The 72,089-nt window shown below is 42.7% G+C and overlaps 1 protein-coding gene across 1 annotated transcript; it reads left to right on the forward strand.

Moving 5' to 3' along the window:
- Positions 1 to 43,120: 43,120 nt before the first annotated feature.
- Positions 43,121 to 47,186, forward strand: RPTN (repetin; the record flags this gene model as incomplete). Its single annotated transcript, XM_080915970.1, has 3 exons — positions 43,121 to 43,258; positions 43,980 to 46,137; positions 46,282 to 47,186. The coding sequence occupies 3 exons, from the start codon at positions 43,121 to 43,123 to the stop codon at positions 47,184 to 47,186; spliced, it is 3,201 nt and encodes a 1,066-aa protein (XP_080772096.1).
- Between the last annotated feature and the right edge of the window lie 24,903 nt (positions 47,187 to 72,089).

Raw genomic sequence — 72,089 nt, forward strand, 5'->3', positions numbered from 1 at the left:
CCAAACACACCCTCTCCATTCCATTTAAGTTAATCTTCTCATTGGCCCACATAGACCATGTAGTCCTCCCACCCAGTTCCTCCCCTTACACCTCTTAATTCTGTTTATTCTTCAAGACCAGGAAGTTCCATCTTCCTCATTCTTCTGTGCTAAATTCCCAAGCTCTCTCCTCATCCACACTGCTCCTCCTCTAACAATTAATTACCTAAAACTGTTGATCTGTCCCTCTGTTGTTTTACACATGCCATAATCTGGGACTTTGACTTTAACATAAGGCACCACACTCTCCTCTCAGAATGTGTAGGCAGAAGAGAAAGGGAGTTGGTACTGGAAAGTTCTTGAAGCCAGAGGCTAAGAAATGACTCAGCCTCATTCCCACAATGCAAAAGGGCCAAGAAGTATCCAAGAGACACTTGTTCCAAACAGAAGGACACAGAGTCTCTAATCGAGTAAAAAAGGAATCCAAGAACCAAGTACAGGGGAGTATGGGGCTAAAGAAGATTCAAGTGGAACATCTAATTGAGAAGTAGAGAACCAAGTATCAACCCAGCCTTACAGACTGCTTCTACACAGGATAGAGGTAGTCAAGATGTATGAACTCGGGAAACTGAGAGGCCCAGTTAACAAATGGTAGCAGAAGGAACTTGGGAAAAAATTCAGAAACCAAGAATAGGAGTCAAGATTAAGAGCCTGACCTAATTCCAAACTGGAGAAAGATCTTTAGTGGGCTTCTTGGAGAGAAAATAGGTGGGTGAAGCAGATGAAAGAAAAAAAAAAACAAAACAAAAACAAAAACAAAGGCCAGAACTATTTATGCACATCAGTCCTTTAAAGGTAACCTTAAAGGTCTTTTAAAGGTAAGCCTTACCTTGTGCCTCATTTCTACCACTCAAAGTTCTTACTTAGCAAAATAAATATACTTATAGATTACATAAAAAAGAGAGCTGAGACACTGGGCATCACTCAATAGGGAGAAGTGTGGCAAGAAACACGAGTCATTACTTGCGAGCTATGGATGGCACAGATTTACTAGAGAGTTCTGTCTTCTTGACAAAGTGAGAAGTCATGTGATCTGTGAGTGCACACAAAACTAAAAATAAGGAGGTGGACTAAGACCAGCTGTGTCAACAACTTCCTATATGACCCTAAAACAATCCATTTCATCTCCCTGGGATCAATTATTTTATCTATAGAAAGATGACTATGACTGTTCAGTTGGTTTGCTTGTTTTTCCAGTTTCTGGAACACTCTTTTCTCAGATTTCTAAGTGGCTCTCTCATCCTGTTTTTCCAGTCTTTGTTTAAACCTTGCATTCTTAATGGGTAATTATTAACCACCCTACCTAAGAGTAGAACCCACCAAACCCACTCACACACCCTCTAGTCTGAGATCTTTGTTCTCTCTGATACACTTCAAAGGACTGAACAATATATGGAAAATCCAATAAATATTTGTTAAATGAATCTAATAAGGGGGCAATCTTGTGGGGGGGAAAATGACTAGAATAATAAGCCATTTAAATCTCCCTAAGGTCAGCTTCTAACACATTGGTTTATCCCAATATTCTTTTAAGGCCTCAGTTGTTCAATAAGCCCTCATTAGATTACTAATTAAGTTAGGAGACAGCAAGGGCAAACATCCCTAGTATTCTGAGGCCACCTGCTGTCAACCCTATTTAGTATCTACTGTAGCAACTGAAGTGACAAGGGTAAGAGTTACTGAGAATACTTACCTTCACCAATAAGGACAACCAGGTTTTCCAGTACAAAACAGGAAGTATGCTAATGCTGGGTATCTCCAAAGATCAGGGGGAGGTGTTGGGGGGGGGAGGTAAATTAAATCTCCCGTGAAGGACAGTAACAACAGTTACTTGTACTGAGGTCTTATGTGGAAGACAGTAAGTTAAGCACTTTTACATATTCCTTCCTTCAAGCCTCACATCCTGTCCATCGATGTATTGTCACCAGTTAATAGGTGAGCATTCCTTTGAAAAGTAACAATAAAACCCACAACTTAAACTAATTAATAAGAAAATTAAAGACAAGGTGTGCACGGATTGTTTGGGAGGTACTGAGGCACGCGCGCTGGCCAGTATTATGAGACTCAATTATGTTTCACACTTTACCTGACCTGCCAGGTCTGTCCTTTCACCTAACACAACCAAGGGGCTGGGGATTCCGATATTCACTCTTTCATTTGTTTTAGTTTTGGTTGGGAGACGGTCTCACCTTGTAGCTCTGCCGGGGAACTTACTGTGTAGACAGTAATTTCTTAATTAATCAAAAAGCAAGTAATTTGCTTGCCTCTTCCTCCCGAACGCTGAGATTGCAGCCAGCTTTTCCTGACCTTCACCAGAGAATTTTGGACCTGGTAACCAGTTCTGGACCACTGGAGCTGAAAGCTGCGGTCAACACAGAACGGTTCCGGAAATGCAGCCCCTCTGCCCGGAAGTGGCTTTTCTATTTCCCTCAGTTACAGCGAGTTACTGGGAGGGTAGAGGGCCCCAAGGCTGCTGCTACCCTTGCCTCTTCCACGTGTGCTGCACAGAGTAATGGACATGCGCGCGCAGAACTAACTATGTCACCTCACCGCGGTCACCCCTCTGCAAAGGCCTGTGCGCACAGGAGCCTCTGCATTGCAGGGGAGTGTCCTGGTAAACCTACTGGACCCTGACAGAAATGACCCTCTTGATTGGCTAAGGCTGAGGAAGCTCTCTGTCCTGTGCTGCTTGCAATTTTAAAACTGCCTCTACCTCCCTCATAGCTCCCTGTGCGGGACAGTGGCGCCCCCTGGTGGCCAACCAGACCTGTGGGCTCCTTGGTTATCCAGACAACCTTGATGTATTATTCAGAGTAAGAAAGCAGATATATGTGCTGTATATCTGTTTAAGTGTTATTCTTGTGCGTTTAAAAAATGCACCCCATACCATAAACCTGTAATTTCGGTTATTATTAAATAACAAGCTATTTTTAAGTAGGTAACAATAGATCAAAAATAATGTTAAGTATATAATGTACACAATACAACAAAAATTATGACAGCAGACGGGACTGGTGCTTCATGCCTGAGCTACCAGGACATGGGGGGGGGGGGCGTAGAAGGACTGTAAGTATAAAAAAAAGTAAGTAGGTACTCAAAATTAAAAAGAAAAAACATATAAGCTTCGCAAGGTGTCAAAAGGAATAAATTAGAGTGCTCTTTGATTTTATGTGTGGACTTGACAGGTGGGTTTTTGATTTTAATCAACAAAATAAATTTGTTAAGTGAAATTAACATATAAATCATTTAAACAGCGTAATGCAGACCCCACCCCGTGAGACTCATCCCATCAACTGAAGGTCTGAACAGAACAGCCGACCTCCTTAGGAAGAAATGCTCCTGAGTCTCCACAGCTACAGACTTTGGGCTTGCCCAAGTCACATAAGCCAATTTCTTAATAATATTTGTTATAGAAATACAACCCATTGGTTCTTTGGGGGGGGAACCTTAGTGTAGAAAGTGACTTCAAAAATTCTTGCTCTTTCTTTTCACACTTTCAGCATCCGATATATCATATGCATATTTAATATATTGATGAAAGAGTAAAAGTAAGTTAAACTCCACAGCTAATATTCCAAATGCTTAGTCTAACTGTATAGAAGTTTATTGAGTCATACAGACTTCGGGTTAACTTTGTTATGTTGTGTTTTTATTTATTTGCAAGTTTTTTTGTAATGTACTTTATGAAACGAGAAACAATTCCTCCTTTTGACACTGAGTGGCCCCATGAGAACAGGAGGGCTGGCGTCTGAAGAAGGCGAGGATTTTGTTGTAAGCTCTAAAAGGCCTAAGCTCTCCTGATCTGAATTCAGAGCTTCAGCTACATTCTATGCATTGTTCTGGCCCAAGAGGAGTGAGAAATTGTTCTGCACACTGACTCTTTCTTCAGTATGTCTTCCTTCCCCTCACACCCGATCCCTTGGCTGACACATTCTAAGTACAACTCCTCACTCTTCTAGGACATGATCAGTGTAGGGGGTGTACAGCTGAAGCTATGAACCCAAACCAAGATAGCTGGAACACTGGCTTAGGCCTTTGAGCACCGGCAACACCATCTTTATCCTCTCTTTGAATTAATACATTTCTGTATGAAAAGACAGTTCACCAGATGATGCCAACAGGTCTTTACCAGAAGTAAGCATCTTTCCCTCATCCGAGGCCTCTTTCCATTCCTTGCTTTGCCCCCAAATATTTGAAATATTTGGTATATTTTGTAAGATTCATTGGCTTAGCTCTACCCTGCTTTGACTTTGTGATGGAAAAGACCCTCCATGTCACAACTGTGGCCTAGTCCATATCCCCTGGACCTACCGCAGGAAGGCAGGCCGTGATGCGGTGGATAAGACTCCAAGATTCTGAGCCTAAATGAGAAAGCAGTAAGTTAAAGACCTAAAGCCACTGTCTGCCGTTTAACCACTGCTATCGTAAGGCACGGTGATTTGGAAACCCGGCTTCTTTTCGACTCTGCTTTTCCAACCTGTTCAGAATAGGTTACATGAAGCAGTACTGTTTGCTAGAATCCTTTGCAAAACCTCAGAGTTCCTTCCAGATCCCCCTAGCACATATATTCAATAAGACAAAGAAAACATCTAATGAACAAGCTCGCAGCTTGGGCCTCACAAAACGCATCCATCTTCAGAACACTGTAAGAGTTCTAAGAAAGTGACGTGCCGTGTGGTAGACATTATACAATTAAACGTCTCAGTGAAAAGTGGGCCCCCGGGCTATCATTATTATTATTATTATTATTATTATTATTATTATTATTATTATTATTCAACAACTGTTTTAAAATGTTAAAAGTATGACTTAGAGCATTTACCTGTCTAGGTTCATCAAGGCCAACTGCCTCTGGTTTTCATCTTACAATAAGATAACTTGAAAATGATTAATTCCGTAACGTGCTGTGTGTCAGACACAGCTTTATTTCTACATCCAGAATATAAAATCAAGATTATCTCACTAACAAGATCATGGGAACAGTAAAACTAAGCCAGACATGGAGTTTGGGCTAGTGACAGGAGTTCATATGTGATCCCAATGGATTATTCCAAACCCAGGAAAACTCCTGTACTGACATTGGCCGTAATTCCACAAAATTGCCAGTAGGTGTCGACATTCACTAACCTTCTGCTTATGGCTCTGCACTAGGCGGTTAGTAATGACTCTGGCAGACCAGGGCTTCTCCTGTATTAGATACGACTGATAGCTTTTAAATAGAAGAGAAGGAAGGGCAGCTTCGGTCATCCCAGAAAGGAAGCTGACACACAGTTTCTTTCAGGAATGAAGTCTCTTACAATGATCAGGCAAGTTAGTGCAATATGTTTGAGAAAGAACAAGGGCTGGAGAGACACAGCTTAAATGGGCTTTCATTTAAAACATGAAGAGCTCCCTCAGAGCAAGAGAGAATAAGGCTGGAGAGATTTCTCAGCAGGTGATCACAACCATCACTCCAGTTCCAGGAAGGACACAGGGCATTTGTGAGGTTCACATACATAGTGCAGGTTAGACCCTCCTGCACATAAATCAGTGAATATAAATAAAGTTAGGGGAAAAGTGAAACTAAGGAAAGAGTTAAAGCAGAAGAGACGGATGAGAGTTTGGTTTCAGACCCAAGGACAGGGGGCTGAGTGCATATTTTACATATCAAAGCAGATGGCCTCCAGGTTCTCCCAGCATCCCTCAGTGTACTTGGTATACCCAGCCCTCAACACTGAACTTTCCAGCCCAGGGGCTGGACTGCTCTTTCCCGAGAGGCTCTCACCTATATAATCCTGGCATTTTGGTCTCCTCTCTCTCCTGCTTTCTTCGCCTTTTCTTTTTTTCCTTCTCTTTCCTTCTCTTCTTCTCTTCTCCCTTCCCTACCCCTCTCTCTTCCCACTTTCCCTCCCTCTCCTCCCTCTTCCTCTCCCTCCCCCTCCCCTTACTCTCTCTCCCTCTCCCTTTCCCTCCCCTCTCCCTGTGCAAGTACTCTTTCTTTTTTCCCTTCTCCACCCCCACCAATCCCCATGGAGACTTCCCTGGCCTGGGTCCTTGGAGTCAGTGGATTTGCCCAACAGCAGCTTCTCAATAAACCTGCATTTAATCTAATCTAATCTGGTTTGAATTGGCTTATTTCTCCAGTGGAGAACTGATAAGTCACCAGGAGGAGAGTGAGGTTCAGAGTCTTGGGGCTCAGAGTTTCAGTGGAGTCTTCTGAGGAATCTCCCTGAGAATTCCCTAAACCAATCCCCAGAAGAAACAAGAATGCTACATTTTCTAAGTTTTGGAGGGCTGGCAGTAAGTGATCTGCTCAACCAGCATGTTTGACAAAGAGTATCTGTCATAAAGTGAGAGTTCTCAAGGCACATAGCACAGTGGCTTCTTGAATCTGTTTCAGAGAGATTCAAGCTTTGGGACACCTAAAGGTTCAGGCCTGTGTTCAAAATTTTGCTTTTAAACAATTCTTTGGTGTAAATATAATTTTATCACTTATGTAAGACTAAGGTAAATTTGCAGCTAAAGTGGTAGATGTGCTTGCTTGCTTTACATAAGGAGCTACTCTTGTCTCTGTTACTTCAGGACAGAGCAACTTCAGTGCTTTTCAGTAGGTTGATACTTTGATTTTATAAACCAGGACTGAGAACTGCACTCCACACAGATACGTAGAATAAATGACTGGAGTATATTTGGGACCATTTCCAATTCATCCTAACATGGGTTTTCCTTTTTAAACTGACATTTGCCTGTGGGCCACATCTGTCTCTTCTCTATGCAGAGACAATCCTTTGACCCCACAGGGCAACTAACCCTTCGTATCCCTCCCTTGTTCTTTTTCCTTCTTCCCTGTCCTCTATTCTTAGTCTTTGTTTCTTATTCCCCATCTTTTGTCCTTCTGGGGAAAATAAATCACCTTTGTTTCAGGTGTAAAAGAAAGAGAAAAAAGTATGGAGAAAGAAGAGAAAATGGAAAGAGAAAAGAGACACAAACAATGGAACACCTACTGTGCTGACCTTGTGTGTTTTCCTGATGAGCAGCAGCTGTAGAGAAAAGCTGCGTGGCAACCAGTTTTGGGGTGGGCACCTCCACACCGCATAGCTTGACTTAGTGGGGTGTTGAAGTTCCACACACAGGCTAACCTCACAGAGCATGTAGTGGACAGTTCAAGTCTCCACCCACAGCATGACCTCACTGGGCACTTAGTGGGGGAATGAATCTCCCCACAAACACTTTGACTTCAGAAGGCATTACTGGGAAACTAAAGTCTCCCCATACCTACTAACATCACAAAGCAACTAGCAGTGGGTCCCCAAGTCTCAAAGCAGTCCCTGACCTGGTAGCATGACCAGAGAAGATAATATAAGCTCCAGCACTTCTCCTGACCTCAGTGCACAAAAGCCAGAGGAGGCGGAAGTCCCCAGTGCCCTCTCTAGCCACAATGCAACCAACAGTGGTGACCTCAAGATCAGTTTTTAATATTCCAAGAATTATAATGCTTACATGATAATACGTTTTTGTCCCTACTGTTTGAAATAATACAATATTGCTAAGCTTCAAACTTGGGACAAGCAGCTGGGATGCCAGTTTAACGTATCAAACCAGACCTGAGCTATAAAAACCTTTCTCCAATCCCACCTCGGGGGAGGCAGCCCCTGTGCATGAAGAAAAAATAAAAAGCTTATTTGAGTTAATTGCTTGATTTAATTAATTTAGCTATGATGGTTTGGGTTATTCTATTCTTGCGTGGTTGGATAATTCAAAATGGCACAGATTTTAGGGGAGAAATGCAGATAGCCAGGGACACACTCCTTTAAAGTCTCTCAATTTTGTTTAAATGGTGCCAGTAATCAGCATCTCAGGCTTTTTTTTCCTGGTTACTGTCACTATCTTGTGCAGAGCCCCTGATGGTGGAAATCTTGCTGAGTTCCTCCCCCTACTTACAAAGACACTTCTTCAGTACACAAAGCTAGATCCTAGTTTCCAAGAGGGTATGTTTGTTCTCAACTCTCATTTGTTTTTCCAGTCTGCCCCAAGTATTAGAAGCTTATAAGGCAGGTGACAACAGCCTTCAAACTGCCCAGAGAGATCTGTTAAATATGACATTTAAGGTGTTTAAGGGAAAAGGTGAGCAAGAGAAGATACAGAAGTGCCCGCTCTTGGCAGCAGTCTCTAGATGGAGCATAAAAGAACTCTACCTGGAGCTCTACCTGGAGCTTGCTTCAAATGTGGCAAAACTGGGCACCGGGTTAAGAACTGTCCTTCACCCTGACAGCCACCAGGTCCCAGTTCACACTGTGGACAAGCAGGACACTGGAAAGGTGATTCCCTGATTTGCCTAGACAACGTAGACAGGTTGTCATAAATTTCCTCCTTCACAAAAAAGTCTGCCGGATCTTCTGGGCTTGGTGGCCAAAGATTGACGTGGCCCTGAGTTCACTGTCCCCAACAAAATCAAGATTACCATAGAACAATCTAGAATGACTGTCCAGGTAGCCAGTGTGTCATTTTTAATGGATTCAGAAGCTACATGTTCTATACTTGTTGCTAACTCCAGTGAAACCTATGCTTCTCAGAAACCTTGGTGGTCTTGGTGGGTGTTGTCTGTCAGCCCCACCAGCCAAGAGACACAGGCCCCCTCCTCCCTAACCCTAGTCCTCCTATAGACTCCTGCCCTGGTTCTCCCTAACCGTGACCAACCCGTCATACTGAAAATTGGGGAATTGGCTCTAGGAGTTTGGGGACAAACAAGAGGACAGACCTTCGGCCCTGTTGCCTACCTTCCCAAGTAATTAGGGGGACAGCAGTTTGGTTTATGGGCACTAACAGCAGCCTTCCTAGTGGCTCAAGACTCTTCTAAGCTCACTGTTCATCAACCTCTCTCTGGACAGGCTTAAGGATCTCCTGTCACATGAGTCTCTTTTTTCTGTCATCTTCTAAGCTTTTTCAAATTTGCCTTCTAGAAAACCCCTATATCTCATTTGTCCCTGCCTTCCAGGTAATTCTGCTACACTCCTTCCAAGGCCACTACCTCACCCATTCCTGCCTAGAATCACTTGAGATCCTCATTTACAGGAATCCATAACTTTCTATTCCCCCCTCTGCACATCCTAACCGTACTTGGATTGTAGGTGGAGGCTCACTTCCCTGCTCTCCCGGCTCCCACCAGACAATACCACAGTCTCCTCTGACCCAGCTGTAGAATCTGACACTCCCCCCCCCCCCCGCCGGCACTACTTCTCAGAAGGCAGAGCTCATAGCCCTCACTAGAGCCTTCACCTTAGCACGAGTCTAGCATACACAAATTCTACACCACCGTTCTTCCAGTCGGCAGGAGAGGGGTTTTATCACTATCAGAGGCTTATCAGCTACCAATGGACCTCTGATCCTGAAGCAGCTAGGAGCCACTTGTCTCCCCAAGCAGACGGCAGTAACCAGGGTCATCAGGCACGTAAAGGTATATATAGCCTTGGGAAATGCTTTCACTGACAAGACTGCTAAAGAAGTGAGTCGACATTCTATTTCTTTTTTTCTCTATTGTTTTTATTAGATATTCTCTGTATTTACATTTTAGATGCTATCCCCTATCCCTCAATCTCATCCCCCTCCCCCTCCTATTGCTTTCATGTAGGTGTTCCCTCTCCCAACCACCCTCTCCTACCTCAGCGCCTTTGGCGTTCCCCTACACTGGGAAAAGGTGCCTTCTCTGGACCAAAGGCCTCTCCTCCCATTGATACCAGAAAATGCTGTCCTCTGTTACATATGTACCTGGAGCCATGGGTCTCTTCATGCAAACTCATTGGTTAGTGTTTCAGTCTCTTGGAGCTGTGGTGGTTAGTTGATAATTTGTTCTTCCCATGGGGTTGCAGACTCTTTCAGCTTCTTCAGTTCTTTCTCTAGCTCCTTCATTGGGGTCCCCTTGTTCAGTCTGATGGTTAGCTACAAGCATCCTCCTCTTTATCAGTATGGCTCTGGCAGAGCCTCTGAGGAGGCATCCATATCAGATTTCTGCGAGTAAGCACTACTTGGCATCAGCAATAGTGTGTGGGTTTAGTGTCTACATATGGGGTGGATCCCCAGGTGAAGCAGCCTCTGGACAATCTTCTCTCCATTCCCTGTTCCTCTATTTGTCCCTTTATTTCCTCAAATGTGTGTTTTGTTCTTCCTTCTAAGAAGGACTAAGGCAAGCCAACATTCTTACTCCACTTTCTCTATCTCTTCCTGGCCCCTCTGCGCTTAATCTCTACCTACTCTGAGTCCCAAGAACAGGTCCTTTGAGCTATGGCAGCTCTCATGGGTCTTCAAGGTTGGCTCTTTCTTCAGGATGGGTACTATCTCCCTGAGTCCTTCCTGACAGACAGCTAATTACAAATCTTTACATCAAGGCTCTCCCCCCAACCACCAATTCCTCCAACACGTCTTCTCTTCCAGCCTTTCTGTTCTCTTTAAGGCAGGATGAATGCACTCCCTACACTGGACCCTCCCCATAGGGACCCTTGCAGTTCACCAACCAGTTTCAGGGTAGTTTTTTCAGGGGAGGACTGTCAATTAGACTTCATACACATGCCTCCTAACAAAACACATTATTACTATGGCAGACACTTTCTCGGGATGGGTAGAAGTTGACACTGCAGACATGGTCTGTTCCCACCTCATGAATGATGGCTTACTCAGATTCCAACTTCCTAGATCCATACAATCAGATAATGGCCTGCGTTTGTTTTTATTGGATATTTTATGCATTTGCATTTCAAATGTTATCCCCTTTCCCAGTTTCCCCTCTAGAACCCCCTATGTCATCCCCCTCCCCCTATTTTTATGAGGGTTCTCCCCCTCCCACCCACCATCTCCCACCTTACTGCCCTGGCATTCCCCTACACTGGGGAAATGAGCTTTCACAGGACCAAGGGTCTCTCCTCCTATTGATGCTGGACAATGCTGTCCTCTGTTACATATGCAGCTGGAACCATGGACCTCTTCATGAGTGCTCTTTGGTTGGTAGCTTAGTCTCTGGGAGCTCTGGGGGGAAATGAATGGTTTATATTGTTGTTCATCCTATGGGGTTGCAAACAACTTCAGCTCCTTCAGTCCTTTCTCTTACTCCTCCATTGGAGTCCTTGTGCTCAGTCCAATGGTTGGGCCTCCATATTTGTCAGGCTCTGGCAGAGTCTCTCAGGAGACAGCTATATTAGGCTCCTTTCAGCAAGCACTTCTTGGCAATTGCAATAGTGTCTGGGTTTTGTGTCTGTATATGGGATGGACCTGCATTCATTTTTTTAAAGTCACTCAGTTGTAGCTTTGAGGGCTTTAGGAGTACGGGAGCACTACCACATTCCCTACCAACCCCAGTCCTCAGGGAAGGTAGAAAGGGCTGATAGAGTTTTAAGACTCATTTATCAACACTGACCTCTGAACTCCACATTCCTTGGACTCAACTTCTACCTCGAGCCCTCATTCTCATTAGGGCCACACCCCCAAGGCCCCTCCATTTTCACCCTTTTCAGTTAATGTCTATCCCTCCCATTCTTCTAGAAAATGTACCTCCTTTGTGACTATTTACCCTCTCTCACTCTCTGGCAACACCTTCTCCAGAAACACCTGTCTACTAATCCCAACGCCCAGATCATATTACTAGCATATTGGGTTTATTTGAAAACATCTCACCCACAGGCCTTCAACCTATGTTGGTCTACAGTTGGTCATCCTTACCACACCAATAGCAGTTAAGCTTCAAGGATCCAACTGTTACAGCTCAAATGGGCTTCTGACTTCCTATCTATTAAGTACAGACACCAATCTATGGGACATTTGAAGCTCTCGTGCCTACCACCCATCCCTGAGAATAGCCTTTTTATCACCTCACCTCCCACACAGCAGGACCCATGCAAGCATGGAAGTTCCAGATACATGCCATCTAAAGCAATAGGCTCCTTGGTTGCATCTTCTGTCTAGCCTCTGGCTGCCTAGCATTCAACCCCCAAGCAGCCTGGTTCCACAGTTGTGGAAATGAACAGCCCGACATCAGTCTACAGGACAACCTCAAGTAGCTTTGTCTTCTCCAAAACCAAACAAACCCAACCTGCACTTAGGATACCTCCTGGGGTGGGTGCCCATATTGGAAGCTGTTAAGTGCCATTACTCTGATCTGGGATGGTGAATACAGTCTCAACAACTTGATTGTGAGCTCACACCAGGTATGGTTACCTTTACCTTCCAAGACCTCTGTGATTAAAAAGATGGCCCAAGAGGCTGTGGAGCAAATCTATACCTATATGGTGGGGCTAACCCATCTAGTAGAGGGGGAGTGATAAGTTTTAGATCTCTCAAGGAAGCACCTGCTGTTCTTCTAAATGATACAGTAGAGATTATCCAGCAGTCTGAACTCATCCTATTGCCTAGGCTGTGTGAGACCAGACTTTTGGGAGACAATTCTAAATGAATCCCCGAGTCTCCTCTGCATTTATGACAGTAACTGTGAACTCCTTAATGTAACTCCATTAACACACAGCTTCGTGTGTGCTCCCCTGTGACAATCCCTGGTGGCAGATATCCCTCTCACTAAACCATTTCCTCCCCCTTATTATCTCCAGACCCTCTTTACTCTCTAGAGCCACCATGTGACTACCTCAATATCCATTCTCAGTGCTGCCTTCATCAGCATCTACTAATGTACCAATTTCAAAGGAACCCTCTTCAGGTGCCAATTTAAGCTTTACCAGTGTAAATGGACAAATCCCTAGTCCATTACTTCCCCGACTTAACCTATACATGGAAGGAGAATTTTATACTCACCTCCAAGATTCACAAAGGGACCACTGGCCAGAACCATGGTTGGGATTATTCTGGCAGCCTTAGCGGCTGCTAGGAGTTTGACCTCAGGAGGCATGAGTCACAGTCTGTATATCTCTTAGCAGATATCCACCCAGCTAACAGATACCATCCAGAATCAACCCTGGTAAAATTCCCCAGTGTTCGGGAAGCCAGATGCTTCTGAGTGAATTTCCCCAGGCCTCCCACCATTGCCTGCCAGTCTGATTCCCAAGCTGTGGAGCAGCATTCAAAAACCCTTCAAAGCAGTCTGTACTTCCCCAGCCTCAGATAGCCCCACAGAACCTGGGCAATGATTGAAAATCCAGACTTCTCTGACCTGAACCCCTGCTTTCCCAGTCTCTTGACCAATGACATTCCAGCAGTCCTGGGCCTTGACAATTTCATCCCAGTTCAGCAAGAAGCAGCTACAGAGGAGGATACACACCCCTTTACCGTCAACAAAAGGTTGGAATGTCTGTTCCCCCAAGAAATTCCTCTTCCCAAGATCCCCAAATTTAGACAAAAGCCCCGACTCCCTCAGGGGTTTGAAGGAAGTTCCTACTTGCCAACTCATTCTCCTTATCCCTGGCAAGAAGAACTTTTGGCCTTTCCATTAACTGTTCTTTGTCAAGGCAATGCTAGCATCTAAGCTGCCTCAGTCCTTGCTGACAAGCTCCCTTTTCCCCAGTCCAATTTAACCCTGAAAACCTTTCCCCAGTCACTTCTTCCTCTCTCACGAGACAGTCTTGGCAATTTGGGATAAACTTTTTCATTTTTCACTCAAGGAGTAGCTGTTTTGGTTTCTCTACTGTGCTCATTTTCAACCACTGACCTTCTGATCTTTCATGTACCCTTGAGAGTTTGTCTCCTACAGGTCTACCGTACAGGAGGAGGTAGTTACAAGCATCTGAAAGGCTGTGCTTTATCCCTACTAAAAGAAATATCTGAGGCGGTTGTTTTTTTCATTTACAAAATAATCTATTTTAAATCTCATTTTGTAAAGTCCAACCAACTCCATTTTTGAGAAGATTCATTTTGTGTGAGGTCTAACTAGGGGCTAAATTCCAATTCCAGAAAGGAAACCCACAAAGTTCACTTGAGCAAATATCCTAAGAAACCCCCCCTATTAGCAACAACAGCCAGTCAGGCTACAACAGTAGAATCAAGATACATATAGATAGCCTAAGACATCCTGCAGAAAATAGATTCCATAGCCATTCTGTTTGCCAGGTGGTTTTGCCCTTGTGTTTGGTTCCTGCAGATCATGCCAGAAATGTAGTTTTTAAAATATTAACTTGCTGACCTGTATGGAAATTCCCCAAGCTTCCTGTAACCACAATAAATACCCTGCATCCTTAGCCTTGAGGCTCTCACTTCTGACACACGGAGATAGGAACAGTGAGAGAGTACTTGCTCACGAGCTCCTAACAAAGACCCTTCTGTGTTTTCATCAGAATTGGATCCTCATTGGTCTTGGGGTTTCTGTGACTTGGGGATACCAATTTATTTTAGGTTTTGTTTTGTTTTGTTTTTGTCTACTAGTACATGATTGTGAAAGTTTATAACCAAGTTTACAGTTTTAGGTTTTTGGTTTTGTGAGACAGAATTTCTCTGGAACTCACTCTGTAGACCAGGCTGGATTCCAGAGATCAACCTGCATCTGCCTCCCAGTGCTGGGGTTAAAAGCATGTGCCACCATGCCCAGCAGTCACTTTCCTCTTCTCAAAACCTCAAGTTAACAAGTTTTTTAAGTGATAATTTCCAAACCTACACATTGGTCCACATTGATCTTCACACCAAGGTGGTTATTTCAAGGTGCTTCCTGTAGGGGGTGCTGTAAGGTCATCAATTGTCCTCGAAGCATATTTTCATGAATTGCTCCTGAGAAGGCTATAGATCAGCATTTCTCAGGCTATGGGATGTGATAACTTTTGGAAAACCTCTATCTCCAAAAATATTTCCATTACAATTCATAATAACAATGAAATTACAGCTATAAAGTAGAAACAAAAAAATAATTATGTTTGGGGGCCAACACAATATGAGAAACTGAACTGAAGGGTAGCAGTTAGGGAGGTTGAGAACCACTGCACCAGAGTGTGAGACCACCAAGGCCCTCCATATGGTTAGCTCACAAACAGAACTGCTGGATTTGGGTGTCTTGTGTACTCTTTCAGGGTTTTTGTGCTTGCTATTTCTTGGCCTAAATCTACATCTCTTTGAACCTAGCTCCCAGCTGCCTGGAGCAGCAGCAAACATCAGGGCACACTTTTACTTCTGGACCCACCATAGAGATGGAAGGAGAGTAAACTCCACTACTAAGCTGGATAACTAATGTCATTCAGCTTTCTTACACCAATGTGCCCCATGCGATAGATCAGAACCTTGTCACAGACACAGGTCTATCACACTGGACACACTTACCTCCGGTGAATTACCCTGGCCCCAGGGCAAGTGGCTGCCATGTAACTCCTCTTCAGATATTTGCAGTGAATGGAATGGTTAGTGTACAGTACTAACAAAAGTGATGGTGGTATTAACAAGAATAGCAATACAAGTAGCTATTTGGTAGTTTCTTGTCCTTTTATGAGCCAAGCGAAGGAGACTAGATCTTGATAAAGCAGTATCACTGTGACTGTCATCTGCTCTGTGCCCAGAGCCTCCATTACACCACAGGTGTCAGGAGGAGCTACACAAACCTCTGCAATTCACAAATCCAGAGTCAACACCAGAGTTTGTGGCATAGCTGGTACATAGCTGGGAGACAGGCTGGTACAGCTGAGGCACTGTTGACCCACTCTGGCATTCCAGGGAAGATATGACTTGGAACTGTAGCCCATCCTGAGAGATAACTCTTGAATTCAATTTTTAAAATAATTAAATAAAATATAAGGTCTATTTAGACATTTTCCAGAACTGACAGCACCTAAGGAATTAAGTCCTTCCCAGTACTTCATTTTTCTTTCTTTCTTTCTTTCTTTCTTTCTTTCTTTCTTTCTTTCTTCCTTTCTTTCTTTATCATTTTGAGTCTGATTACTGTCTACCCAATCTGAAAGTACCTGTGGTCCAAAAGGGCTGTGTGGGCCCAGTGATGTGTTTAAAAGAAGATAAAGAAAAGATACATCCCGTGTTTCAGCACCAATGATGGGAAAAAGGTACCACTGGTAGGCCCAAGTTGAGCATCCCTTTCCCCTGAGGGACTAGTCACCAAAGGGTAGTAGGGAAAGAGGAGAGAGAAGGAGTAGAGGAGATAAAAACAGGCCAGCCATGACCATGCAGGGAGAGAGAGGGGAGAAGGAAATGGGGAGAGAAGGGACAAAGAATAAGAGCAAGAGAGTGAGGAGGGGGCAAGAAGCCCCTTTTATAGTGCCAAGTAACAGTGGGGCGGAGCATACCTGGCTGTTGCCAAGTAACTGTGGGGTGGAGTTTGGAAGAGTGCTAACACACAGGACTTCCCACCCCAATCCACTGGAGGGCTTTAATCTCTCTGTCCTCCTGGGGCAGGCACCAGTCTTCTTCAAAGCTGGCTTCAGCAGGAAAGAAGCCCTCCCCACCCACCTACCCCCACTGTTCCATGCTTCTTCATAGGAGTACCCCTGCTTATAATTATGTGTGCACAGGTGTGTATGATGATTTTACTATTGCAGTAATCTTGCCCAACTGTCTGAAACCAAGTCTGATCTTGCAAGCACAAAACAAACCATGTAAATATTTGCATACAAAAGAACATGAACAAATGAGTTCCAGTCACCTCTGGGTGGCACGTTTTACAAGAGGAGTTAAACTGCCAAACATCTAGAGATAGTGCCAGGATTGCGAATATTCTGGAGACTTTACCATATGAGAAAAAGTTAAAAGAACAGAAGCCAGAGACAAAGATGAATGTGTAAGAGAGGGCTTTGCTGGTTGTTTTCTAAAGCCACATATAAGGACTTGTTTTTACCTTTTCAACTTTCCAGTCCCTGTGTGTGTGTGTGTGTGTGTGTGCGCGCGCGCGTGTGTGGAGGGAGAGAGTGAAATTAATTATTTGGGAATCTCACATCATAAACCTCAGTCCTCCCATGTTTGCTCTTCCCCATATGCCCCTCCCCCAAAAAGGAGGAAAAAAGTCCATTTTTGTGTTATCCATATACTCAATGGAACATGACCAAACTCCTGGCAGCCAGCCACCCAAAGGAAGATGAGTTTTTCCTCTACCTACACCCCACCAGAAATCACAGATGAGTAGAGCCTTGCCCTGCGAGGGGCAGGTCCAACTCAGTACCTCCCATGAACACTTCAGGCAGCAGCCCAGACCACAGACTTCAGTGCCAACACAAGTACAGACATCAACAGGTCTCCTGGCTGCATCAGGACCATTTACCCACTAATGGTCCTCAGCTGCTTCATGGACCACAGGCTTCAACATGGCCTCAGACGGTCACACTTGCCACTCACATCCAGGTGTCCTGCCAAGGCATCACAGACTACACATGTCCACATGGCTCTCAGGCTTCACCTTGGCCTGGGCCAGCAGTATGGACCATGGACAACACCATTGCATCCGGTAGCATCACGGACAAACAAGTACAAAGGAGGCAGGAAAATGAAAAAAGTACCTCTGGCCTAGAAAAAGGACCGAGTCAAGCCTTAACTATGCTTGATCCCTGCCCAGAGCCCCACCACCCTTGGACTTGAGGAGACTGCCTTTGTTGATCTCTTTCTTGACTCCTCCTCTTAGACAGCCTAGGAGCCTTTGAACACACAACCATTCAGAACCATTGCAGGCACACAGCTCATCTCTACCTCCTCCCTCTCTGCTTTAGAGAGAGAGCTGGCTTCCTAAAAGGAAAAACAAGCCTGACCAATTCAGACAACTAACCCCTTAAGCCTCTTGACTGCCAATGAAGGGCTTCATAATTATATTGCGTAGAACTGACTCAGAGCAAATTAAACCTATTTCCACAGGGTTGGATAATGTCCTATCTTCATTAGTGATGTAGCACTGCAAAAGGAATCAGCTAAAATGCAAGATTAAGGATTTAGCTGAGATTCATCAAGAGCCTATTTCCGGAAATACTGTATTAATAATGTGATCTCGCTCTTTCCGGTCCTGTCAGTACGGGAGCCTCAGGTTACCATGCAGACATGGTCAAGTCCAAGAACCATGCCATACACAACCAGTCCCACAAATGACACAGAAATAGCATCAAGAAACCCCAGTCACGAAGATATGAATCTCTTAAGGAGGTTAATCCCAAGTTCCTAAGGAGCATGCTCTTTGCCAAGAAATTTAACAAAAAAAAAAAAGGCCTGAAGAAGACGCAGGCCAACAAGGCAAAGGCGGTGGTGAGTGCATGAGTAGAGGCCATCAAGGCCCTTGTAAAGCCTGAGGCCATCAAGCCCAAGATGCCAAAAGACACCAGCTGCAAACTCGGCCGTCTGACTTTCATCCCTCACCACAGGATTGGGAAGAGGGTTCGAAACTACATGGCCAAGGGTCGTAGGTTCTGCCAACCAAAGCCTATGGTTCAAATCAAGTCAGAGGCCACAGCTTCAGCTAAGACCCAGGCTTCCACTTCAGCTTAGGCTCCCAAAGGTGTCCAGACCCCTGTGAAGGCTCCATAAAGAAGTCTCCTGCCAGTGTGAAGACAGACGGCTGTGACACACCCACCTACACACTATTGCAGATGACTAGTGTCCTATGCTGTTTTTACAAATAAATGAGACAAGAAAAGACAAGTGATCTCATGGTTAGTGTCTGTTTACCATCTATCTTTCTGCTTGTTGTTCTGCTATGGATTAAATCAGAACTGAACAACCTTTTTCTGTAAAGAGCGAGATGACAACTATCCTAGTTATCTGATTCAGGAGTGAACACATGGGCTCTCAAATGCAACAAGATAGAAATCTTCACAATTTTTTTGGAAAAATCTAAAATACAATAACAATCAGGTTAAAAAATTGTAACACAAATCTGGCAATAATAAAAACGAAATTTTTGAAGAGGTAACATTTAATTGCAGTGGAATTCAAAGTAACTGTTGTCGGTCAAAAGACTCTTCCAAAATTCCTCGAGATAATGACAATGTATTATGAGGGTTTTGAACCTTCCCTTTGAATATTTTCATTTTAATGTCCTCTTACACAGATATTGCCAAGAGCTGATTATAAAATAAATGAATTGCAGTTACGGATGCTTATCACTCGGAAGACAATAGTCTTCTATTATGTTTATCTCTTTGCTTTATAACATACCATTACCGTGATCATTGTCCACTTCCAGGTGAAGACTCTGTCCAATTCCAGTTGAAGACTTGAGGAAATCTTTAATTGCACATTAAAATGCACTTGAAAACTTAGAAACCATGCTGGAGAGATGGTTAAGAGCTCAGTGGTTAATAGCAATGATTGTTCTTCCAGAGGTCTTGATTTCAATTCCCAGCAACCACACGGTGACTCACAACCATCTGTAATTGGATCCAATGTTCCCTTCTGGTGTGTCTGAAGACAGCTGGTGTACTCATATACATAAAATAAATAATTCTTTAAAAAATAAATAAATAAAAACTTAGAAATCTTTTACACCTGTATCAAAAAAGTTGGTACAAGTTCAGAAAATATGTTAACCATAACCTTGTGTGGTCATAAAGGTTCTACTTACTTTTTTTGAATCTATTTTTGAGACAGGTCCTCATGCAGCACAGGCTGGCCTTGAACTCATTATGTAGCCAAGAACAACCTTGAACTTCTGACCCTCCTACCTCCACCTTCTGATTGCTGGGATTATTGGAGTACACTCCCATGCCCAAAGTAAGTAGTTCGAGAGATCCAACCCTGTATAGTACCGAGCAGGTGCATCTCCAGCCTCTCATTTTAACTTTTAACTGCACAGGAGTTTTATAAAGCAGTAGGATATTACCTGTGCTCAAAGAAAGTGCTGACAGGCTGTACCCATGCAGTCTCATCAACATGACTGCCCAAGCATGTCATGAACAATCAAAACCCTGATAAACATGCTACAGAGATAGGAAAGCTTATAGGGCCTCAAATTTAGGCAGTATTATAGGCAATTGAAAAATCTGAGACTGGAAGAAATGGTCCTCCTGAGGCAAAAGTCCCTTTCTTGACTGACTATCCAATACCAAGTAATCAGTGCCAAGATTTCATATGTGTATATGTATATATTCAGGCATCATTATATAGACAGATTATGTTGTACTTGTGGATTTAGAAAAAATATATATGTATGTATCTGTGTGAGGATGAATAAAGGAAATACTTAAAGGACTCGCTACATGCGCTAACTAGCTGTAACTTCTTCCAGGATCTTCTCCTACTGCAGATGCGGTTTTCCAGCTGCTATCTTAGAATACATCATGGGAACAGCTTTTACTGCTTAACCCAACAATGAGCTGTTTAGATGTTGACTTTTGGCAATCTGTTTCTCTCTTTTGTGGAGGTAGGTGGGTGAGGTATGAGAACTAAATAAATTCTGTTATGAAATATTTCATTCCCATACCTACTGTGTTTCTTCTGATCATTTTCTCTGAGACTTAGGGGATTTGTGACAAATTACTCCGAATGTCAACATCAGTTACATTCTTTTAGCACAGACATTACTTGGTAAACACAATGCTTTGCCGGACAATCTGAATCAGACAAAAACTTACACTCCCCTATACCTCAAAAGTGTGACATTTGAAATCTGTAGCTGGTCAAATTCTGAGTTAGACTCTTGCATTTCTTTAAATGACTCGGGTGTAGCTCGCACTGTGCAGAGCTGGGAAATGGACCGGATGATGCAACTTCTCTGAATGTCTGAATTCTGATCATCTGAAAACCTGCCGGACATGTCACAGACTGTGGGTGTTGTATGAGTGAAGGCCATGAGCTAAAAATCTCTGTTCACCAGCTGTCAACTCACAAGATCCAATGAATTCTTGGGAGGAGAAGGGCAGTGGGGCAGGAAAGAGAAAAGAGCATCTTTCTTCTTTCCAGAGCTTGCAGTCAATCAGGAAGATCAGACTTCCTACCAGGACACTACGAGAAGTAAACAGTTTCAACATAAACTTTTAATGTCACTTCATGTCTTTTAACTATAGTCAGTAACAAATATGTATTTGGCAAAGGATTAGTGAATCAATTGTACATGGTGTGGTTGTCTCTAACAAATCTTGTCTCTGCTGTTTGTTACCTTTGTGACCTTAAATAGTTATTTCATAACTTTTAGCCTTATTTTCTTTATTCTTAAAAGTACATAATATTTATCTCAATATTTATCAAATGAGGTAAGAGCTTTGAAAAAAAATCAAAGAGATCCACAATAGCATTTTATTACTGGAGAAAGGAAGATCACCACCGTGGTTAAGAGCACTTGTTGCTCTTACAGAGGGACCGGGTTCAGTTCCCAGAACACACACTGAATTACAAAAGACTATAACCCCAGTTTCACTGGATCTAATATTCTCTCCTAGCTTCCTTATACTTCTTTGCACATAGCACAAAACATTCATACACATAAAATAAAAATAAACTTAAACAAATGAAGATCAGTTGGAGCCTGAAGGATCAGAGAAGTCTCCATAAAGGAAGTAAACATTTTTAAACGTTTTTATTACACTTTCATATTTACCTGTGTAGAGAGTGAGTTTTAGAAAAAATTTTAAGAATGTAGAAAAGACTAGAAGGACTCATGCAGGAAGGAAAGGAAGACCTTAGGCTGAAAGATTTATTGACTTGCCCAGTAAATCATCTTTTACAGTAATGATAAAATGCAGGATGGAAAGGAGGAACTGGAAAGCAGGGTTCTTGGGTAACGGTTAGTACAGTAAGACCTGTTAGTCAGTGGGGAAGGAAGAAAAAAGGACAAGGGAGAAAATGCATTTAATTTGCATATGTGAACTGATTAAAGACAGGCAAACGTTAATGATGCACCAATTCAAATACCAATGTGTGCGGGAGGAGGCAGATACTTTCCAAGAGTATTAGATTAGCAGACTGTTCGTCACATCATTTCTGAGAAGCCAGCTCTCTGACTGGAAAACAGAAGCCTAACTGGCGTTATCATGATGTGGCCTTTGTCTCTATGGAGTTGAGTAGGCCTGATTTTGGTAGGGAGTACTGTGCTCTCTGAAAGATGTTCAGGTATGGACAGCTCTCTACTGTCGCTCATCTGGCTTGGGAACCCAATCCAAAAAGATAAGGAACAGGTGAGAGGTAGCTTATGTTGACAGTTTATATAAGAGCTGAGATCCCTCTCCAGTGCTTTTCCTAAATGGACAGCTCAGCCATCGCCGTGGGTGTAACCACTGAGGGTACAGAGCTAAGAGAGCCATCCCCAGGCCTTGGTAGGGGACACTTTTGGATGTGACTAACATTGTGGTTGTCTTCAGTAGTGGCTGACATTTGCTGTATGTCTAAGAGCAGAGCTTTGTGCCACACTTCTCTTTAGATGGTTCCAGAGACTGTAACTCAACTGTAGTAAGCAGAGGTCACAGAGGTCACAGAGGATTGTCATTGTTATTGAGCTGTTAGGGTCAGAACCAGAGGCCTAAAAAGCTAGTCTTGGCCACCCATTTTTAATATGCCAATTAAAGAGACAAGCAATAGTGAAAATCAGAGAAAGGATATTTGTTTTTCATGGCCATACTAGCAAGAGGAACAAATAAAGCAGTTCCCAAGGCCATCTTTGTGATCCTGGCATGAGTCTTAGGTTTCAGTAGAGGCCAAGAGGTGTGCACAACCAGACAGTCCCAGACAAGTTGTGGTTCCTCATCATTGTCTCTGCTTCAGCCTCTCCTACAAGGTTGTGTGGTCACTTGTCAGAACTGTGCAATCTTTTTCCAAGAGACAAGCTCCCTTCCTAGCATCAGGACCCCAGTCTTCCTCTCTCCTACCATAAGTATCCTAGGAGAATTCCAAGCCTTTGGAGAAAATTATTGTAATAGCATGACACCCAAGAGGATGACACAAGTGTCTCCCTTTAGAACAGCTTTGCTCCTTACAAGATGCTTGCTTCATTGCATACAGCATGGGCCTGTTTCCTCATTATAAACAAAGAGAATTTGACAGTACTATAAAGGGTTTTTCTTAAAGAGTCCAATCCTTGATATAAATCTTTACTTTTAAGTTAAAAGCAAATGTGTACATAGTTATAAATAGCAGAAATCAATCACAGATCAATCAGCTCACACAGCCCTAGCAGGTGCCAAAGACACAATTTAGAGATCAATGGTTAGGAGAGAGGTAATTCTGGTCTGTTCCAGAAGTTCCCTGTAGGGTGGAATCCTCTATAGGGAAGAGAGAGGCCATCTCTGAAAGAGAAAGAAAGAACGAGACAGACAGACAGACAGACAGACAGACAGACAGACAGACAAGGAAAGAACATGACTGGTCCTGAGTTTTAGTACTAGATGAATAAAGGGGGGAAGAAGAAAGGAAGAAAGGAAAGATGGATGGAAGGAAGAAAGGGAAGGAGAAAGAGAGACAGAAAGACACAGAGAGAGGGGGAGGGTGAAGGGAGGGGAGGTAGGGTGGGCAGACATGGCTGCTTCTAGATATAGTGGAAGAGGTTTGCTATACATAAAAGGAGAGCACAGCCAGAGGCATCTGGGAACAGTCCAGAGTGGTCCTGACCCTGAGCCATGTAAGGAGGGGGGAAGAGAAGGGAGATGGGAGGGGCAACCAAGTGTAGCAGCCACCAGGGCAAAAGGTAAAAAAGGGGGTGGCAGGCAACAGAAATATCTGGATTATATAGTGAAGAGCCTCTGGGAGAAGGGCATCACAACCCTTAGGCTGGAGAGTTCTAGGTAGAGGACATAGTTTGGCAATCATACCCTGTAACAAGTAGGGATTGAGGATGTTGGGAGAACCCAGTGCCAAGTTCTCTTTGATATGTTAAATAGGTACCTCCTTAATTCATTTGTCTGAGGTGTGAGGTCTAACAATCTTTATTTCCCCCTTAGTTTTTATGTGAACTCTTTGTATAGATCTAGGAACTCACTAATATATAAGAACAAATTAACAGGAGAAAGCTTTCATTGCTTTTTAAATGTCTGTGAGGATGTTTACAAAAGTGTACAATGCTACAAGATCAAAGACATGACCAAAACATGGTGTTTTTACAGTCTTCAGGGAGAGCAATGTACTGAAGCAATGCTTGACAGGACAAAGGATGCTTGGACTAGGATAGTTACTTGTTAGGACGTTGCTAAGACATAACAAATAGGGAAGGTAGTACAAGGAAGTGGAAGATGGGTGTCACTTCATGGAGCTTGTTATTTGTGTTCATTACAGTCCCAGTTACCAGTCTCTGATGATTAAGACTATTTCTAGGTGATGGTATGTGAATGGATAGATGGATGGATGGATGGATGGATGGATAGGTGGGTGGATGGAAGGATGAATGGGTGGGTGGGTGGGTGGATGGATGGATAAATAGGATGAATGGATGGATGGGTGGGTAGGTGGATAGATGGATGGGTAGGTGGGTGGGTGGATGGGTGAGTGGGTGGATAGATGGATGGATGGGTGTGTGGGTGGGTGGATGGGATGGGTGGGTGGATGGATGGATGGGATGGGTAGGTGGATGGGTAGATGGATGGATAGATGGATGATGGATGGATGGATGGATGGGTGGGTCGGTGGTGGGTGGATGGATGGATGGATGAATGAATGATGGATGGATAGATGGATGGGATGAATGGATGAATGGGATGGATGGATGGATGGATGGATAAATGGGATGAATGATGGATGGATGGATGGATGGATGGATGGATGGATGGATGGATGGATGGATGAGTGGGTGGGTGGGTGAGTGGGTGGATGGATGGATGGATGGATGATGGATGGATGGATGGATGGGTGGGTGGGTGGGTGGGTGGATGGATAGATGGATGGGATGGATGGGTGGGTGGATGGGTGGATGGATGGATGGATGAATGGATGGATGGATGGATGGATGGATGGATGGATGGGTGGGTGGGAGGATGGGTGGATGGATGGATGGATGGATGAATGAATGATGGATAGATGGATGGGATGAATGGATGGATGGATGGATGGATGGATGAAAGAAGAATGTGTCCTAATGGTTTCCTGTAGCCATAAAACACAGGTAAATGTCCCTTTGTAAGATTATCAAGTGGTTTTTATCCTAAAATAACCAGCACACCAAACAACCATATTTTGAAATAGTATGGCCTTAATTTTCTTACCTCCAAGCTCAGTTCAGAGAAAGAGGAGTGTTTAATGAGTGGACTTGGAGACTGAGAGAAAGAAACTCATTTTAGAGAAGACTTCTCACTTGAGCAAACATATAGAGATGGGCCTCTGGGCTCAGTACAGGGTCTATTTTAACTGGGAGCTGGGAATTTTGAAGTCATTCCGGTCAATTTTTGTCAACTTGACCCAAACTAGAAACACCTAAGATGGAACCCTCAACTAAGGAACTGCCTCTATTACATTGGCCTGTGAACAAGTCTGTGGGGGGAATCTTCCTGATTAGTGATTGATGTGGGAGGGCCCATCCTGTGAGAAGTACCCTAGGCAGGTGTTCTTTGTTGTAAAAGTAAGGCAACAGAGCAAGTTGTGGAAAGCAAACTAGTAAGGAGCATTCCCCCATGGTTTCTTGTCTGCAGGTTCCTGACTTGAGCTCCTTCCCTGACTGCTCTTTATAAGAGATTCTAACACAGAAGTGTGAGCCAAATTAACACTTTCTTTTCAGAGTTAGTTTTGGTCAGTGTATTATCAGAGTGACAGAAAGCAAACTAGAACAGAAGGGGAAATAGAATCAGATGGTGAACACCCAGACACTGAAAGGCCCCCCTATTACCAAAACAATAGGTACCCGCCCAGATCCCTGAACTCTCTCTCTCTCTCTCTCTCTCTCTCTCTCTCTCTCTCTCTCTCTCACACACACACACACACACACACACACACACACACACACCCAAGAGAGCTATTATAAAGTCTGCACCATGCCCCACCGTGACAATGGCTGGCCGCCAAACTTTCCTAACACCTGTCACATACATGCCTGACAAGTTCATCAGGTACCACATACCTTGAGCTTTGTTGCCGTAAGTTCAGTAAGAGATGAAGGTGGGGTCCAAAACAATGGGCCTCAACACACTAGACAGCTGTTCCCAGGTTTTCCAAATTCAAAGAGAAGCAGAACTGCCCCATAGAGATACGTGAGGTTCTGCAGTTCACTGTAAGATGCCTAATTCAGGAGGAATTGGAAGCCTTCAAACTGCCACCATGTATTTACTCTAAAATACCACTAATCCCCTGTAATACTCCTACATTCTTGCAAGTGTGTGGGTTGAGCAGCTATTATCTCTGTGAATTTGGGGAATGAAAGCCAAGAAAGACTCAGTCATGATGACTGACAGAACAATAAAGCAGAACACAAGAACAAGGTGTGAAACATGGAGACAAGACAACGTTGTTAGCTCCCACATCATCAGGGAAGGCTCCAGGCCCTGCTGGCTGGGATCTAGTTTTTCCTTTGCTGCTGCATGTTTCTGAACATGGATCAGATTAGTGGGGAAGCCACTTGCCATGTTCGGACCAAAAGGTCAACAAAGACAAGGGTCTTGTATGCCTTGTTTATATGCCCCGATGTTTACAGGAAAGACAGAGCCTGGAATAGGGTGGGCAAGAGGCTAAGAAGCACACACAGACGAAGAAGCACACACGAACACTAGGCTCCTGAGAGCAAAGAGGCCACATTTCTGGAGAGTTCTAGACAATGAGACTGAAAGATGTTTTCCTTTTCAGTGGGCAATAGAGATAGTAAGTGAGAAAACCTGCACTAAACTAGGGATGTGCAGAGGCACTAAGAAGGAAGAGATACAGGAGAGGAAGGTGACAGGAAGTTAGGAAGTGATAAGTATTTCCTACAAGGTGATCAGGAAACCTAATAACTCAGTCTTCTGAACAAAAGTGAATATTCAAAGTGTGTGGTCTGTGAACATTCAGCCGTGGGAAGAGCAAGCACAGAGACCTTGAGTTAGGAGATCCTACTTTATTTTTCCTAACTTTTTCTATTCTTCAATGTGTAGAGGCAGAGTCCTTAGGAAGCCATGGCTCAGCAGGGAAGAAGGTCGAGCTGACAGTCAGAGGCAGCGTAGAGTACATATTGCATGAGAAGTTACAACAAAGTGAGGGAAGGTACAAGACAAGAGGCTTGTGTGCAAATGGTGCATGGAGGGCATATCTTCACGTGGCAGTGCAGAGATGCCTGGGCACCTTGCCCACATCATAAAACACAGCCATTGTTCCACATGGAGGATGTTGGCTGATATAGCAACGACACTGACAATAATAGATGACTACTATGTACTACTAAGTAGTCATCTATTGAGGATCACACTAAGATTTCCATACGCTGAGCTGGGATGGAGATCAGTTTTCCACTATGGAAAACTAAGTCCTAGCTCCAGGATTTTGTAAACTGAGTCTGGTGGTACATCGGGAAATGGAGGCAGGAGATCGGAAGTTCAACATGACCTCTAGCCCCACAGCAAGCTCAAGGTCAGCCTACACAATGTAACACACACTGAAAGCAGCTAATGAACTTTAACACCTACTATGTTCCAACCCATTCTTGCTTGCCTTTAACTCAGCCCCCGGGGTTCGTGCTAGGCAAGTTCTCTACCATTAAAGTACATCACAGCCCTAAAAATTTGCCATCATGACAACTCTATGATGCAAAAGCAATTAAGAGCCCCTCCAAAAGGTCAACCTCTTCTGTTTACAACCTGAAGGAGATGGAACTGTGTGTGTGTGTGTGTGTGTGTGTGTGTGTGTGTGTGGTGTAGTAGTAGTACTAGTAGTAGTAGTAGTAGGAAGAGAAGCGGTACTCATGAAGTTTATTGTAAGTCTAGAGCCAAAAGGCTGGCCAGCCATTGTGACTCACATTATTTCATACCCTCAGGAAAGACTTGGGCAGAAAGACATGAACATGTGACCAAGATACTGTAACAAAGCCAAGCAAAAGCTGGATTCAAAAGAAAGATGCCTCATGAAGCTGAAGCTTCTGACCTGGAGTTGAGGGCTCATGCGAAGAGTCACTTCTCAGGGACAGGAAAACGTGAGTGTATAACAATGGAATGGCTGAGTCGCAGGTGAGTCAGGACATGTAGAGTAAGGAGGTGGCAAACATTTCCATTTGCGTGACAGGCCTACAGCCGGGCTCAGCCTTTCCTGCTCATTGAGTGAGTCCCTCCAGCTCAGTAAGTTTGTACAGCCAGGCACGGAAGCCAACTCTTTGGACTCCGGATGATTCTTTTTCTCCCTGCAGGATAGATCGTGTGCCTTACGTTATAAATACTTTTCACTGAAAGACTTATTTCTTTACATTTGCTTACAACTAAAACCCATGGTGCTTTTGACGAATTAGAAATGATCATCCAGTGACTAAACCACCATCCAAAGAGTACAGGTGGACAGATCCATGGCTCCAGCTGCATATGTAGCAGAGGATGGACTTGCTGGGCATTCATTAAAGCCCTTGGTCCTGCCAAGGCTTGATGCCCCAGTGTAGGAGAATATCAGGGCAGGAAGACAGGAAGGGGTGGATGGGTAGGTGGGGAATACCCTTATAAAAGGAGGGGAGGGTGGGATAGAGGGGCTTATAAAGGGGAAACTGGAAAAGAGGATAACATTTGAAATGTAAATTTTAAAAATTCCAGTAATAAAAAAAAATGATCATCGAAAGTCCATAATTGCCACTTGCATGAAAAAAAGAAAAGAAAAAAGAAATAAAAAGGAAAATAAGGGTTTGGTGGCGGAGAAAGTCTATTATAAACATGTGGAAGAGCACAACCAGAGGCCAGGACCTCTACGAACGTCCCAATTGAACATGAACTTGAGGTGGGCCATGTGGGAAAGGGGGAAGGGAGGTAGCAGGCAGAGTGAAGAACCAAGTGAATCAGCCCAAAGGCCCAAAGGCACAGAAAGAGCAGGTAAGAAGAATGTTTGGATCATATAGGATAGAGTACCAGAGCCCCTGGGTTGGAGAGTTTAGGGTAGGGGCAGCATATGCCACCCAGAAGGGCATTATAAGAACAGGGACTGAGGGATGCAGGGAGAACATGGTCTGCTTTGATGTGCTAAAAAGGCACCTCAGCCATTTGTTCTGGATTTGAAACCTAACAAGACTGAATAGATGACCAAAAAGGCTCTGTTTTCCCCTGCCCTGCTCATCAATCTGGCTACCTCCTCTTCTGAAGATGTTCTGCTGTTCAAGAACTTATCTGTGGACTTGGGTGACTAAATGTGGGTTATGAAAAGCCAAATTATGACAAAAGTAGGAATGCAGCTTCAAAATGCCTATTCTCCACGATCCACATCCTCAACACTCAGGTTAACAGCAAAAATCACCCCTCCCTCCTTCTGTTGCTTCTCAGGCAATGGAAGCAGTGCAGCATCTCCCTCCTTGGGTGGCTAATGTATCAAATAATAATAATCTTTGCCCATAAAACTGCCCTGATGCTCTCCACCAAAAGAAGCTGAAAAGATGTCAGCAGTACACCTGAGGATCTCAGCATCTCTGGTACCCAGTGAGTTTCTAGAATGTTGACAATCTGCTAGATAATCTCAGCAGAGAAGGGCTGTGCCCTCCCTATGCCAGACCTAGACTGGACAGTCTCAAACATGAGCTCACTGAGTCCCTGCAACAATCCCAGGCAAATGAGATTTCCTTTCATATCTGCCTGGTCTTCACATGCATGTCATCTCTACCTTGAACTAGGTTATTAAATGTGACTATATTTTAGTCTGTGGCATAAACAGTTTCCAGGAAAACATACATGTGTTAGAGAACTCGGATTTGTTTAAGACAGGATCTCACTACGCATCCCAGGCCATCCTTAAATCTACAGAGCTTACAAGCATATACCAGCCACAACCACAATAGACAAGTTGGATTCTAACTGTAGTTTTAGTATGGACTTTTTGTGTAATCCTATATGATCTTGTAAATAAATAAGTAATTTTTAAAATCACGTTTTTTTAAGATCAAGACTAAGTTTTTTTTCTGTTATTGTTGTTGCTTTTTCGAAGATAAGAAAGCTACTGAACAAAACCTACAGGACTTAAGGTATTGAATTCTTCCAAGCCATAGCTCAACGTCATACACTCACCCTCCATAGCTGAGCTATGGCACAGGGTCAGGCTCCGAACGCCTGTTTAAAGTGACTGCCAGACTCTCCTCTTGCATGCCACCGTGAGCAGACTGCTAATGCTGCAGAGCATGGCACCTGCACCTGCTGACAGATTGGCACCTGCACCTGCTGACAGCTCGGCACCTGCGGGGTTTGTCCTGCAACATGTCAAAACAAATTCCTACCTGGTTCTCCTCCACTGTTACCTCCCTCATCCACACTAAGCTCTGAACTATAACTAACACCCCTCTGCTCCTGGTCCAGGAAGGTGCGAGAAATGTGATTCTTTTCCTGCATCATAACTGGGGCCATTGCGGATCATTTGTGACCACAACAAAGGGGAAAGGGTTTAAAGGCAATGCGTAGGCTGGGTTCTCATGGCAAAGTAGTGTGGTAATTATGCCAAGTCATAGCTGAGGCGCACAGAAGGATATGAGGATGTTGGAGTGCTGGAATTAGGAACAGGGGCAGAATGTTTATCCAGGCTTCTTCTGCTGGAGAAAAAGAATCATGATGATAAAATTCCACTTTTATTTCAACCATGATCCCCAGCTCTCCTAAAACCTCTTTCCAGAATCCTCTCCTCCCCTGACAGGTCTGCTTTCTTCCTCACTAAACACCTGACAATCATGAACAAGTGAAGGGGGGAGGAGAGGGGGAAGGAAGGGGGGAGAGAGAGAGAGCATTCCTTCCTGGCCCCCAGCTCCGCTCCCTGTTTTTTCCTATACCAAGTGTGTTAGGTAGACCTGACCAAGTAGGTATATCTCTCAAACATTAACTGACTTGTGGGACCAGGCAACAAATCAGAGAAAAAAAAATGACAGTTTTGGAAATGGCTTGCTTCTGGTACTCATTACTTTTTTCTTATTTTCTTTTTCCCTTGTCTTTTTACGTTTTTTCTTTTCTTAGCAAGGTCTTATTATTTTAGCTTAAGCTTAAATAACTTGAACTCACTATGTAGCCCAGGCTAGCCTTGAACTCCTCACCTTCCTCCTGCCCCACATCCCCACCCACAAGAGCTGGAACAAGTGACTAACAGGCATGTGCTATCATACTCAGCCTGTTCACCTGCTTTTGTCCCTGTGATCTCTTGGAATTCTGGATTCAATACCCTGCTTTACTGGACAGCCAAGGGAATGAGACAGACGTAAGTACGAGCTTAGAAAAGCGATTATCTGCTCTTATGGAAGCCAAAGAATTGATACCTGCCAAGATTGGCTTGGACATCAACCTGGGTGCATCAGAAGCAAAACAAGAGGAGCTCTGGAGGGTCTCTGACAGGTTCTCAACCTGTGGTTTGAGACCCTTTTGGGGTTGTTGAATAACTTTTGCACAAGGTTTGCTAAAGACCATCAGAAAACAGAGGTGTTTACACTGCAAGTCATGACAATAAAAAAAAATTACAGTCATGAAGCAGCAAAATAAATAAATAAATAAAAATGTATAGTGGTATAAGATGGGGGTCACCACAACACGAGGAACTGAATCAGAGTCACAGCATTGGGAAGATTACAGACCACTGGTCTATGAGTTTAATTCTCACCTAGCACTGCCTTTAGTCCCCTCACTAGCCCGCTCCAAAAGTGCCTTGCACGCATTGACCAGCATCACAGATGAAGCCAGCCACCTGCTGAGAGCCACATAATGTACCAGGGGAATGGCCTCCCAGTTAGACCCAAGAGACTGGACATATAGCTATTTCTAAGGAACACAATTCTGCTGTCCCTTCTGTGGGTAAGATCTTTATTATACCAGCAACTACTCCCTGGACTGCTTAATATTCTCATGGCCTGGCAATGGTCCTGCTTCCAACCTCAAAGAGACATCTTCCTGTCCCCATTCTGTAAGGTCCTATGTTTTTCATATGTCTCAAGAATCAATAAATTACAAGCAGACTGAGTCATGAGAATTCAGAGTATACATAGTTGAAGAGGTGGAATGTTACCAAGTTCGGCTCACAACCCCAGGACTGTGACAGGTTCATGGGGGAATGTAAAGATGGGGACACTGAAGTCTGTCACCAGGGAATTCATCGTGAGTTTCGGAAGTAAGAATTAAACACAGGACACAGGGCTGATGACCCACAGGAAACAGAAGCTGTGAGCTTTATTATCCTATTCTACCAGCAGCCTATGGCCTAGAGAACGCTTATATTCAACAAAGCCTGTCTTGTGGAGGACAGAACTTGTAGGAGATAGAGAATGGAGTTAAGATAAGCCTTTCTTTCACAGAGCTCAGATTCTGCTGAGGTTGAGATAGCCAGAGTTATCTTCAGGATTCAAAAGAGAAATCAGTGAGAGGGGGAGAGTAGATTGCTGATAGAGTAGGCTTAGAAATGTCTAATAGAAGAGATAATTCAATCATATTTCCAGTGAGTGGAATCTTCGTAGATAAATGCAGACAGAATTAGGTCCATGAGGAAGAAGCAGTGTGGAAAAACATAATAGAAAGAGAACAGGTTGGATATAGTTCTTTAGGCCTGCGATCCCAGCATTTGGGAGGCTGAGGCAGAATTGTGAATTCAAGTCCCAGCAGTATAGCAATAATGAGACTCTACCTTGTTGGAGGGTCTATCTCAAGACAACAAGAAAGAAAGAAGTAAAGAAAGAAGGAAGGGGAGAGAGAGAAAGACGAGAAAAAAGAAAAAAAACTGAAAAGATCTGTCTGCAATGACAGCCTTAAATGTAGTGTGTTAAGAGCTTTGTACTGTACTAGTTGGGCATGGTGCCCACACCTTTAGTCGTACCCAGCATTTGGGAGGTAGAGGTAGGTGGATCTGAGCGCAAGTCCAACCTGGTTTATGGCTACCCAGAAATACTTTGTCTTGAAAAAAACGAAGAAATCACACAACAACAATAATAATTTTGTACTTTATTTTTCTGTAAAACATTAATTCTTTTTATTCTCACAGAAATAGCAATCCTGGGGTAGTGGAGAGTCAGGGACACCAAAGGGGGTGCCTATGATCAAAATACAGCATATGTATGTATGGAACTCTCAAAGAATTAATTAAAGTATATTTTAAGTCAAGATAAAAATAACTTCTTGAGATGAAAAAAAGGTTTTCTGGTAATATGAATAGTAAATTAGAAGAAAAGACACAGACAGCAGGATTCCCTAGATACCTGTATAATAATAATCCTCAACAACAACAGTGATAACCAGCAGGAGTAAGGGGAGGGGGAAGACTGAGTTTATACAGAGACTCAGCAGGCAGGGAGGCCCAAGGAACACAGATTTGCACAGTTTCTCCAGTTGTTAATTCACTCCCTTCCCTCAATTTATGCATGAGGAAATCAAATCATGACACACTCGTGTCTTTCCCAAGTTCACAATGAAGCTGAGTCGGAGCCTTGAGGGATCTTTCAGTTTTTGAAGCACAAGCTCTCTGGAGCACTAGGGTGATGAGCCAGGAAAACAATATCTACTTGCTCTACAGTAGACAGCAAATGGGTGAGCATAGACCTATGCACATCACATGGCCCAAGTTCATTTGAATAGGGCTGACAGCAGAGGTTCTGAGGAACACTGAAAACACTCATCAAGTGAAACCCTAATAACACCTAGACTACCCTGGAAATTTCACAGATTACAAAGCATAGTTACCCCTGCTGGTTTCCCTCCACTCCAGCTTTACCTGGGGATATATGCATTCCTTTGATCAACAAATCTTTATCAGGTGCCTATTACCACAGGTGCTTTGGTAGCTGCTGAGTTCTAAGTTGTGCAAGACCCTGGGAGGCCCAGCCCAACAGAGGTTAACTCCATATCCCTAACCCTTTTTTTGCTCTGCCTCTCCACAGCTCAGGCAGGCAGGCTTTGTCTCTTGTGATCCCCAAGCCAGGGCACTCAAACTAACCATCCCTTCCAGTCTCGAAACAACTCAAAACAGGCCTTTCTTCAAAAAGTAAAATAGAGAATTCCCACAGGACCCAGCAACTTCACTTCCAAACAGAGATGAAATGTAACAAAAACAGGACCACACAAAAATACTTGATTGTTCATAGCAGCCTTATTCATAAGAGTGCAAAAACCTAGCCATCCCAAATGCCCATCAAAAGATGAATGGATAAACAAAATGTGGTTCATTTATATACTAAAAGTATTGACCTGGACGTAGAAATGAATTACAATCAGAAACAATGACTTAACCAAATTCTTAAGAAAATGGTTGCATCTAGAGAATATCATCCTGAGTGAGATAACCCAGTCACAAAATAACAGACATAATATGCAGTCACTGATAATGGGATACTAACCCCAGAGGCTCAGACTGTCCCAGAAACAACTCACAGACTGTGTGAAGTTCAAGAAAAAACAAAACGAAACAAAACAAAAAAAAAAAAAAAACTCATGCTCAATCCTTACACACCAAGAAAACATTGACTAATTTTGGGTTACATCCTGTTTTACATGTACTTTTTGCTCATTGTAACTAGTAAGACCTTAATGCAGAGTATCAAACCTTAAAAAAAGAAAAAGAAAAAAAGCCAAGCACTGACACAATTGTATTTGTATACATTTATGCAAAAATGTTTAAAATTTTTTTTCTTTTATCTTTGTTTTTTAAAATAAAGTTTAAAAAAAAGAAAGAAATGAATTACAAATATATGCTACAAAATGAAAAAATCCTGAAAAGATTATGCTCAGGGAGAAAAGGTCCAATGTCTTATGATTTCACTTATTTGAAAGGATCAGAAAAATCCAGAGAAACGAAAAGTTTAGTGCCTCATGTGGAGAAAGAAGAATGAGAGAAGAATAGTGGTAGATGCACAATTCCTTTTAGGGTAAAAATGTTTTAAAATTGGGGGCTAGAGTTATCACTGCTTTTGTAAAGGACCAGAACTCAGCTCCAAGCACCTTTGTTAAGTGGCTCATAACTCCCAGCTCCAAAAGATCCAACATCCTCTGCTATTCTCCAGAAGCACCTGCACTCCTGTGTGCATAGCCACAAATGCATAATTTCAAATTAAAGTATTTTTAAAAACTATCCTAAAATTAAATAATGGCAATATTCTAATAATAATGTGTAGTATTAAAGTATTGAATTGTACAACTTCAGCGATGAATAGTATGGTTTGTAAATTTTCCTAAAGCTTTGGGGAAGCCCCCCATGTGCCCCCCCCATATCTCTCTCTCTCTCTCTCTCTCTCTCTCTCTCTCTCTCTCTCTCTCTCTCTCTCTCTCTCTCTCTCTGATTCTCATTATGCAACTGAAGCTGATCTCAAACTCCCAGCAATCTTCTTGTCCCAGCCTTCCAATTGCTAGGATTACAGGCATGAATCATTATTATAAACTTCAGGGAAGACCATTAGTAACTGGGCTAAACAAAGTGACACAGGATTGTATTTCTGAATCCTAGGAATCTGGACAGTCATTACTAATCCAAGGCTCTGCTGGTCTTTATAAGAAGTTCGAAGCCAGTTTGTCCAGTGAGAAACCTATCTCTAGTATCCACAAAAACAAAAACAGAAGGATAACCATGAGTTTACAACCACCCTTCTTACGTAGTGCATGGCCTCATAGCCTGGGCTACATAGTCAATAACAACAGAATGAATGAACAAATTAAGCAGACACACAAAACACCTCAGATGCCTGCTTAGAAAAACCCAAATGTTGTCACAATGAACATTTGGGTCTCTAGCATTATCAGCCATATTTCAGGGATTTGAACTTGTCAAGTTCAGCAACAGCTTCAGATACTTTCTAGCCCATTTCAGTTATTGAATATGATAGAGCATGGGTTGTTGAGGAAAAGAGAGATGGTGGGATCTTAGGATAGAATCCAGCAATAGAGGAGGTGCAGATACGTGTTGGGCACAAGGATCCCAGCTCTAAAAACACTCTACTCCAGAACCCCCAGGCTGCTTCCCTTTGGCTCAGAGCACACTTTCTGACAAGGCTAAAATATTGCTGAGGCCAGTGGTACCTTAAAAACCCACTGACTCCTACAGATGTCATTTAGGAAAATGGCCTATAATTAGTAGGAAGGTAGTTCACTGAAAAAAAAGACTTAAAATGGCAATTTATTTATTCAGATGATAATGGGTGACCTTTGAATATCACGAAATCTCAAAGGAGTTTGCGTCTATTAATTAGTCCGACTCCTCTCTAGAGGGCACGACTTTGCTCCTTCTGCAGTTTTGTGCTCCACACTGAAAGCCTAAGGCCTAGCAGGAGTGAAGCAGAGCATCACACAGGAGCCTTCCCTTCAGATCCAAACAGCCATCTTTGGGGTTCAGTGGGCTTTACCTCACTCACTGAAAAAACACCCAACCGCTCATCAGAAGAAGAAAGTCTGAAAGTTGTGTGAGAATCACCTCTGGTGATTTAACCTGAATCTTCCTTAGAAATCTATTAACCCAAACTCACACCAGTCAGGCTGATCGAGCACATCTTCACCCCAAGGTAAAGAACACCAAAGGCTTCTACAGGGTCACAAACAGAGGGATGAGGAGATGGCTTATTTGCTTAGACACTTGCCACCTAACAGTTCAAACCTATGACCTGAGTTCCATCTCCAGAAGCCATGTGAAGAAGGAAGGAGAGGGGAGATGCCAGAAAGTGTTCTGACCTCCATATGCATGTACACAGTAATATTTATACTCTAATAATACGTGTGTATCATGGTGTCATTGTGGCAGCATGAATGTGGAGGTCAGAGACAATTTTATGGCATCTTTCTTCTCTTTCCTCTTTCACATGGGTTCTGGAGCTAGAACTCAGGTCATCAGGCTAATAATAATAATAATAAATTATATATTTATTATAATAAATTAAGTTATAATATACAAATATAATAACATTTGTTATTATATATTAATAATTATTAATATTTTCTGAATTCCTCTTTTTAATTTTTCAAAAGAATACTTAAGGGCAAGTAGAAATTTTACTTCGTTTCACACCAGTCTCTAACACTGTCAATTTTAAAAGCAAAAGGGTACAGCATTTTTTTGTTGTTGTTGATTTCTGTGTATAGTCATCTATCTTGTCTCTCTCTTAGAGAATTCACGTGCTTTTGCTGTCAAGACTATGTTCAATCACTGGAGAAACACTGGAAATTAAATAATAAACATTGGCTTGGCTAAGGAAATTCTGTTTTCATGCTAGATATCTTCACAGGATGTTGTTACTGTGTTAATTTTTCTTTTCTATTTTTTTCTATGTGGGAAACTGTTTCACTCCTTGAAGAATGGGAAGAAAAACATGTCTGTGAATAAGGGTTTTGGAATAAAGAAAACGTGGCTTCAGACCTTAGTTAGAAAAGCTTCAAGTAGCACAGTGTTGAACACATTGTTTTCTTCTCTGACCGTAGTCTTCCTCAGTTCCCTTGTTTAGAAAATGTAGATAAAATATTCCCTCTTCCATGGTTTGTTCTGCCAGTTTATCAGAATAGCATACATGAAAAGCTTAACAGGGGGCTGGAGAGATGACTCAGTGGTTAAGAGCACTGTCTGCTCTTCCAGAGGTCCTGAGTTCAAATCCCAGCAACCACATGGTGGCTCACAACCATCTGTAATGGGATCTGATGTCCTCTTCTGGTGTCTGAAGACAGCGACAGTGTGCTCACATACATAAAATAAATAAATCTTTAAAAAGATTAACTGAGGTTAGTACAGGAGACTTTAATAGAAGGTTGCTTCAAAAGCCTCCTACCTTTGAGTATCAAAATACACTGGCAAACAATAAGCAATAATGGTGTAGATCTTCATACAATTTTTTGATGCTAAGAAGGTGGCTGAGCAGCCATAACTGCTGTCTCCATTTTCCATGGTGGAACAATGAGCCTTCATCAAATTGTGAGCAAATTTAATATTATATAAAAGTGCCTGCTAGACCTGAGATTAGAATCACAGAATCTTAGAATATTGCTTCCAAAAGAAAGCTTCCACCTTAATACAAATGTCCATCTGTCCAATATTACCCAGTCTCACTAAGAAACCTAGGCTGACCTCAAATTTGTCATCCTCCTGCCCTAGCCTCTCTAGTACTAACATGATAGGTGTACAAATTTAATTATTTCTAACTCTCAAAACAACCCTTCTTCCTATGTACCTTACTTCCCACTGTGGTTAAGTTTTTCTCTAATGACATCTCTATTTATTCTATGAGTTATTTATATTTATTTTATGTATATAAATGTTCTCACCTGCATGTATGTCTGTGAACCACATACATGTCTGGAGCACATATGGGTAAAAGAGAAATTGGATACTCTGGAACTGTTGGGACTGTCATTACAAAAAAGCTGTAAGCTACCATGTTGGTGTGGGGAACTCTGTGGGAACATCAAGTGCTCTAACTGTGAGCCATCTCTCTAGCACTAAAGGCCTATAGGAATGAAGTTGGGTAGACTGAGGAGACAGCTTTCTTGACACAAGCATGGGAGTCTGACTTTGTGTCCTCAGCACCCATGAGAAAATCTAGCACAGACGCATGTGCCTGAAATCTCAGCGTTGTGAGGCAGAGACAGAGAATCCCTGGGGCTTGCTGGTCAGCAAGTCTAGTTAAAAAGCTCAGTTCTGGGGTTAGAGGGATGGCTCAGCGGTTAAGAGCACTGAGTCCTCTTCCAGAGGTCCTGAGTTCAATTCCCAGCAACCACATGGTGGCTCACAACCATCTGTAATGGAACGTGATGCTCTCTTCTGGTGTGTCTGAGGACAGCTACAGTGTGCTCATAAATAAAATTTTTAAAGATATATGGTGAGTTCATCAGATGTGGTAGTGCACAGCTTTAATCTCAGCACTCAGGCAGAAGTAGGCTGTTTTCTGTGAGTTCAAGGCCAGCGTGATCTACATGATGAATTCCGGGACTTCCAGGGTTGTGTAATGAGACCCTGTTTCAAAAAACAAATTGTGAGCTCTGGTTCAGTGGGAGATCCTATCTTAAAAAGTAAGATAGAGGGCAACTGGAGAAGACACTTGATGTTAAGCTCTGGCCTATAAGCATACTGGTAATATACAGGCCCACACAGAGACATATCCACTCCCACATAAACAAAGAGCAGAGATTATACTTTAACTCGGGGCCTACAAAATGGCCTCCAGTATCCTCACACATATCCACCGAACAACTGACTAGATGATTCTGACCATGCTAGAGAGCTTAGTGAGGATTAAGTGTGTTCATGTACAGCAGATTCTATTTGCAGGAGCCTGGCAATCCTGTAGCAACATTAAGTAAAGAGTGTTGCCTGTTTAGCGACTCAGCCCAAAGAAAGCCAGCTGCTACACATCCCTGACTTCCAATGTCATAGCTATCCTCTTCACTTCCTACCCTGTTCCCCTTCTTCACCTCTAGGCTTAGTCCACTGCCTTGAGCCTTCCCATCCTAATAGGTGAAAAGAGACACAAATGTAGAATGCTAAGCACAGATGCAAAGGCAAAAGGGGTCTCTCAGTGTGAGCCAGTTTGTAGAATTTTAAACGTGCAAGCCGGGATAAATGCCGAGAGAGCAACTGTAGAGGCAGCATAGCAAGACCTTTTCAAAGGGCAGAGACTTGGATGATGCCAGTAGGAGGCCCTTGCTCTTAGGTACCACCAACCTCATTCAGAAGTGGCATCCGTTCAGTATAGTATGGTAACTTAGATTAGCCTTGGGATGATTCTTAATGATCAAAACCCCTAGCTTCCTTTGTACCAAAGCCATGCTTCTGACTCCTAAATGACATTCCTTTTCCAGGTTCATCTATACACCACAAACTACAGTGATTGATGTAACCCAGGCTGTGCAGAGCACCTCCACTTTCAGTAGTCATGTACAATCTTAGGAAATCCTTCAATTCCAGATGAATTGAGACAGCTAGTCCCATACTGCAGGGAACTTAAAATTTTTCCCCAAAACAGTGCTGACAAAGAATTTAAAATTTTTATTTCACATTTATCTTGAATATAGATCTGTAAATCGGGTCCTAGATATCTTTCATAGAATGTATTTAAAATGGTTATTAGCCAGGTGTAGTGACAAACCTATAACCCTACTACCCGAGGGGCTGAGACAAAGTGATTGCCATGAGTTTGAGGTTATCCTGGGCAACATTGTGAAACTATATCTCAGAAAAGAGAGATGGAAAGAAAGAAATTGAGAAAACTGAAGAGGAGAGGAGGGGAGGGGAGGGGAGGGGAGGGGAGGGGAGGGGAGGGGAGGGGAGGGGAGGGGAGGGGAGGGGAGGGGAGGGAAGAAATGCATACCATGGGAAGGGAAACATGGCCTGGCCTCTGTTAGCTTTGTGAATCCTTCGGTGGGTACTCAGGATGACTAGAATTTAGTGTTCTCATCTATAAGTTAAGAAGCTAAGACTAGATTTCCTTTCAGCTCCTGAATTCTTCACCTCTACTCCTCATCACTCTTCATTTTACCAGGCATAGGCACCCACTCTACTTCAAGCAGCATGGGAGTCCTGGCCTATGCAACTTTGGTCTTTGCTTTCTCCCTACAAAGAATTTCTTGGCCTGAATGTTCCAAGGAACAACATAAGTCTTGCTTATAAAGCTGGAGTTGAAGGAGTCACAGGACCAGCCTAGAAGGAGTCCACGTGGACTGTCTAATTATTGAACACATAACATTTCCTACCCTTGACTTACAAAATCTTTTTTATATGAAGCTTTAGTCCAAACAGACTAAAATCTTTCCGAACTTTTATGAGTTCTTTGAAAAATCTTTTTAATATGTAGTAAATAATAGCGAGTGCCATTGTAAAATACTGACTGGGAGATAAATCACATAATCAACTCCATTATCTAATCAATTATTTAATACATTTTACACTGCTGGCACTTATGAGACAAAGCAGAAAGGCAGCTAAATCGCTAACTCTGTTTCTTACACAAGATTTCCCAATGTGTCCACAGTCCAACAATTCACTTAATCCTTGAAGATTTATTACGTATCTCTATGATCAGGACACTATATGGGTGTGTCACCGGTGTTACAGAGATGAGGAATAAGTGGAGGTCCAGGTCACCAACAATATTTCTATCTCATATATTATATAATAACATATAATGTAAGTTTCCAGCTTGTCCCCCCAATGCTAACCTTTTAGTATAACTTAAAGATTCAAGTGTCATGCTGGATGGTGGTGACGTATATCTTTAATCCCACCCAGTATTCAGGATGCAGAGGCAAATAAATCTCTGAATTCGAGGCTAGCCTGATCTACAGAGTGTGCACCAGAACACCCATGGCTCCACGGAGAAACCCTGCCTCATAACAAAACAAAACAAAACAAAAACCAGCAAACAAACAAAAAACAAAACCACACTCACGTGTCAGTTCTGCCTTTGTCACCTGCCACCTAATATGTCCCTAAATTGATTGTACAACTACTTCTTCCACCAGCTCACAGAAAAGAATAGCCATTAATTATGGGTCAGTAGGATATATGAATACGCACTTTTACAAACAAAGTATAAGTTTAAGCAAATCTTTTCCAAGAATTATATCCTGACCAAATACACAGGCTTCCTAATCTCTACTTGAGATTTTGAATAAACATCTTTCTTTGGTATAATTTAACTGTTGCCTTCTCCCATCGGCCTTGGCAAGAAACAATTTCTAAGGATCAATTCAGCCTGAACCTCTGTCTTCTTGTCAGCCCACACAGCATGGAGCACATACACTCCCTCAATTAAGTAGGGCTGAAACTTGAAAAGTGTCAACTGCAACAATGACAAACAGGTTCATGAGCAAACAAGGGAAGTAAATAAAGCAAACGGTTTGCAGAGGGAGATGTCAAGCCGGATTGAACTGGGCTGAGCTGGGTTGAGCCCAGAATGATTCAGGCCCTATCAACAGAATGGGTGTCTCCTGGGATGACTTAGTAGGATAATTAAAAACCCTATAAATAGGATAAATTTTCAGGTCTCCACCATCCTCCCAGGCTCCTGACTCTGCTGCCCATTCTTCCTCACGCAGGTAAGTCACGCATGCTGGAGCGGTAGCAGTGTCCACAGGTATGGCAGTATGTACATCTTATATATAGTACATCACGTATGGCAGTATATATGCCTTATTATATAGTACAGTGCTAAGAGGTGAAGGGCAGGACTGCTTTCTAAGTGATACACTTGGGCACTTTTCTGCTTGCTTTTCAGGACTCTATCTTAAAACGTGATAAACGCTAGAGTGGCCAACCTCTACATTTCGGAAGCATAGGCCCTAAATATCCCCAAACTAAGAGTCTGAATGACTGATTGATAGCTCAGTGTTCTGTAGTAGAGTGTTTACTTTTTGTACAAGTTAGGCAAGGGCCTGGACCACAGACACTCAGCAACATTCAGATTCACTACAATAAATGGTCACAATGGTCCCATTCCATCTCTCATTTGTCACTTACGTATACAGGCACCACTGTATGACTTTGTTTTGCAGATGGGATTCTCAGAAGCTTCTGAGCATAGTTACTAGAATTTTCATACCACAAGAGAGAATATTGGCCTACAGACTGAAGATCCCACCTTCCCAACACAGCCAATGTTGACCAACTTGACTATGCATCACCTTTCATATGTGTAGTGTGTCTACTTGCTGTAACTGTATTTATTTGTTTATGTGTTCGCTTGTTCGCTTAATTATCCTATTTGATAAGCAGGTAAAAGGATTTTCTAGCGTTTAACCTCTCAGAAAGGTTTTTGGACCACTGAAAAGGGTATTTAATCTTCTTCATTGCTTAAAGAAGACTTTAGAAAATGAATACCTCCTCAATGGCATCCATTAACTGTGATCCACAGTCACTGATAGACACTTGTGAACTACTGTGCTTACGTCTGGCACAACCTCAATGAGCTAATCTCCATGTTTTTTCTAACATGAGAATCTCAGCCAAGAAACTCCCAACCAGAGTAGACAGTAAGGCACATAAAATCTCTACAACACATGCTTAAGTTTTTAAAAAGAATTTACCTTTTTCTGGCAAAGAAAAACTTTTCTGAATCACTGTCATGAAGTATATGATATTTAGAGTCTAAGTGTTGATCACATAATGACTAGCCTAATATTATGACTAAGAAGGGGCTCCGTGATTTCTCCAACATTTCCCTCTGGAAATGCTGACTGCAGGTTTTCATCCCAAACATAAACAAAATCTTTTTTTTTCCCTCCTCCTCCTCCTTAAGATTTACCAGTTTGCCAAGATGCCTCAACTTCTTAAAAGCATACTGAATGTGAGCAAGGTATTCCAGAACTACGCTGAACATCATGGGTTATGCGCTTCACTGAACAAGAAGGAACTGAAGCAGCTGCTCCTCACTGAATTTGGAGACATCCTTCGAGTAAGATACATAGATTTTCGGTCCTTAGGAATGGAATGTGCATGATTCTGGTGTCTGTGCCCAGGAGATTTTATTAATATTTTGCTTACTTGGTCATTCCCCACTAGTAACTTTCTGGTTCAGACAGTTTCTTAGTAGTTCTTAAACACACACACACACACACACACACACACACACACACAACACACAACACACAACACACTTTGCTCTTTGTGAACTTGGACAAATCACAGGACAACTCAAAGTAACTTAAAAAAAAAACCTGCCATTCATACTTTTTATTTGTAAGCCTGCACACATAACTTCTCATATATTTATTCATTAATTTGCTAAGGACTCATTGAGTACCTAAATCTACACTGGCACAATCCTAGTTATTACAGATAACAACATGAAGAAAACTAACTTCTGTTTCTTCTAGAATGTCACAGTATAGTGAGAAAGAGGTATATAAACACATAAGATATACCATGTAAAAAGATATAGAAATTTTTTCAAATGATTCAAATTATTTGTTGATGCAGTTGTCTGTTCCTTGTGGTAATACCCCATTGGTTTACCAAGAAATGAGGTTCAGAGGGCAAGGTTATCAAAGACTAGAAGCAGAACCAAACCACTTCACATTAATGGGTTTTTTGGGGGACTGAGTGTATTGGGATATTATTGCTGATATACAATCCAGCAACAATTGAAAAAAAAAAAACTTTTTTTCTTCTCACAGAGACCAAATGATCCAGAGACTGTGGAAACCATTATGGAACACTTGGACCGAGACAGAAATGGATATGTTGATTTTCGTGAATACCTCTTGCTGGTGTTCCAGTTGGTCCAAGCCTGCTATCATAAGCTAGATAATAAGTTGTGTGGAGATAAAACCCCTTCCAAGAAAGAACATACTCAGGACAGGACACAGAGCCATAAATTTTCAGAAAACACAGGAAGACAACGTAAGCAGAGGTACGAAGGAGAACACCAGGACTCTGACGACAGTCAATCCGATGGACAACATCAAAATGTCCAACATCAGTCTCAGAAACAAGATAAAAATTCTGAGAGACATGATACAGACCCTCACTATGGTCAGTCAGAGACATTCCATGGGGAGTCCCACTATGGTCATTCTGAGAGACCAGACACAGATTATAGCTCAGATCAGTCTGAGTCAGATGATCAATCTTCTAGCTCTAGTCAAAGACTGAGTTATAAATCTAGTCATGACCAGCCCAAAGGCCAAGGATATATTTTTGTCTTAAATCAGTCTGAGAACCCTGCACAGACTTCTTATTATGGCCAGTCTAAAACATTTGGAGAACAAAGTAGCCGTGGCCAGTCTGAAAGATTCCGAAAAGATTCTTATTCTAGTCAAACCAGTGAACAAGAATCTGATTCTTATGAACAATATGGAAGTCAACATCAGAAATCAGGCCACAGTCAGACAGATGGACAAGGCCGGAATTCTCAGTATGGCCAGAAAGGCAAACAAGGCCAGGGTTTCCAATATGATCAGAAAGACAAACAAGGTCAGAGTTCTCTCCAAGGTCAGAAAGGCAGACAAGGCCGGAGTCCTCACCAGGGTCAGAAAGGCAGACAAGGCCAGAGTCCTCACCAGGGTCAGATAGAAAGTCAATACGAGAGTTCACACTGGCATCAGTCAGACAGACAAGGTCAGAGTTCTCACCAGGGTCACACAGACAGACAAGGTCAGATTTCACACCAGGGTCAAAAAGGCAGACAAGGCCAGAGTCCACACCAGGGTCAGAAAGGCAGACAAGACCAGAGTCCACACCAGGGTCAGAAAGGCAGACATGACCAGAGTCCACACCAGGGTCAGAAAGGCAGACATGACCAGAGTCCACACCAGGGTCAGAAAGGCAGACAGGACCAGAGTTCACACCAGGGTCAGAAAGGCAAACTAGACCAGAGTCCTCACCAGGGTCAGAAAGGCAGAGAAGACCAGAGTTCTCACCAGGGTAAGAAAGGCAGACAGGACCAGAGTCCTCACCAAGGTCAGAAAGGCAAACAAGACCAGAGTTCACACCAGGGTCAGAAAGGCAAACTAGACCAGAGTTCTCACCAGGGTCAGAAAGGCAGACATGACCAGAGTCCTCACAAGGGTCAGAAAGGCAGAGAAGACCAGAGTCCTCACCAGGGTCAGAAAGGCAGAAATGACCAGAGTCCTCACAAGGGTCAGAAAGGCAGACAGGACCAGAGTCCTCACCAGGGTCAGAAAGGCAGACCAGACCAGAGTTCTCACCAGGGTCAGAAAGGCAGACATGACCAGAGTCCTCACAGGGGTCAGAAAGGCAGACAGGACCAGAGTCCTCACCAGGGTCAGAAAGGTAGACATGACCAGAGTCCTCACCAGGGTCAGAAAGGCAGACATGACCAGAGTCCTCACCAGGGTCAGAAAGGCAGACAGGACCAGAGTCCTCACCAGGGTCAGAAAGGCAGAGAAGACCAGAGTTCTCACCAGGGTCAGAAAGGCAGACCAGACCAGAGTCCACACCAGGGTCAGAAAGGCAGACCAGACCAGAGTTCTCACCAGGGTCAGAAAGGCAGACCAGACCAGAGTCCTCACCAGGGTCAGAAAGGCAGACCAGACCAGAGTTCTCACCAGGGTCAGACAAACAAACAAGGTCAGAGTTCACACCAGGGTCAAATAGGCAGTCAAGGCCAGAGCTCTCACCATGGTCAAACAGATAATCAAGACCATAGTTCAGAGTGGCATCGGACAGACAGAAGAGACCAGAATTTTCAACATGGTCAGACAGGTGGACAAGGCCAGAGTTCACACCAGGGTCAAACAGGCAATCAAGACCAGAGTTCAGACTGGCATCGGACAGACAGACGAGACCAGAATTTTCAACATGGTCAGACAGGTGGACAAGGCCAGAGTTCACACCAGGGTCAGACAGGCAATCAAGACCAGAGTTCAGACTGGCATCGGACAGACAGACGAGACCAGAGTTTTTATTATGGTCAGACAGGCAGAGAAGGCCAGAGTTCACACCAGGGTCAGACAGATAGTCAAGGCCAGAGTTCACACTGGCATCAGTCAAACAGACAAGGCCAGAGTTCTCACCAGGGTCAGACAGACAAACAGAGCCAGAGTTCTCACTGTGGTCAGTCAGAGACTGGAAAACCTGAATTTCAAGGGCAAAACAGGCACTTTCAAGGAAATGATAAAGCAAGAAGAGACTCATATGCTGAACAATCTAAAAGGTCAGGAAAACTAAGTCAGCAGAACTCAAGAGAAGACGTGAATCAGACCCAGAGACAGCGATCCCACGATAGAAGGGAGCAGCAAATCCAGCACCAGGCATGGAAGCCTAAAGAGGATAATCAACACAAACTCTTAGCTCGGGTACAGCAAGAGCAAGACTCCCATGAAGAGTATGACTGGCAGTCACAGAGCAGTGAGGAGGACCACTGGGGAGAGGAAGAGCACCATCAAGACTGGGATAGACACAGTATTGAGGATCAGGAACGTCTGTATGAGATGCAGAACTGGCAAACTCACGAAGAGGAACAAAGCCATCAAACAGGCGATAGGCAAACCCATGTAGATGAACAGAACCAGCAAAAACAACACAAGCAAACTTATGAAAAGAATCATGACCATCAACATGGTAGACATCATGAAAATGAGCAAAGTCACAGGAGGCAAGACCATCATCGACGATCCCATGAAGAAAATGAGAAGTATCAAGGAGGCCAAGACCAATCCAGAAACTTCCCCAACAAAGAAAAATTCCATATGAGTGAAGACGACCAGTGTGAAGGGCCCCAGGGAAGACATTTCCACCCAACTCATAGTGGTGGCAGATCCCAAAGAAGAGAAAAATCTGGAAACCACCCTACCCAAATAACCAACACCTCCAGCCCTTTCTATAACTATGTTCAAGAGCAGGCAGCATATCAATACTAGGCTGTGTGAGCATTGGGGCTGAAGTATTGAAGCTAAAGAAGAAACCTTCATGCCAATTCAACTTTACTTCTGTTTCAAAGGCTGAAACTTATATGTCATTCTTCTATATTTTTTGTCTGTCTACAAGAATGCTTTTGAAGACTTTTACTCATTTTTTGAACTTTCAATTCCTTAAATAGCAATTCCATAGTTAATTGGTTGGCTGGAGTAAGTTAGGTGAACTAATCAATCTTCATTTTGATCACTTTGTGGATTTAAATCATTGCTAGTTTACTTTTAGTTTAGGTGATACCGGGTTGAATCATTGAATGGCAGAGCACTCTCTCTGAAGTACAGAAACAAGAAAAACATACACCAAAAACATATACTACATTTGAAAGAAGAGATTTTGGACTTTGGTGAGCATTGGCTCTTGTGGATGAAATATCAGGAACTACAAGCTGCACAGTCTAGACTTGAGAGAAACACTAAGAAGCCTCTAGGGGAGCTATAGATCATGAAGAGTATCTCTGATATTAACATCCCTGATGCCTGGGCTCCTCTTCCTCCATTGATGGGTCATGAGAATTGACCAGACCCTTACCAAACCATCACACAGAAAGAAAACATATATCATCTGTTTGAAGACTCCTTTTAGCTCAGGCTATCAATTCTGAAAACCTTTCCAACAAAGATGTAGAACATGAAATTATATTAAAATACTTAATAAATGATTGGTGAGCAATGATGTTAATGGGTTTTTTTCCTTTCTTCGGTGTGGAAATATGACTTTCCCATATGGATCATTTTCTAAGAATAAATTTTCATTTCTTAGGGTTGGAGAGATTGTTCAGCAGTTAAGAGCGCTTGCTGTTCTTGCAGATTACTGGGCTGTAGTTCCTACACCATGTGTTGGTTCATCCGTAACTCCAGTTCCAAAGGACCTGACACTTTTTGGACTTCTTCAGACAGAAGGCACACATGTAACAAACATAATACATGCAGGCAAAGCACTCATACATGTGAAATAAAATGAATCAGATTTAAAAGATCTCATTTCTTATCTTCTAAAATATCTTATGAAGCCCAGCATGGTGGTTCATGCTTGTTATCACAGCACTCAGAAAGTGGAGATAGGAGGATCTTAGTAAATTTTAGGCTGGTCTGGTCTACACAGTAATTTTCAGACCAGTATGAAAAACCAAATGAGACACTGTCTCAAAAGAAGAAAAAAAAAAGTATCTGTTCTCTGAGTTTCTGAACACTAATAACAAATCATTAGAAATAACTAGCCAAAATAAACTTATCTCTTTATCCGAGCATAGTTTTCATCTCTTATATCTACCAAAGAGTTGTTATATCACACCCATAACTACTCATTCCGTTCCACGCTAAGATGTCCATTTGTCTTACCAACTCTACATTCTCTATAACTCCAATATTCCTGCACATCCAGGAATCTTATTGCAAGGAAGATAGTGATGGGAGCTAGGAATGGGTACTGATAGTAATAGGAGCTAGGAATGGGTACTGATAGTGATGGGAGCTAGGAATGGGTACTGATAGTAATAGGAGCTAGGAATGGGTACTGATAGTGATGGGAGCTAGGAATGGGTACTGAAAGCCATTGGGCCATACTACAGGGAGACTATAATCCATAGCAACAGTCTCTTCCCTCAAGGTCAAAATGCAGTAAGACAAAGAGGCACAGCAAATTATCATGCAAGACTCTTGAGGCTCCTATGCATTGGAATGTTAAATTCTAGGCCTAGAGTGACTTCTCAGGTTTACAATCTGCTGTGCAAATGCTGCTCCTTGATTTAAAACTATTGGTAAAATAAAACTGGCCACAGCCAATTACTGGAGGGATAAGAAGTAGGTGGGTTTGGAATGACCTGGGTGAGGGGAAATAATGGAAAGGGGAGGAGGAAGGAGGAAAGGACAAAGGAAGCTGCCATGAAGAGAAATGGAGGTTGAGCACATGGGTAGGAGAAGCAGCGAGTATCTGGGGTACACTGCTGAGGAGGTTGCCAGGCTTGCAGTTAAAAGAGTAGATTTAGGGGTTACACCCTCCCCAGTATTTGTCAAAGCCAAATAAAATAACCACAGTCTGAGTCTCACTTATTTGTAAACTAATTGGAAATAGGCTTAAATTGGTTGTACTACACAAGACCCAGTGTCATAAAACAAGAAAATCACAGTTGGAACAAAGAGGGGAGTGAGTGAGACAGGCTTTCATGGAGGGACTGAGACTGCATCTAAGCAAAAACTGTGGTCATGGGAGAAAGGTTTGTGCTGGGCCACAAGACAAATAGGCATGACCTTCTGCTGGATGCTTTTTATTGTTATTATTATTATTATTATTATTATTATTATTATTATTATTATTATTATTATTATCTTTACATCCTGATTGCTGCCAGTCCTCCCAGTCACCCCTTCCCATAAGCCTTCCCCCCACTTCCTTTTCTCCTCTGAGAGGGTAGAGGTCCCTCTGGGTATCCCCCAACTCTGGCACATCAAGTCTCTGCAGGACTAGGCCCATTCTCTCCCACTTAGGCCAAACAGGGCAGCCCCAGCAAACAAACAAACAAACAAACATATAGGCAATATGCTTTGGGATATGGGGGAGAGGGGAGTGTGTCCAGCCTGTGTGTATGCTCTCTGGTCGGTAGTTCAAGCCTTAAAAACCCCAAGTGTCCAGGTTAGTTGACTCTGTTTGTCTTCCTGTAAGGTTCCTAACCCCTTCTAGACCTACAATACTTCTCCCAGCTCTTCCATAGAGTCCCCAAGCTCCATCCACTGTTTGGCTGTGGATCTCTGCATCCTTTGGAGCCAGCTGCTGGGTGGACCCTCTCAGGGGACAGCCATGCTAGCCACCTGTCAGCAAGCACAACAGAGTATTACTAATAGTGTCAGTGATTGGTGCTTACCAATGGGATGGGTCTCAAGTTGGGCTGTATTTTAAGTAGCATTTTTTTTTTCAATAGTAAGAATTGAAATCTTTCAAAAGGAAGAATTTCTTCACAAATGTACTCTAACTTCCTATTAGTTTATCAAAGAGAAAAAAATAAAATGAAAGGTACCAAAACTCAGAGTTCAGGGAAGCAGTCATATTGCTGTAGTTAACTGCCTAAGAGAGATATTGTAATCCTTCCCTCTTCCCCAGTCAAACTCATCGAATTCTTTCCTTTACCACAAAATATAAGATAGCCCAAATCTACCATTCTTTTTATCCCTACTCCCAGCACCTGAGCTCCATCACCTCCCCTCAACACAGCTTCTCAATGAGTAGGCTATCCGTGCCTTTTAAAAATGAAGACTGTAGTTTTATGCCAAAATGCCTTTAAAAATCCGTACATGTATCTTTGTTTTTTTTTTTTAAATAAAGTTGTAAGGGAAAACAAAAAGGATACTGTATCATGTGATTCCCTACTAAAAGTTCTCAGGAATTTGCCAATACCTTGAGAATCGAATTCCTCCTCATCCCTTCCTACAGGATGACCTTGCCAGACTTCTTCTCTTAACACTTTCCTCTGAATTTACTATCTTCCAACTGCCCTGGCCTTTGTTCTGTGATTCCAGTAAATACATTGGCTCTCACTTGAAAACTCTTGAACCAGACATTTTTCTAATTCAAAATGGTCCTCTCATTAATAAGTTATGATTCTCATTTCATTCAGGTCTTACCTAATATCACTCCACCAGAGAAACTCTCTCTGGCTTTAATCTAAGAAATAATCCCTTCAATTTCTATCATGTGTCTTCTTTTTCATCAGTTTTCTTAGCAGATTTTAATTTAAATAAAAATTTATATACATTCATACATACACACACACACACACACACACACATGCATATGTTTTTGTATACCTACTGAAAGGGCAATATAAACCCCATTTGTCTCCATTTAAGGACCAGGCCTGCCTGATTTGGAAAAGAAGGACATAGGCACCAGCTCCAGGAACAGACCATAAAATCCAGGAACAACCAGAGGAGCCCAAAGACCTCGCAGCATGAGCAGAGCTGTGGCCCCAAAGAATGGCTATTTCTACCATGTATAGCTACTGGGGGGAGGGATGCTTCTAGAAGCTGAGTTTCTGTCATTTTAAAGTCATATGTTCCTGGAAAGAGGGGTCAGAATCTAGGAACAAAGTCATAAAACCCTCTTTCAAAAAAACAGCCTGGGATAACCACAAAAATGGAGAAATACCTTATTTTAGCAGGAGCCTCTGTGCTGGGCAGCCCCCCTCTCATTCTATGGTTAAAGGGTCATGACATAGGAATGTATTTTGTTTTTTACTGATTCCCTAGTACCCAACAATGAAATCTTAGATTACCTACTCCTAAAGAGTTCACCCAGTTTCCTGTAAGAAGACCTGTACACCTTTGTCTGGGGTTGACATTTCAAAAAATGGTGCTGGTTGTTTCTGCAGAGTAAACACACTGGTTTCTGCATACCATCTGACTCTGGGGTCTTCATTCAGTGATTTTTTTTGAACCTTTACACTACCACTATATCTCCAATAGTAACCTTCCATGATACATGCTCAATAAATTACTATATGAACTGAATGTTTGTAGAAGCCTGTTGGTCTGACATCAGTGTACATTCTAACCCAATTCCACCCTGTCCCTAGACTCCAGCTTAACTGGACATCTTTCCCTTATTGCTTTGATTATATGATTTTTTTTTCAGTTAAATGCTTTCTTGATTTTCATCCACCAAAATCCCACCCATGGCACTGACTGTGGCACCTCTGCTCCTACCATCACCAGAGCTTCTGGTGGTACCTCAAAACCAATGTTAAACCCATTTGTTTCTTGGCCAAGTGTGAGGTCTACACGCTGTTTTCCATTGGATCTTCAGTACAAAGCACACCTGTGATTCTACAGAAGGAGGGAGAGGCTTTAAATTGAAAAAAAATCATGTAAACTTAAAGCCTGTTTCATTATAAAGTTTATGGTCTCAGAAAATCTTCTCCTCAAGTTCCAGTTTTCTCCATTGATAAGACAGAATTAAAAGTTCCAATAGGTGTTGAAAACTAAATCAAAGCAACATATGCAAAGTGGTTTATAATTGGAATTTTTGCTTATTTATCTTCTATTTTTCTAGGGAAGGTCTGTACTTTATTCTTCAAGTCATTGTATTATCTAAAATATTTCAGAGTAGTTGACAAGTACATGCTAAGTGAAGTTCAGCTGAATGGACCCTCTCCATTATGTCATGAACCTGACTCTTCCATGACACTGCTATTTGGTGCCCTGTTAGCATCACATTCCTCTACTAATCAGGACTTGACCTTTCTCTCTGTGATCCTGTGCCCTACCTCCAACAGACCTCATTGCAACAAGACCCAGGCAGTGTAAGCAGGTTTTCCTCAGCAAACTCAAGAACACAGGCTATGAATATATTTTCCTACACCTCAGATACTTCCTTCCTCTCTTCTCCCCAGGATCCTAAATATGACAACCTCTAACCCCCAGCTTCCAAACGGGCTGTTGAAATTTTACCTTTTCTAGCCCTCCCTCTAGGACCAACCTTCACCCCATTAATTTCCATATACACAGATTGCTTCAGATGTGTTTTCAGATGTTCCTGTAAATAAGGATTCTGCTGTTACTTCTATTAGGCACTTCCACTGCAAGGTTGCTAGAAGTGGTTATGTCTTAGGTCCCTTTGAGAACACATTACAAAGTGAATTTTCCCTTTGTTGGTTAATATGAGACTGGCTAACACAATGGAAGCCTAGCCTTATAAACAGTTACTGAGACTGGATGTCAAACACTAATCTCTCAAAAACAACTTTTTTTAAAAAACTAAAATGTAGTCTTCATAATATATATATTGATTATATTTTCCCTCCCACAAATTCTCCCAGATCCCCTACACCTGCCTTTATGTTCTTTCTCTTACAAAAGAAAAAAAAAGAAAGGCAAAAAGGAAAAGAAACAAAACCCCCAAAAGGCACATACGGGACAAACAAAAGCCACTCAGATGAAAATCAAATCACACAAAAGATTAAACCAGTCAAAAAAAGATCAAAATAATCAAACAAAAAGGTTAGAAACACAATGCCAAGATGAAGTGAAATAAAACAAAAAGTCCACAAAAATACCACTGAGTTCATCTGTGTCGGCCAAGTATTGCTGGATAAGAGGTCTGACCTGGATGGAGGAAGGCTGCTATATCCAGTGGCTCCCCATTGAAGAACACTGGCTTTCCCTTTGTCTGTGGATATAAACTGCAGAGATCTTCCTCATTGAGAGTGAGATCTGTGTGCACTTTTCCCATCTGGTTGCTGGAAATTTTTCACTCTTAAAATAAAGTTGTTAGGTCTCAGGTAATTCAAATATTTAGAAATGAGCTCAACCTGGACTGTAAATGTTATTTCTGACAGATAAAAGCCAACATTCTTCAGAAACTTGTAAAACCAGTTCTCATCTGCCAAATGGAGTAACTTTTCTTCCTTCTGCCAGAAGGGACATATGTAAAGCCTACCAAAGCTCATGCTGGCCCCCAGGGTTCCATAGTATCACAAATCCCTGTCATACATTTCAAAGTTCACGCTAGCATCCTGGCCTTCTCCCTATCACTCATCCTCCTTATAGTTTCTATGATCTGTCCAACACACACTCTCCATTCTCCCAGACTCACACACTCTCCAACCACCCCCACACTCTCCATTCCCCCACACACACACTCTCCATCCCCCCACACTCTCTAACACACACACACACACACACACACACACACACACACACACACACTATGCTCTGTTCTCCATCTCTTCCTATCTTGCCTTCTCTACTATTGACTCCCATTCTCCTGCTTCCCTAGCCCTGGCCATGCCCTGTTTCATTCTTTCTCTCCAACCTGGACTCGTCCAGATGCCTCTAGATATTTTCTTTCTCTTATTCACAATAAAACTCTCCACCCAATGAAGCAGTCATGTCAATAGTTCCTTTCCTGAGCACCCTTGCATATAAAAGTTACAATAAGAACATATATTAAAGAGATATCAGGGCTGGAGACATGGTTCTGAAGCTAAAAGCCCTGACTGCTTTTGCAGCAAACTCTGGTTCCAAGCACCCACCTCAGGCAGCTCATAACTATAACTCCAGCTCTGATACCTTCTTCTGGCCTCCTTGAGCACCCATACATACATAGTATACATTAACACAGACATACATAAATAAAAAATATATATTAAAGAGCTTTTTCGGAACATTTATCTCACAAGGCTCATCAAATGAATTAAAAACTTTCAGACTGAGCATGTAAAACATAGGGAAAGGCTTTTTGATAGTGATGTAGACTATGACTCTGTGGGGCAGGTAGGCTGTGTTGGGAACCCTGATTCTCGGTTGAGACTGTTGAAGCCCCGGGAATGATAAATGAGACAGCAAAAGCTTCCCAAACTCTCAGAATCAGGGATCTTCACGATGCCATAAGCAATGCACGACTCCTCAGGACACTGGCCATGCCCCAAGTCCACCTCTGCAGGAGAATGTGATGTGACCCCAGCCAGATCGGCCACGCCCCAAGTCCCTCCCCTGTAGGTGGACATGACCACAGGTCATCTAAGCTCTAGGCAGAAGCAGGACCGTCCCCAAATATGTAGACAAGGTTTCCCAAGCTCTCAGGGCAAACCAATAGGAAGCTCTGTCAGACTCTGAACCATTTCCAAACTGTATTTATACAGGGGCATGGGTTGAAAGTAAAGAGACATGTGAAAGAATCACTCCTCTACCCGAGTTCCTTTGTTCTTAAGAGCTGATAACACCACCAATTGGAAAGAGATTTTTCTCTCCCAAAGTTTCTTGTGTCCCCAGCTGAAGCCTCTCATCAGCTCAGTTCAGCTTGGCCTGGCACGCTGTGGCTGTGGCAGAAACGCGCATTTCGTCGAGCCCAGCGCTGTGGAGCACTGGTCTCCCCGGCCCAAACCTGAGCTCTAGTGCACCAGCCAGACCCAGCAGCGGAGGTGGCAGAGGCCGACCTTTCTCCACCCAGAGAGCTGTGTGAAACTTCTGGCACCAGGTCCCACACGACTCCTCCAAGATTACAAGCAAAAATAAGTAAGTTGTACTACAGCAAACACAAAAGCTTCTAGCAGCAAAGGAAGCAATTGATGGAATGGAAGGACAACCTATGGAATTGGAGAAGGTTTTGCAAACAATATATCCAATAAGAGATCAAAATCCAGAACATATAGTGAATTTGAACAACAGAAATAAAACAACCCGTTAAAGATAAGCAAAGGAGCTTAGTAAACACTTAGTAAACATTTTTCAGAAGAAACACCTGTGGCCAATAGGTACACAAAAAGGTTCTCAGCATCAGTATTAATCAAGGAAAGCAAATTAAAACCACAACTGACAGAATGAGTATTCTCAGAAAGAGAATGGAAGAGATTTTAAGTGTGTGTGTGTGTGTGTGTGTGTGTGTGTCTTCTGTGGGTAGAATTGTACAAAAGAACATACAGAGCCATCATGAAAACCAGTAGCTTTTTCTCAAAAATTAAAGACAGAGATATGATCCTGCAATCTTGTACCTTTTTTAAAAGTACAAAATCAGTGTTTTGAAGAAATATCTATAGTCTCATTCTTTGAAGCATTGTTCACAATGGACAGGATATAGATTCAACCCAAGTGCTCAGCACTAGATGTAAAAAGGGTAACTTTTGTGTGTGTTCATGTTTGCCTGTGTATATGAATATATGCTATACATAAATATATATGATGCATAAAAACAACAGTATTTAGTGACAAAAAAGGGAATCTTGACATTCATGATAGCATATATAAAACTCAAGGGTATGAAATAAAGTGAAATGAGAGAAATACTAAGATTTTAATAACAATATTTAAATAATATCTATAACAATTAATATTAATTAATAGCTAATTAAGAAGTAACTAATTATTAATCAACAAATAGTTGGTTATATAAGTGATTGATCTCTGGTAATAATATAACTACAATTATATGTAGTAAAATAATGATAATAAATATAATAATACCACTTTTCAGTAGACTCTTTAAAAATGAACTCATAAAAGCAGAGAATGCATAAAGTCTGGTTGCTCAGTACAGGAGTGGGTAAGGGTCTCTGCAGCCAGGCCACACGGACTTTCAGCTATAAACAGTAAGTTCAGAGACCTAATATTAACACTGTGTGCTGACTACAGTTAACTAGCTTTTATTGTATAATAGAAATTTGTATAGGCAGGACACCTTAAACATTTTAACCACACATAAATAATAAGTATACAAGGTCATGTGTGTGTGTGTGTGTGTGTGTGTGTGTGTGTGTGTATAAAATAACTTTATAATGATAAGTATCTCATAATACATGGATATATAATGCCATCACAGAAAATACTTTTAAACTTTATAATTTTATTTGTTGTATGGCAATAAAGCTGTGAAAAAAGTAAAATCAATAAATAGCACCAGGAAGAGAAAAGGAGGGTGTACAAAAAGAGAGAGAGGAAGTGAGACGACATTAGGCATCGAACTTGGACTTCGAACTTGAGAACCAGTCCTGACACAGTTCCTGAAGTCACAGCCGACTTTGCGCCAATTATGTACCTGGACTGAGCTCTAGTTTTCTCAGCTTTAAAACACAAAGTTCTGGGTCCCAACACAACTTATAGTGCCATACTGTAGCCTGGTGGTTTTGTAACTAGATGTCTCATCAATCAACTAATATGGTCATGGTACGATGACTATAGTAGAGGATAAAAACAACAACCTGTGAAGCAAGACGGGGGGGGGGGGGGGGGGGGGGGGGGGGGGGGGGGATATGTTCCGTGGGGATCTAGTGCCACCTGCCGGTCATAAGATTCCTTGCATCCTTCCGTGATATCCTGGATAATGGCAGGCACTGTTGAGAACAGGGTTCTCTGTGCCTTACTAGAGCAGGTAAGATTGCTGTCATAGCCAAGTGACCAGATTTTCCTGTGACAGCTGCTTTTGTGGAGAGGCACACAGGTTGCCTGATTGATGTCCCTGGCGACTGATTTATATGGGTTTTGCTTTTGGAAGTTTTTATTCTGTTGTTGGAGAGGAATACTATTTTGTGTCTCTGTCCTAAACCCAAAGCTGTGGAGCTTTGCTTGCTCCAGAACAAAGCACATATTGTTTGGTTTATGCACAAAAATTAAACCACTTAAACAGTTATTAAGCATTTTTTATCCTTAAGTGTTCAAAAAGATTCTGAAGAGGGAAGAGCAGCATTTTAGAGTTTAAAAAAAAAAAATGAGTTTTAGGTATGGCCCAACAACTTAACTTTCTGTGTGACTTGAGCCTCGATTTCCTCGAATTAAAATTAAATTAAAATTTTGGTCATGTATAATACTATCTGCTTTGGGTATCTACAAGGCTTCACGAAATTCTTGTTAAAGTGTCAGCTATGATCTAAGCATGAGAGAATTGTTCGGATACAACTCATGGCTGTAAAGAACATGATGTAACTCCAGGGTGCCCATTCAAGGGTGTTCGCTGTTTTTCCAGGCTTGCCAAGGGCTGTGGCAGAAAGTGCTGAGGCCATGAGAAGGAATGCAGGGGTCTTGTTTATTTTTCTACCCCACCTTTCTACTACTATTCTCTACCGCCTACTGTGTGACACCCTCATTCACTCTGTCAGTCAGCTCTGAAAGCATCCATATACGGAATGAGCAGGTTACAGTTTGTATGTATTTTGATACACATACTTATAGATACCTGTATCAATGTAGCAGCAATTAATGAAGAGAGGCCAGAAATTTGAGAGAGAACAAAGAGATCTACATAATTGCACTATAAATCTCAAAAACAATGTATTTTTAAATTCAGAATTTGCAAGTGTTACTTTCTCACTGGTTCTTGAGATCTTTGTTTTTTAAGGCCGCACATGGCAATGCCTCTAACTACAGATACACATTACATGCACAACACAACAAGGCTTCAATTCAAAAGCCTCAGATTCATTCATTCCTTCAACAGACACTGAGGGTAATTGTTCTAGAGCATCCACCATCAGAGACTCACATTCTGTGAGGCAAGAAAATAGCTGTAATTCCACGTGATTGCCTCAGAAGAACAAAACAGTTCTTTACAATTAGGAGTTAAAACAAAAAACATCACTGACTTGCTAGCACTGGGCATGAGCCAAACACCGAGCACTTTACTCCCAGATCACCTGAGTCTGCTGAGCAGGAAGCTTTGACCGTTTGCATTTTAACGGTGAGGGAGCAGAGGCACGGACAGATTGCATACCTCAGCCAAATCATACATCTTTTAAGTGGCAGAAACAGAACTCAACCGGAATCTGGCTCTGGAAGCCCATGGTTTTTCATCACCCCATTGCCTCCTGAGCCAATGGAAAAAGAGCCCTATACCCACAGAGAAGACTTGCATGGAACTGAATCAAGTCACATCTTCCTAGAATAGCATCATGGGATGTGATATGCACACACGGTTATAACCACAACAGCCCTCGAGAGTGCGCAGGATACTGAGAGAGATGGTAGTGCCATCAATCAGAGCATGTTTTGTTTAAAGACGACTGTGCTGAGAGGCTGGGGAAGGGGGCAGGAAGTAACCTGGAACCTGACTTGGGGAATATTGGTGAGACTGGCTGAAAGAGGTTGACTTAGGCCAATAAAGATGAGTTGGCTTTAAAGAAGCAAACGTGGGCGAGGAGGTGGAGTGGAGGTCACAGGGTTTAATAGGCCTAAAGATCTGACTAAGGCTTTTCATTGATTCTTATCGTAATAGGACAGCAGCGTACTGCTTGCCTTAATAAAGCAGTCTAAAGAGATTTTGGTTAAATTAACAGAAATAGTGACCAGACAGGTAGGAAATAGAACTGTGCCCAACTACTGCCCAGCCCAGACATTATGGAGCTTTGAGGTAGTTCTCTTTCCTGGGGAGAACTTAGAGTGTGTCACAGACATGGTGAGTTGCCAAAGCTGCCACGCAGAATGAGGAGCCACTCGACATTGCTGCCAAGAATAGGACCAGAGTCCAGGGGTACAATCTGTAAGCATATGACCTCACCCAGTTTTGTAAGAAATGCCTCATTTGTAACAGCCACAAAGCAAAGTTCTCTGTTCCAGAAGGCTGTGATCCTGAACCACTAGCTCTTGACAAGAGCCTGGGCTACCAATTAAAAAAGGTCTTTTTCGAGGGACAAGCACCGTACTAGGTTGACTGAGTGATCCAGCTCTGTGATTCTGTGAGTTAAGTAGGTCATAATGCAATGCCCCACACAGTCCAGAACTCTGTTCTGACGACTTTATCAAATGGTCAGCCTTTACTGGAACTTAGTTTTAAATCGGGGCGGTGCTTATTGCGCCTCTCCCATCTTGGCTTTAGCAGGTGAGAAGCAAAACAACGCTGCTTTCCTGCTCCCTAGTCTGCCTGAGTGCTGACAAGTCAGTGAATCACCGCCATGATGCTCCCCCAACAGCATCCATGAGCTCTCCAGCTGCTGCCCATGTGCCACCTTGAAAACAGAGGACGAGACGGGTGCCCACGGGCCAGGGCACTCGGGCATCAGTAGTCAGCCAAGATCTCCTAGGAAATAGCAACACTTGCAACTGTTTGGTTTTGGAAGCCCCAAGGCAGCTCTGGCCTCCAGGTCCTTCCAGCATTCCTCAGTCTCCACCAGGCATACCCTGATTTGCGGGGGTGGGGGGGTTGGGGGGTGGGGATGGGGTGGGGTGGTGGGGATGGGGTGGGGTGGTGGGGATGGGGTGGGGGGGTGGGGATGGGGTGGGGGGGTGGGCTTCCCTTCCCTTCCCTTCCCGCAGAAGTTCTTTCCTATATGATCCAAACAGTTTGGTCTAGTCCTCTCTTCTTTGCCTCTCTCTCTCTCTCTCTCTCTCTCTCTCTCTCTCTGTCTGTCTCTCTCTCTCTCTCTCTCTCTCTCTCTCTCTCTCTCTCTCTCTCTCTCTCTCTGTCTCTCTCTGTCTCTCTCTCTCTCTCTCTCTCTCTCTCTCTCTCTCTCTCTCTCTCTCTCTCTCTCTCTCTCTCTCTCTCCTACTTCCCTTCCCCATGGCGACTTCCCTGGCCTTGGTCCTTGAGGCCAGTGAACTTGCAGACCTGAAAGTAGCTTCCCATTATCCTGCCTTTAATAGAATCCAATCCGGCTTAAATGGCTCATTTCACTGATGGCGGAGAAATAACCTATCAGTATCTACCCAGGGTCCATAGGAACTAGTAAGAATTCACTCTGATTCGGTAAAATAAAAATCCTACCAAGAAACCAACAAGAGGCTACAGTAAGGAAAGGAATTTGATTCCTTAAACTTCTGGCTCCGTCAGCTCAAAATACAGCCACTAATAATTATGCCTCACTCACCATTAGTGAACTCACTCAACAAACTGTAAGAGCTTCAAAACACCAGGGCAGGAGGGGATACTCTAAAAACAGATGAACAAAAAGCATGGTTTTCATGTCGTTCATATTTCCCAAGTCCTTATTTCCTAAGAAACCTAGAGTCTTGTAGGGCTTTCGGGGCTTGCTTAAAGTTTAATATTAAAGACACAGAGACATCTATATAGTTTAAAGCTGCTGGCCTTTTGCTGGAGCAGTCTCTCAGCTTGCCTCTGCCAGGGCTTATTGCTGCTTACCTCAGCCTGCCTACAGTTCTTCCTTGGGTCAGCATCCTCTCCTCGTACGTTCGACAGGTTCCACCCATCCTGGCTCTGGCTGGACATTCTTTATTATGTAAAAAGTCACATTCCTTATTCAACTTCCTGGCTGTGGGGGTGGGGGGGGTAGTGGTGGGGGTTGGGGCGCTGCTACTTGACCTTCCCAGAGGCCGTTGAGGAATTGATAATCATTTACATATTCTGATAGCCTGGCAAAGCCAGCCCAAGTAACAATTGAGAAGACAGGGACACACTTTTTTCGTTGCCAGTAAATACTGTACTCATGGGTCATTCCAACAACTAACAAATAAATATGTAGATTAGACACTATGCCAAATACTCAGAGTCACAGAAAAATAAAGCAAAAAGATAAGGAATGTGGAAGGTTATGGTTTTAAATAAGATAATAAAAAGGTCTCCTGAGGAAGAAACAGTGTCACAGAGTTGAAGCAAACCAATAAGCATTTTCTGAGAACACTCCAGCCAGAGCTACAGCAGCTAGCAAGGTGGTACCCTGCCAGGTGTGCTCCTGGAGGAGTGAGGGGGAAACTAGATGCTCTGAGAATTAGGGGTGAATCAGAGTGAAAGGGAAGAGGAGGGATTCTGGCCAGGTGTAGTGGTGCACATCTTTAACCTCAGCACTTCTGGAGAGGAAGAAGAATCTGAGTTCAAGTCCAGCCAGTCTACAAAGCAAGTTTCGGGCCAGTCAAATCTAAACAGAGGTGGTGCTAAGGTTCCTCAGAAACCTCGACATAGATTTGTCACATGATGGTGCTACAATACCCTTGGGCATATTCCCAAAGGACTCTGTATTCTACAACAGACATACTCACACATTTATGTTCCTTGCTGTCTTCCTCACAGTAGCTAGGAAATAGGAACAGCCTAGATGTCCACCAGCTAATGAACTGATAAGGAAAATGTGGTATATTAACAGTGGAATATTAGTCAGCTGTTAAGCAAAATAAAATGGTGGATTTTCTGAGAGAGTTGACCCAGACTCCCAAAGACAAAACATTGCATGTTTTCTCTTATTTGACGATGCTAGCTTAAATATTTAAATGAATATTGTTGGGATTCTGTAAACCCCACCCCACAGTTACCTGGCAACAGCCAGGTATGCTCCACCCCAGTTGCCTGACACTATAAAGGGGGCTGCTTGCCCCCTCCTCTTCTCTTGCCCTCTTGCTATCTTCTCTTGCCCTTATCCCCTTTGCTCCCCCTCTCCCCATTCCCTTCTCCCCCTCTCTCTCTCCATGTGCTCATGGCCAGCCTCTACTTCTCTACTCTTCCCTCTTCTCTCCCTCTACCCCTACTACCCTCTTAACTCCCCTCCCCATGCCCTGAATCAACTCTATTCTATACTATAGCATCCTGTGACTGGTCCCTCAGGATGAAGGGAATCCTAACCTGGGTTCCCCAGAGGCATCCCCCTTGCCCCGATGCCTCACTGCACCTCAATGCAGCATATCCCCTCCCCACTCTCTTCACCTTTTTCCTAGCATTGTTGCTGAGACCCAGGACATATCTTTTCTTTTTTTATATACATATCACATTTGTTTTTCATTTGGCATATCCAGACAGTAATAAGGGTTAGGGGGTGTACTTCCAAGGAAGGGGAAATAGAATGCAGTTGTATGAAGAAGAAAGGGGGATAATCAGACAAGGAGGACTGAATAGGGATGGAGGAACAGCACAGATAACTTCTGCGAAGACCTTGTGATAAAGTGAAATAGAACCCTTCTACTGCAGAAGCTTCCTAGAATACACGCATACACCTAAGTACAAGGACAATGCCCTAATTAAAAACCCCAGCCTAACAAGTTAAAAAGCCTAACACAAGAAATGGCTTGTAAAAGAGGCTCCATAAACTCCCCCCAAACATCAGCAGGTACTGCCATTCCTTTTGGTAGTCCTCTAGAACTTGACAGTAAGATCCTATTACTGTAGACACCACATTCTTAAGTCACAGAACATAAAGAAGTCAAGCTGGTATTGATCTGGAAGCTTTATCCTTACTGGCGATTCATAGAGCTGGAATGTGCTATGTAAGCTCTAGGAAGAAAAAAGTAACTAGTCTTACCAAACCATGAGCTCTGTGAGATACAGTAATGACAGATCTAGCAAGATTATGATAGTGGCACCAATCACTTTCCTATAAGGAGTAACCAGTTACCTTCTAAATGGATTTAAGACTTGTTCCACAACATGAAACCCATATCGGACACCATTATTGGGGCCATGAACCTGTGACTAGACAGGCCCCAGACCTTGGAGGAAGACCTATTATTATTGCACGTACTAGACATAGTAGTAAACTGAGTCTAAATGGCTTATCACTATACTCACAGAACATTTACCACAGAGTGCATATCTCAACTCTTACCAGAGTAGCTTCTTCTTCCTGTGGATAATAATTACCACAGAGACAGAGAATAAGAGACTGCCAAGTGACTAGTCCTACATAGTCTCTCAAAGCGCAGAGGTCATCTCAAAAGAGAGGGTGGAAAGTTGTAAAAGCCAGAGATGGTAGATGATTACAATAAAAGAGTTTTCTGCACATATCAGGACAGTGGCACATGAGCAGAGGGCAGATGTGATAAAGCTCAATCCAGACAAAATTCCAGCATGGAGTGAGAAAACAGGCAGAAGATTCCACCCCTAGCTGAGTAGTTCTTAGCAATTTTTAGCTTCTGGGGGAGAGTGAAGTGAGTTTGTTGGGTTGTTTGTTTGTTTGTTTTTTCAAGATATCACCTCTGATACATTAACTGTAAAGAATAGTCCCATACAGCAGCACAAATTTGATGATATATCTAAATACATTCTAAGTTTTTATCCTTCTACCCACAGAGAAAGTGTAGTTCTCAACCCTCATCAAAAAAACTTTTCTTTAAAGAGACCATTACAGAAAACCACGGCCAGTCAAAATGCAGAATTGCGGAGGCCAGTCCCGACTCATGTGTCTATAATACAGCTCAAGGACTGTTATGGAAGGTGTGAAGAGATTGTAAGAGCCAGAGAAACAGAAAGTTTGCTATGAGGCTCTGTCTCCTATACCTGTGAAGTCCCATTACCATGACTACCTAAATAAGACCTAAACAAAGACCACACCAATGCACACATTAACATGGAAGGAGAAAGCTCATAGGGCCTCTAGTACAAAGAACTAGAGGCAACTACAGAATCCTGAGAAGAGGAGAGATAGTCTTCCCAGGGAAGAGCACTCTAGTTGGTTATCCAATCTCAAATGGTCAACACTGAAAACATGCATACAAGAATTAGCCAGTTGTACTTCTGTACTTAGGAATGCACATACCCACACACACACACACACACACACACACACACACACACACACACACGGGAGGGGGGGAGAGAAGGGATGGAGGGAGGGAGGGAGAGAGGAAAGGGGGGAGGAAAAAAGAGAGAGAATTTTAAGAAGAGACCATAAAGTTGTGTAGGCAGAAAATGAATCTGGAAGTTTGAGGAGTGATAAATTCTTGTAGAAAATTCTAAAACAAAACAAAACACCACTTTTTGTTTGAAAAGAGCAATATCTTTGTAGGCCCATTGCTCATGCAGACTTGAATCGGCTTAAGGACTTTAGGTCTGCACAGCAAAAGCAGCCATTACATAGTTTTGCCTCAATATATTTCCATTTCCTGCACACATCCTGAGTGTTTACATTCTGTTGAAGCCCACAGACCTGTCCCAAGTAGCAGTACTGACTCAGGGGACATGCCATACCTCTGTAAGTTGTCACCTGATTCTTAGTCCTGCTCAAAGATTTAGAAGACCCATCACCTGGTAGCAATATCCTCAGGGACTCAACATGTGATTAAGTAGCATAGGCCAGCTAATGCTGTGTGGCTACCTAAGAACAGCAGCCCCCTCAGCTGAGCAAGATCAGAATAACAGCAATGTATGGTGTTTGCCTTCAGTTAGTTTGTAAGTAAAAAACCAACACAGTCACTTTAGGATGAGTGCCACATTCATTAATGCATTCTATGTTATACCTATATATAACTGTTTTCAGCTCTACTGAGGTATTAATGGACGAATTTTTAAGACATGCATGATTATGTATGAGTGCTTGTTTGTTTGCATGTATATAGTTAAATTGTTCACATATATAATATACATATTATAGAGAGAGAAAGAAGAGACACAGTTATCATTTTCTTGTGTAGTAAGAACATGCAAGACCTATTCAGTCCCTCTTAGAAGAGAGAACAAAAATATTCACACAGGAGGAAATACAGAGACAAATACAGAGTCTCTCTTTGAAGCAGAGACCGAAGCAAAGGTCATCTAGAGACTACCTCACCTGGAGACCCAGCCCATACACAGCCACCAAACCCAGACAATATTGCTGAGGCCAAAAAGTGCGTGCTGACAGGAGCCTGATATAGCTGTCTCCTGAGAGACTCTGCCAGAGCCTGACAAATACAGTCAACCATTGAACTGAGAATGGGGTCCCTAATGGAGGACTTAGAGAAAGAATTGAAGGAGCTGAAGGGGTTTGCAACCCCATAAGAACAACAATACCAACCAGGGACCAAACAGCTATCCAAAGAGTACACATAGATGGACCCATGGCTCCAGCTGCATATGAAACAGAGGATGGCCTTTTTGGGCATCAGTGGGAAGAGAAGCTCTTGGTGCTGCCAAGGTTCAATAGCCCAGTGTAGGGGAATGTCAGGGCAGGGAGGTGGGAGGAAATGGGTGGGTAGTGGGGCAACCTTATAGAAGCAGGGGAGTGGGATGTGGGGGTTATGGAGGGGAAATGGAGAAAGGGAATAACATTGGAAATGTAAATAAAATATATCCAATATTTTAAAATATTAAAAACAAAAACCTACTCTTTATAATTATCATACAGTTAGCACAGCCACTATGTTCTGCCTAGATTTCTAAAACTGATTCATCTTGTATAATTGAAACTTTTCTACCCTTTAACTAATACTGCCCCATTCTCCATATTTTATTGTTACTATATAGAAATTAAGGGATTGTCAAATGCTGTCACATGCTGAGACACATTTCTTCTGTATCTAATTTCTTGACAGCTTTTGTTTTGTTTTGTTTTGTTCTGTTTGTTTTGTTTTGTTTTGTTTTGTTTTCCAAGACAGGGTTTCTCTGTGTAGGTTCAGCTGTTCTGGAACTCTCTCTGTAGACCAGGCTGGCCATGAACTCACAGAGATCCTCCTGCCTGAGTGCTGGGATTAAAGTTGTGTACCCTTATTACCTAGTTTATTGACAGTTTAAATCAAGAGTGGATGTTGTATTTTGTTAGGTTTGGGGGTGGTGGTTTTGGTATGTGTTTGTGATCTTTACCTTTTATTCTGTTAATGTGATATTGATCACATTTATTAACTTATTTCTGGCAACCCAGAGATCTTACTCGATTGTGAACCTTGATCTTTTTAGTGGTCTGTCAAGTTTGATATGATATTATTATGTTGAGAACTTTTACACCTCTTTTAATCAGAGATATTGAATTATAATTTCTCTTCCTACAGTATCCTTGCTTGACTTCAGTATAATGCTGGCCTCATAAAAATGACTTTGCAACTGTTCCCTGGTCCCAATTTTTGGAAGATTTGGAATGAGAGAAGCGACTCTGCTAAGTTGTCCTCAGACCTTCACATGTGCAGCAATGCCCACCCCTCATACTAGATCAATATATAAATGATAATATTTAAATTTTTTTGTTTGATAGAGTCAACTTGTGAAATTATCAGCTTTGTGTGTGTGTTTGTGTAGGAGATAGGTTTTTATTCAGTTTCCTTATTATTCTTTTGCTCTGTTTTTTTTTTTTTTTTTTTTTTTTTTGTTCTTTGTGTGTAGGGTTGTTTCTCAGTATCCCATATTTGTAAATTTTCAGTTTTGCTTCTGTTATTGATTTCACAGCATGTGGCAAAGGGGAGAAGATACTTAATATCATTTCAACTCTTTTAAATCAAAGGTTGTCTTGTAACCTAGCATGTGATCTATGTTGGAGAATATTTCATAAACGTAATACTTAAAGTTTCATACTTAGGAAGAATTGGTACAGTCCACTGCTGTGTGGTGGAATGTTCTGCATGTGTGTTAGGTCCATGGCATTTAAGTTCATGCTGTCCTTGTCCTTCCTTATTTCTAATGTAATCAATCTTTCTGTTATTAAAAATTGCACATTATTTTACATGTATGTAGATGTTTGACATTGAATACATACATATACACAATTGTTATTTCTTCTTAGCTAATCAATTTGCTTTTTCTTATAATAATGACCTACCTTGTCTTTGATGGACATTTTGTACTTATTTTATTTTTAAGGTAATGTACATATTTCTCTTTTAGTTATTATTGGCACTGAATATCTTTAAATACCTTTGCTTTAGCCTGTGTGGATCCTCCCTTATGAATATCTTATAGTTTTATCCATTCAGGTACTCTGCTGATTATATAATTTAACCCATTTGCATTTACAGCAACCAAGATTTACACCAGCTACTTGGTGTCTCTAGTCTGCTTGGTAGCTCTCTTGTTGCTTCTCTTTTTATCTGTTTTTGTGACTCGGTAAATGTTTAAGTGGATTTTGTAGTCCTAAGTTTTGGTTCCTTCTGTTTTATCTTTTTAAATCTACCATGGATTCTTTTCACTTAATGAGGCTTATTTAAAACATTTTCAAGAGGCTGAAGAGATAGTTCAGCAGTCAATCTTACAGTGGTTTATTCTTACCACACATATGGTGGCTCACAACCAACTTTAATTATAGTGCCAAAGGATTCACCATACTCATCTGGCTTTTCTGGGCACTAACACCTTCAAAAATCTATCAGTTTTGCACAAGAAAGAATTTAGTACAGATTGTGCTGACAGAAACCCAAATGTAAGTAATTGAGGTGCCTCTTTCTGCTTTGTGATGGTACTCAGGGATGGCCATTTCCTAATTCTTAGCACTGAAGAAAGTGGCAGACTTCTTTGCCTGGTACTTCAGGAAATCATGCAGGTAATTCAAGAACAAAGCAAGAATCCTCTCATGCAGAAATATATAACTGGCATTGCTCCCATCTGGACAAATAATCACAGGAGATGTGATGGCTCCCATACATGTGTGTTTCCAGGTGATCTGAAAGAATATCTGCATACTGTGGTCTCTGTAATTGGTAAAGTAGTTAACTCCACAGTACACTAACGCCTTCTTTCATTTCTGCAACTACTACATTAATTCCATATTCTTGTAATGCCTGCTTCCTGGCTATGTCTTGTAATTTGCATAATCCTGGCAAAACCCACAATCTTGGCAGGAAGATAAAAGGGCTGTTTTCCCCTTGTAATTAAGTCTTAGTCACCAACAATGTATAGTTTTAGTTATTCCAGAATCTTTACTTAAACTTCAATTCCTATTGCTAAACATTTCCTCACTCCCAACCCCAGAGATCATTAGAAGATTTTCTTCTGAAGCAGAGATGCTTCCATGCAGAACTGCCTTTTCCACTCCGTGGTGTTTGCCTCCCTTTCATTTCTTTGCTTCTCCTTCGTTACTTTTTCTGTTATAGAAACCAATGTTTTCTTTCCTGTGGCAGTTGCTCTCATCTCTGTTTATATTCCTGGCTGGCTCTCTTAGATTCTTAGGGCTTCTGTAGTAATTCATATCTCTGAGTACCCTGCTGTATTCCAACCACTGTATGAAGTAAATACGTGTAAATGTGTTTTTAATTTCTTGTAGGAAAAGTTTGAAGTGCTCAACTCTCTCAACTTTTGTGTCTCTACTGAAGTCTACCACTCTTTCTTCTGAAGTAAAAGACTGGCCAGTTATAATGTTCTTTTTTTAAAGATGTATTTATTTATTTCATGTATATGAGTACACTGTCACTGTTTTCAGACAAACCAGAAGAGGACATCAGATCTAATTACAGATGGTTGTGAGTCACCATGTGGTTGCTGGAAATTGAACTCTTGACCTCTGGAACAGAAGTCAGTGATCTTAACCGCTGAGCCATCTCTTCAGTCCCCTAATGTTCTTGTTCAGCAATTTTTAATCTGTTCTTGATGACCCAGCTCAGCCACTTTGTGCTTTACCTTAAGATTTTCTTTTACAGTTTTCTTATCCTTGTTGATCACTTCTTTTTTTTTTCCTTTATCATTTTCCCAATAGTTTTGTAATCACTGCCATTCTTTAGAATGAATCCCCAACCCCAACTCCCCCAGGAAAAAACCTTTACTGCTAAGCATAAACCACCAACCTGGCCAGTGGCCTCTTCCAACCACCAGCCAGGAAGGCCTGGTCAGTGACAGAAATGTAGTCTACAGCTACCAGTACCAAAGCTACTGCCACCCTTGCCAGAGAAGTCAGACAAAGAGAACCCCAGGTAGCTGTGTGAGGAGACAAGTCCTTGTGTGAGGCTGAGCAGCTGGGAGGGGAGGAGGATGAACAGTGGCCAAGCTTCCATGGTATTTGCTCAGTTTGGTCCTGGAAACCTAGAGCAATGAGGGAATGAAGAAAAGACAGACACACAAACATAAAAACTGGGATGTGGTGGCCCATGCTTGCTCTGATAGAGCACAAACTACCACAGCAATCCAGAACCTTGGCCCTGTAAAGCACAGAGGAGGGGTTAGCTAGTCTCCTTAGGAAGTCACCATAGAAGAGTAATCTAAGGTTGCAGGAGGAGGAAGCCTTGGTTGCTAGTTTTTCATGTATTGCCAACATTCCCATTCAGATGTAAAAAAGTTGCTGGCTTTGCTGTTTGTTTGTTTTTGTTTTGTTTAGCCAATTCAGAGTCTAATCTGTATGGGGGAAGGTTTTGCATCTGGCCTGTGTGATGGCTGTGCTGGTGTGAACAACACATGTTTATTCAAGGCTTCCTGCATTCCCCACAGACTTGAAGGAGGAGTACGAGATCCTAGACATACAGTCCTCTGCAGGCCATGAGAAAAATGGTAGCGATTATGTGGCAGGATACCCCTCCTTGGGAGCAATGGGGGGGAGATGGGTGCAGGCTGGCCAATGGGGAGCCTCACAGGCATGGCTGGTTGTGTTGCGGCTTTCCTGAATCCTTAGAGCTGGGCTCCTGGAATCGGAGGGGCTGAGCATAGCCACTCGAACTGGGAAAGAATGTGGGGAGATGATGGACTACAGTTCACGGAGCCTGTCACTATACATGTCCCACCTATGCCAAGGACAGCTTCCTCCTGATCTAATGGGACAGCTGGCAGAGGGGAGAGTGAAGGAACCTTTGATGATAGGGTAGAGTTGGAGATAATACCCTTGAGGAGTGGGGAGGGGAGACAGTTGCCCTAGTCTTGGAGGCCAGCTGATGGGCATCTGTCTGGCCCTGTTCTGAGAGCCCAGGGTTTCCCAAGTTGATGACCAGCTGAGGCCCTGCTTCTCAGGACTTCATCACTGGACCTTCGGGTAGGAGATGTAGTTGGCTGCCAGCTGTCCTTTCTGGTTGCTATGGAAAAAAAAATGGCACAGTATTTCAGAGTGTAGTCAGGGCACAGCACTGTGATTTTTCTGCAGGTTCTCGACGAATAAAAGCCCGCCATGGCAGGAATACATAGTAGCTAGCAGCAGGCATGGCGGCTGGATCACGATGCTGAAAGCTCACATCTTGAACCACAAACTCAAAACAGAGAGGAAGAGAATTGCTTTTGAGATTTTTTTTTTTTTTTTTTTTTTTTTATATCTAGCAGTTTGTAGGCCTCTATCTCTTTAGCATCCTTTCTGGTGTTTTGCATTGTTCGTTTTGCTAGGCCATGATATGTGATCCATGTGGCCCTATGCTAGTGTCTGCACATCTGAAGAAATAGACATCTCTTCCAAGGTGAGCTTGTCGAGAGAAATTTCAAGAACAGTCAGCATGCCTGTAGAATCTAGATGCACCCACTTAAAAGGAAAGCCTGCTGCTGAAGTCCTCAAGTGCACTGTGGTATTTGAATTGATGTGTGAGTGGAGCCCGTATATACTGGCACAGACCTTGAATTTGGGTATTCATGGACAGACTGAGAACCATAGGGACTGGCATTCATTTGGGATCCACGGGAGCCAGTTGGCACGTCCTGGGTCTGATCTGCCTTTGTAGTAGGCCTGGAACTTCAGAAGCAAGTCTGGAGCTTGGTTTCATGGAAACAGATATGGAACCGGGGACTCTAAGAGATGACCTGGCACTGGTGCAGATAGAGAACTTTTTCAGCTCATCTCAATAGTCAGGTTTGTAGAGGCTGCCCTGGAGATAGTGTCCAAAGAAACTCAATAGTCAGGTCTGTAGAGGCTGCCCTGGAGATAGTGTCCAAAGAAACTGGCCTGATGGGGTTCTTGGCCAAAAACCACACATTGTTTTCTCCACTCACATTTTCCTGGGAAACAGACATATCTCTCTGTTATGTGCTTTTTGTCTTTGGAGGAAACGTACCATGGTGTCTTAGTCAACTTTCCATAGCTGTAACAAAATACATAAGAAAATGGGCTTAAAGGGAGGAAAAGGTTGTTTGGGCTCATTGTTTCCCAGGTTTTAAGCCAGGTTCACTCAGCCCTGTTGCATCTGTACTGTGGAGAAGGCAAAAAATCTAGTGCTCCTCATAGTGTGGCTCAGGCCAAATGAGAAGCCCTAGAACCAGGAAAGTATTTCAACCCCTTGTCCAACTTTGTATCAGACAGAAATTCTAGAATGCAAAGACTGGAGAAGCTGGAATTTTTCTTCTAATATGCGCATCAGGAGAAAACAAGTTCTACTCTAGGAGTTTGGGGAGAGAGCTTTCCACTTCCTGCTTCTCACTGACTGAATAGCACCTAGCTAAACTGAGGGCAGTTATCCCCTGTTATTGACCAGCATCGACGCCTGCTGGGTGTACCTTACACCATCTAACCTCCTTCCCCTAGTGTCTACCTCATAAAGCTTCCTTTGCAAACGTATCCGATGGCTAGACTTGCCAGACACATAAGTAATGACATGGAGACATTTTAATAATTAAAAATGCTTGGCCTTAGCTTGGCATACACTCAACTTGTTCATCTAAGTAAATCTGACCACCTAGGCCCAACCCACCATGTGGCTTGTTCCCTTTTCTTCAGTCCCAGCACCTGTTTCCTCTTCTGTGTCTGGCTAGAGAATCACCTGCACTCCCAAACACCAGCAATACCCCTCCTTCCCACCCCAAAACCCCCACCACCCCTACCTCTTCACCCCCTTTCTCATACACACTCCTCTGACTCTTTCCCAGAGTTTTTATTTCTTCCCAGAAGTTCCACCTATCCTCTCTTGCCCTGCTATAGGCCATTCAGC

This window comes from Micromys minutus (genome assembly GCF_963924665.1).
Source record: "Micromys minutus genome assembly, chromosome: 4".
Classification (NCBI taxonomy): Eukaryota; Metazoa; Chordata; class Mammalia; order Rodentia; family Muridae; genus Micromys; species Micromys minutus.